Source organism: Seriola aureovittata, chromosome 7 (assembly GCF_021018895.1).
Source record: "Seriola aureovittata isolate HTS-2021-v1 ecotype China chromosome 7, ASM2101889v1, whole genome shotgun sequence".
Taxonomy (NCBI): Eukaryota; Metazoa; Chordata; class Actinopteri; order Carangiformes; family Carangidae; genus Seriola; species Seriola aureovittata.
In genome coordinates, this window is record NC_079370.1 from 4920256 (window position 1) to 4992344 (window position 72089).

Consider the following 72089-nt stretch of genomic DNA (forward strand, 5'->3'; position numbering starts at 1 on the left):
TGGCAGAAAACTTCATGACCTCAGCTTTAAAGTTTGCGGCAGCACTTTCAGTGACTCTGAAGACGTGAAGGTGAACAAGCGTCTCCCCCGCCGAGTGTAATTACTCGTGACGGGGCAGAAAAAGGTCTAATTAATCCTTTCTGTTCCCTCGGCAACACGATTGCTGGTGTAAACAGCGAGGCTCCCTCGGTCAGAGCCGGTAATTACAGGTCTCTGCGCTGACAGTGACAGCTTAAGGCCGAGGGGATGAGGTTTAATTAAGGCTTTAACCAAGCACCTGTCATGAGCCGGGTGGAATCACCCGCGACTGAAAACTTCTCTGTGACACGAGAGCGTTTGGCTTTCCAACCCCCTCATCCACAGTTACCTGTCATGTGACTGTAGTTCATCCTCCTCGGGGTGTGATCCGCTCGTCCTCGTGTAGGAAAAAACACAGAGTGTTTCTTCACTCCGCTCGTTTTGCCGCTCTCAACACAGAGTCCTCTGGAGGCAGCAGGATCAGCACTACACCCACTGTGTCACCTCAGTTATCTAATTTATTGTGTCGTGTGTCCGGCTCCCACACGGACCTGTTCCAGGCTTCACAAATAAGATCCGCCACAAGAAAATAGTTCCTTTCCTGCAACTGGCAATGATCAAAAGTTAAACGATTATTTTCCACTGATACTTCTGAGCGGTTGATGCGTGTCAGGTCTTCACTTCCTGCAGGAAACCTTCTCATCCTAATCTGTTTTTATATGTGGATTTGGTTTTAGTCTATTACAATAGTATCTCTGCTTTGTGGTGGAGTGACACAACTTGATTTAAATACTTTTCAATGTGTCCAGGTCGTATTTTCTTTCTGTTTATAAAAAAGGTTTAAGTTAAGAAATTTTTACACATTTTTGGACACATTGAGAAGTATTTAAATCAAAATGTAAAAACACAAACAGGAACTAAAGTTGTGTAACATCGTATTTACCCCACATCAAATAACCCCAACTTTCCCTCTAAGAAGATAATGATTCAAGCTTTACTTCTGCTCGATATTCACAGATCACATTAGTTACTCGTCTGCAGGATGTGCAACACCCAATACTCAAACTCAGACTGATAAATAAAGTTGAGGACAGATGTAGAGCTGCAGACCTGAGTGTACTGAGGCCGAGCGACACTGACTCCCTGCACCCGTGCGAGTCTTTTGAAACTGTCCCTCAAGAAGAACATGAGACGTGTTTCATCTTCTCATCTCTTCTTCATTTTTAAAAAATTTAAATGGACGAACACATAAATGTGTGAATGTGCCAGCGGGCTCATCTCCAGCTGCATCCTGATCCGAAGCCACAGAGGTGACGGATTGGGAAATACAAACACAGGACGGTGGGACGGCGAGACGAGCAGCCAGATTTAACATGCAAGAGACGGCGGCAGGAAGAAGCAGCGGTGCAAAGACTCCCACCTAAATCACACAGTCTGTCTTCTCTCCTCAGGGAGTCCTCTAAACCCGCCTGCTTCTGTAGGTGATGACATACCTGACAGCGAATCAGGCTTTTAGCACAAACATTATGTTCGTAATTTAGGTTTTTTTCCAGACACCAACAGACCGTCCTCGTTCCTCAAACACAGGGGACGATCAGCACTGAGCATCGTGTAAATCACTGCAAAAATATAAAGTAAACTATTCATAGAAAAGTAAGATTTCACCTCACTACTCCTCTGATGTCCATGAAACATGAGCTGCTGTTCATATCCACAAGTTAAAGGTCACGTTATGTTGTGAGAAATGTGGCCGAAGCATCCACTGCACTGTCATGAAAAGTGGTGTAATTACCATAATGTGCATAATTAACACACTGGCTTTAATGGTAATAATAGCATTTTCAGGGCTAAATGTGCTTTGAGGACTCCTGGGGCCTCATGTATAACACACACACACACACACACACACACACACACACACACACACACACACACACACACACACACAACACACACACACACACACACACACACACACACACACACACACACACACACACACACACACACACACACACACACACACACACACTCCAACCTTCTCTACATCCACCTGCTAATTTACACAAAGAAACAAAGGTTCAGGTTGAGATGAACCAGGTTTTCTCATCAACTAAAACTCACCTGTAACGGTCGGATTATCTTTGTCTCATGGGCATTAACTTAAAGTTAGCCAATCAGAAGAGAGGCTCAGAGCCGGTTTTTATATCGTCTGATGGATCAACACTTCAAATAATACACGGAAGAAGAAGATGAAAATATGGGACCTTTAAAACTGGGGTCACCACCACATGACACGCTCTGATAATTAGCTAATATTGCTGGACGCCACCTTTACTTAATATTCCACTTTTAATGGTGTGAATAACTTAAATCAAATTGCAAAAACCAATGTAGATGGATGAACCTGAATCTTGACAGTGAAAGTCTTGATGTTTGTTTGTTTGTATCTGTTTCCTGCAGCAGAGCTTTAGCAGCCGCCCGCCAACAGAGGAGGCTGAACCCTCCGCTTCCTCCGCTCAGTCTGCAGCAGAGTTAATGCAAGATAATCGGCCTGATGTGGTCCAGGCAGCGGGGATTACTCCCGCACCTCCTGAATACCAATCACCACTTGACCACCGTCGGGTTCTAGTTTCTCTGCAGCAAACATGTCCTCAGGCACCGTCTCTGAATTATGCTTGTCTGGCTTTTAATGGCGCTGAAGTTTCAATGTCATTTTGGAATCTCTTTACCCATGATTACACTCGCTCAGGCAGGAGAGGCTCCAGACGTCGGTTTAAATCTGCAGCATAAGAAGGCACGTATGGGGGGACAACAGTGCAACATCCACGGCTTGATCTCTGCAGGGATCTCTGCTGCACGTCTCTCTCTCTCTCTCTCTCTTTACCCTTGTTATTGTCTCAGGACTGTCGACTGTCAAATGTCTCGTTTGGCAAAACAAAGTTCCACAATGTCCCAGAAGAGCATGCCGACACAGGCAGAACAAGTTAGTATGGTAATAATATTCTCATCATGATCCCTCCACGTTTCCTTTCTGCTCCCTCCGCGCCGCTGAAGGGTGACAAGCTGCATTTTGTACATAATTCATTTTTTTTTTTTGTGTGTGTGTCTTAAAACACACGATTCATGAAATATGCAGCACAGCGCCTCAAAGTCAACAACACTGTGTTCTTTCAGGTTCCTCCGCAAGGACCTGACAAACATCAAAAGTCTGGCCGCAAGTTTGCATCAGTATTCTCACGAGCCGCCATATTAATATGTAATGTATAAGTATTGCCAATGACTTACCGCATTCAGTTTCTATCTTTTATTCATCCAGGGCAACACATTTCACCACCACCACCACCAGCTCTTCTTCCTCCTCCTCCTCCTCCTCCTCCCTGCTTTAGATTCACACAGCTTCACACATGTTCACACGGTGCAGCAGCCGCTCTGCAGTCAGAGGCTCGAGCGCTTCCTGGCATTTTGTCGGCGTCACGGAAGAAACAGATCAAACCAGATTTACTGAGAAGTGGGAAAGTTCAGTCTGAAAAATCTCACTCTGTTCTCGAACACAGACGCTGATGCGGAGGAAAAAAGTTTTCAAAAGTTTTTTTTTTTTTTAATGGAGGTGAAAGATCCAACACAACAATGAAACTAGAACCACGTCCTTGTGGTCGTATCCCTCCGCCACTAAGACTAGTTCCAGGTTACGTCCCTGTTTATCCAGTCATATAAAATATTCACCATTACTGTGAAATTTTGAGTAATGGCTAAACCTGACCTTTGACCTTTGACTCCCCAAAATCTAATCAGTTCTTCCTTGTGTTCAAATGAATGTTTGTGCCAAATTTGAAGAAGTTCCGTGAAGGCGTTACTGAGATATCACGTCCATGGTCAACCCGAAAGCAATATTTATAATTTTTTTTTTTTTTTTACTTGCCTCTCAGCTGTTTATACAGATGAAAAAAAAACCATCAAAAAATGATCCTGGCAAATTAATTAAATTAATCAATCACTTGCCATTCAAGGCTTCCACCCGATATCCATAGGAACTATATTTTAATATTCTTTCCAATGATCTGCTTTTTTGGGGCGTTTCCAGAATAAAAAACAACGATCAACATTTACTGAACCACATTCTCTCCAAGGCAGAACATTTTCATTAAAGTGTGGTTTACCTGTACCTCAGGTGTGACCAGGAAGAAAAGGTCAAATTAAATTATTAGAGTAAAATTCTTGCACTTATTTTGTTAATCCGTGTTTGATATTATTGGAGTTCTTTCTCCCCGTTTTTCTTCATGTAAAATTTGAATTTGAAAAAGTGACTCCAGCTGATTATTTAATGTGGTGGAGTAATCGTTGTGGTGTGTGTGTGTGTGTGTGTGTGTGTGTGTGTGTGTGTGTAGTAGCACTAAAGTACCGGAGGAGTGTGTGTTGCTGTTATTAGACGAAGAGAAGACGTGTCAAAGAGAAGACGTCTGATTCATCGTTTTATTTGATCCTTCAGGTGCTAAACAACAGACGTGTTACAGCTTCCTGTCCGCTCTGGCCTCCGTTTGGTTTGATAACAGCAGCTGAGGACGACACCGCAACACACACACACACACACACACACACACACACACACACACACAGTTTGTACAGTGGGAAACGTCGGACAGGTCTCCACAGGTGTGATCCGTCTCCGGCCTGTTCACAGATAAAGTGCCGCTGCCTCTCCGCACGTCATCCACCTCATTATCTTTCTGACATCCTTTTCTTCCACTCGATCGGTGCTGCCTCCTCTGCGGAGTGAAATTTGATTATGAAATGACATCAGCGCTCTGTAATCTTCTCTTTCTGCCGCTTCAATAACTCTGCATCCGAGAGAGGAAGGAGGTAATCCAACAAACCAACTCCTGACTGGCACAGGTCTCACACTATCAGAGCACGTCTGTTTTCATGAAACATTGGGGGGGTCGGGGGTAATTTGTGGTGAAAGTTTTCTTTTTAATACTAAATAACTGGATAAGTAAATCTCCTCTGTTGCCATAGAAACCCACAGAGAGCTGTAGAGGCAGCTTTTCAACCAGGACTGGTCATGTTGGTGCCAGACTGACTCCACAGCTTCCTCCTCCTCTACAGGTACGACTTGGATCTTACTGTGGTCGTTCAGTCACATGATCTAAACCGGTGGCTGCTCCCTGAAAGTCGACGAGTTGATGCATCAGCAGTGAAATGCAGCGCCAAAAGGAGAGAGATGTTTTCACGGGAAGATAAAGATGAGATGCTTCGGTGGCACAACCCCCCCAAAACCAGCGTCTGGCTCTCAGCGTCCGCCGCGCACCCAGGATTTTATTTTATTTTTATTTTTATAACAAAGCTACGACCAGGGCGCCAACTTTTACCTTTCAACTTCACGTCACAGAGGATGAACAGAGACATTAAAAAAAAACAGAGGGCGGGGCGGGAGGTGAGCCGAGCCGACATCAACTGTGAATAACATCTCTCTCATATTTTACAGGTGAGGGTTGTCGGAGAAGAGACGTCGATAACAACGCCGGGAGCTCGTGAAAATAATATCTACAGATAGGAATCAGGATAAACAAACTGACAAGTGAATATAGAGAGCCGACTCCTGAAATCCTGACTCCATCTGAAGTGCTTTATTGAAAGTGAGAGCGCCTGAAGTGTCGGTTTTAATCCCTCACTTTACACTGAGTGGTGCAGCACTAAAACCAGGAGTCCCTGATCCATTTCTCTCTGTCGAGCAGCAATGTGTGTTTTTATCAAGTCATGTGTTTGAATGCGTTTGGGAGAACCGCAGGTTTGTAACGTAGCGCTCCACGTCTGTTTACAAGACGAGGAAATCCTGCATGAGAAACTGTGGCTCTTACAAACGTGAACTTTGTTTCTGATCTCTGCTCATGTGCAAATCTCAGTATTTAAAGTTGGAAGTGCCAGTTTCTTAATACTGAGAGAAATGACGGCTAAAGCTGTAAAAGAATAAGACCTTAACGGTAATAAATGTGAAGATGAAATACTTGGGACTCTGATCATCACAACACCTCTGCCTCTCTCGTCTTTGACAGTAGATGAACCTGCCTGAGTTTTATGAGGAGTAAAGCTGCAGTGTGGGAGTCAGAGGCTGAGAAGTGACGGTTGGTGTCTGTGGAACTGTTGATGTTTTAATAAAGAGGCAGACTTCAGACTTCAGAGGCGACGCCGTGGTTCAAAACCCCCCCCCCGGGAGAGGTGACGTCTCTGGACTTCAGTCCTCCAGCTCTCAGAGTGTCAGTCAATCTGGAATCACTGGGCTGTGCGTGGGTTGAGGTGGGTGGGCTGGGGTCGGGTGGGGCGGGTTGGGGTGAGGGTCTGATGTCAGTATGTCTTCTTCCAGGAGCGGAGGTACAGCTGGATGGGGATCAGGGGGTTTCTGTTCTTCAGACTGGGGTGGAAAACATCGAAATCTGCCTTCCTCACTCTCTGCAGGTAGTCCTCCAACACCACCTGCAGCAACACAACACCACAGAAGAAGAAGAAGAAGAAGAAGAGTCTGATCAGGTCTGGAGAAGGAATAACCACGACATGTTCGTTTTTGAAATTTGGATCAATAAATCACACACACACACACACACACACACACACACACACACACACACACACACACACACACACACACACACACACACACACACACACACACACACACACACACACACACAAAATCACATATGCACAGAAATAACCTCTGCTGCAGTGCAGAGGTCCAGCGCGGTGTGAAAAACATCATTCTGCTTTGAGGAGGGCAGAGAGGTCGGCGCCGTGTTCAGACTGAAGTACAGTGTTTTCTCTCAGCTCTGTATTTACAGCAGGTCGGCTCAGCAGCATTGTTATGATTACTCATCACGAAAGAAGCTCACTTACTGTATATATAATCTATAATGAGTGTTTTCTTGCAGCGGGAAGGTGTAGGTGTGCATGTGTGTCACCTAAATCTGCTGCTTTTAAAAAATCTGTGTATTTTATCAGTAAAACACGGAAACATTGAGACAAATCTGCTGCTTACTGTGTATTCATGTGTGTATTTATGTTTTTAAATAAATGACAGGAGCAGGAAGTATTGCTCAGGAAATCCTGCATCACAAACTGTATCACTATCGAGACGAGCGTTTCTACATTTTAAGATATTAAACTTTACTGTGATACAAATCTTTTACCGTCACTGTTTCCAGAGGACGTAGGTTGGATGATGTTCTGCTGCATTATTGATGCCAAAATCCTACGTAAGGTTCCGTCTTACTGTCAGAGACATGACGATTTACGGTGGTGATATTGTTTTTATTTTCATCTTTACTGTCTGACGGAGAGGAGGGGGAATAGCTGAAGGTGTTGGGGAAATGACGACAGAGAAAATGACAGGTAACAGGTTTTGGATTTTAATTTAGTAAAGTTTTGTAAAGCAGAAGATCCTCCCTCTCGCTAACGTTTCGGTCTCTCTCGACATTTGGGTCGTCCTAACGATCGATACACTGTGATGCTGAGCAGCAGCAGTGAGCGGGACCTTCTTCTTTACAAGACTTAAGTGATGTTTTCCAACACACCTGCACCTGAGACGTGAGGAAGTTTAACAAGGAAATGTGTTATAACCGTGTTATAACCAATTATACAAGAAACAGAAAGTTTATCTAAGTGACTGAAATATTATACTTTCATACTTTAGATACTTAGATATCAGGACGTACTGAAGTGTAAAGTATTTATCATCAATTATAACGACATGTTTTATATTATTGCAGCTGTGTTTGACTAGATTATCATTAGTTCATCATCAGTTTCTTCACCTGAAGGATTTTCTACATCTGCAGGTGGAAACCATCTGCTGCTGTTACTCCTCTGTTTGTTTAACTGGTGTGACAGAGACTGAATCTGCAGCTGCTAAACACACGAGAGAGTTTGTGTAAATGTCTTTATACGTTCAGAGTCACTTTCCTGAGGCGTTCCATAACTTTTTCCTGATATTCTCTGTGGCTGATTAATGAATTGGTCCCAGGATTAAACCAGGCGTCGATACAAATACTGACGTTCCAATGATAAATGTTTTTTTCCTTTAAGCAGAACGTCATCACTGATTGCCCACAACTTACATCATCACTGCACAGATTAATCCACTTTCCTCTGTGTGTTTCATTATCAGAAGCTTTAAAACAAACCCGATATGAACTAATCTATAGTCAACACACACACGCCTGCAAACACAGTTTGAAACCTCTGTTATTTGTATTAAAGGGAGGAAAAACTATGAGACAGTGTGTTTATCAGAACAGCAGTGAAACACCTGGAGAACTAAAACTGTGAATGTGCAGGTTTCAGTGGACAGATCCCCCTCAGGCTGAAAGTTGGTGATGTGGATGTTGGATTTCAAACTTTTTCAGCCACAGCTACAAATCAAACAGAGGTAGAGCCAGTGTTTTTCACCCTAAAGGGACATTTCAGAGATCAATTCAACTTGTGACTGATGAGAAGTGGTGAGGCTAATGAGTTCGGGGTGCAAGAGAAAGATGAAGAATTGTTTAGCCTTGTTTTCCCTCTGTGAACTTCTCCCAAGGACCTGTATATATTTAAAGCTCCATCCAGTGTAAAGGTCTGTGTCCATGTGTAGTGTGATTATAGATCAGCTCTAGCTTCTATATTAATACTGTTAAAGTATCAAAGCCTCAGTCCACAGAGAAATGCACACAGCCTGTATTCAGAAACTGAGCCTTAAAACCAGCCGTCAGGACTTCTGGAACTTTGTGATGTCACAACAAAGCAGTCACCAAGCCCCGCCCACCTGGACCCACCATCCAAACCTTTACAGGATTTGGTTTCTCTGAGTGTTTTTACCTGAAATCTGCTTTATTTTCATTGGATCACTCAGAAAACAGTCAGCCATCAACCTGTTGTTACTAGAGCTCCAGAGAGAAGCCTGAGAGACGAGATGTAAAACTACACTGAGATGGTTTTTATATCTTCTGATGGATCAACACTTCAAATAAAACACAGAAGAAGATTTTAAAAGCTTTTCCTGAAAGCTTCACTGAAGTTTTAAGATATCTGATTTTTATTTTTAATCCATTTCTCTAAGTTTCTTGGTGACTCTTACGTAGATTACGTTTTCCAGAACAGATATCAGCAGTTATTTGACTCACCGTCTGGAGGAAGGCCGGCGTGGCAGCTGGTGGAACGTTGCTGCTAAAAGATCGAGCCTGAAGGAGAAAGAAGACGAAGACAAATTAATTAAAAAAATGTAGGCGAAGACACATTCACACGTTTTAAAGACGTTGCAGGTGTCAGCTGTCTCACACTCCAAACACACGATCAGCAGCTTCCGTCTGGACTGTTGGGAAAAAGAAAAACAACTCACTTCAAACCGCTCCGCGGGGCTCGTGCAGGGATTTGTTTAAAGTTTAGAGAAAGATTATTTTCAGTAGCTAAAGCAGCTGCTTCCAAAATCAACTTTATTAAGAGGGTTTGCTGCTGGTTGAAGGCAGAAATATGGGCGAATACAGTGATTATGGAGGTTCCATTTAAATGAATTAAATTTGTGACGGTCCAGAGCTGAGTCTCTTTGGGGGACCGAAGAGAACATGAGGTTCTAGGTTCAGAAAACTCTTAATTCTTCAAAGAAATACAGAATCAACACTTTATTTTTTGTACAAACTTAAGGATTCAAAAAGGTAAATTTCCCTCTTCTTCTGTCCGCTCTGGTCGTGGTTTAAAAATGAAAAAGATATAAATCAGAAGAGAAGAGTAGGAGCTAGAAACCTCTCGACTTCCTCTTCCTTTAGTTGTTTTGCCACTAAATCAATACCGTCATATATTTATGTATATATGCGACTTAATGGAAACATTTCCACATTTAAATGAGAGATTAAAGTGAAGAGAAACTGACAACAGGCCACCAATATACCAACATATTTAACTATAAGCTCACGTCCTGCCGTTGTGAGACACGGAGGCCATTAGACTTTTAATGACTAACATAACCTCTGTTGTTCTTTTTCAGTTGTTAATGTGGCTCTTGTCTAATTGACTGAGAGCCAGGGGAGGACAGTAAACAGTAAACACATTAAATACATGCAGTGAAGAAGAAAATCCTCAGTTATATCCTGCTTTGCTACTGTTAGGAACGTTCTTAGTTGCTATAAACAAGGTTCAAATAAAACATAAATGCTGATGAATGTTTGGGCGGCAGCTTAATGAAAAAAGCCTCTAAAAGAAAATCAATGACTCGAGTAATTGGAGGCTAATAAAGCTCCAAACCAGTTGGTCCCCGACTCCTAAGAGCTCAATTACTGTACTGTGTGTTTAAACCGTGTGTGCAGACACTGTGCAAGTTGTAAATCACTGCATGTCAAATCATCCCCCTGCAATTTGAATTTTAAAAATAGCACTCTCTGTTTTCCTCCTGCTGTTTGAGATCTGGTTAAGTGGCTTAAAAAGGTATTTCAAAGGGGTTACAAAGCAGAAGTGTTGCTGATGTGAGGTTTAGGAGGCACAAGACTGAAGCACATGTCCATCAGCTTGTGCAACCTGACTTTCCAGGACAGTTTTGACAATTAATCGAAATCGCAATATGGTGAAATGTTGCGGAGCGACAGAGACGCCCCGGCCTACGAATCTCATTCTCCAGATTTAAAGGAAACATGTTTGTTTGGAACAAGACTCAACGGAAATCACATCATCATCATATTTATATTTAAAGATTAAAGATTCCAACATCTTCCAGGATTTCAGGAAACCTTGAAATATTATATAACACTTAAAGATGGTGATGTTTTATATTTTTCCTTTTTGTCATCAAATAATATCCAAAACCAACAATGAATGGATCTCTCTAACAAGTTTGTGTGTCTCAAGCCTTTAGTTCATTTTGTGCTGCAGGAATTAGTCCTAAAACCTGGAGACAAGTTCGTATTTTAGCACTTCCTGAAGTCTCCTCACAGCTGAATCACAAAATCAAGATATTTTCACGTTTTACTCTACGACATAAAATACGTCAGTAAATACCCAAGTCCTCATTTGGTGTTGACGTCATGTGACCCTGGTGAAGTTGGTTTATAGTCCAACATTAGCTTTATACTGCTGATTGTTTTGAGGCTTCAAACATCAAACAGTGATGTTCATTAGTGAAGATGATCCTGCTGAACTAAACCTCAGGATCAGAAACTGTTGTTATTTTCTCTAATAATCCAAAACACAACGGAGAAATCCTATTGGCTGTTTGTGGAGGGAACCAGGGTGAAGCTAACTTCAGGTGGACCACAAACATACTTCATCCCTGCAGCTCTTAACTCACCGATGAACCAATGGGGTTAATGGGTTAATAATTCATTTCTTATTATTTATTTTGTGTAATTTGTAGTAGTGTAATTTGACTTGTGATGTTTTTTGCCGAAGGACTATGGATGTAAATTAGTTTACATCGTGTGTTTTGTACTGAAGTTCATTAACATATACTGTCCCTATAAATAAATAAATAATGCTGCTGCTGAAAACTTTCCCCCGCAAATCATCTGACTCAAACTACTGCGGCTGGTTATACACACCACACTGTTTTACTTTGTTTGGGATCAGACATCTGAATTCCCTCCGTCCTGCGAGGCAGGAAACGTCTGTGCGCTCCCTCTGTGATGGAAGAAGATACCAGACTTCATTCAGTCAGTGGATCCCCTCTAACTCTTCAAAAAACCACTTACAGCTCCATCTCTCTCCTCAGACACACAAACACTTCAAACACCTGCGGCCCTGGTGGCACTTGTGTCGGGGGCGGAGCCAGGCGCTGAGTGTGGAGGCACTCTGTGGAGGTTTCTGTTTGATCTGCGGCGGCCTGGGTTGTGTCTCGCTTTGCACAGAAGCCAAATGAATAAATGCCAATGTAAATGTAAATCCCTGCAGAGCGTCACAGTGTCACAGCAGCGCGTTAATACCCATGGTGTTTTTTGGACAGCTGTGACGGTACGAGCACATCGGTCTTGTGGTACAGGTGACAGGTGAGAGTACCTACGTGCTGTAAATGTACGTGAGCCTGACTGGCGATGTCGTACACGACGTCCCGGACGTTCTGCTCCCGGCTGCCGCGGATAAAGTCCTCCTGAGACGCTCCGTGCTGCAGAGACACAAGAGACAAACACGCTCATGTTTTGGGGGCACGAGTGATACGATAACTTAACGGCGGAGCTTATCACTGCAGCTCAGCTGTATCCACTTCAGCTCCACGAGCACGAGAGCCCAGGCTTCTCTTTAATCTGTCAAAAAGGAGACACTTAAACTGCTGCAGGTCTGTTTCTGGTGCACCAGCGACACCACTGCACCTGCACAGGGTTTCAGTTTCATCTTTCACACAGTTAATTTAATTAACATCAGTGCAGACCAAAGCCGAATATCTCAACCCACTGATGGTAACTACTGCTGTGGCATCTCCCTGTGTTTAACCTGTTTATTTTCCATCTTCATTCTAAATACTGTGCATGTATGTTTATATTTCTATATGTATAAGACAGAATATACATTTTATTCTGTATAATCAGCAACTTTGCACAAAAAAGATCCTTTCTTATCCTCTCAAAGGAGTTTGCTCTACACAAAGTTCTTTGCAGTTCATCCACACGAACATTTACTCTCATCAGAGATCATTTGGCTTTAAAAATATTATATATCTTTGATATAATTTATTAGTAAGCAAGCAAGTAAGTATATAAAGTTTATTTAAATAGTAACTTTCACAGATAAAATCATAAAAAAGTACAAATGTTTATGATTCAATATTATGTTCAAATCTTGCACGCTGCAGATTAGAGAGGAGAACATCTGTGCAGTTTCCCCTCATCTCTTGATAAATAATGATTTAACGACAGGACGTGATGTCACCTTGAGCTTTGTCATGTGTATTTAAATTACTTTTTTTTTTTTTCAAATTGCCAGTCAGGTTTAGGAAACAGTGATCAGCGTCTTCCAGCAGCAGGAAACAGCACGAGGCGTAAAATCCAGGTGAAAATCAGTCGACGCTGCTCCTGTGAAGATGTGAGACTTAATGATCCGTTATTATTCATGAGCAGGTGGGTCACTGAGAATAAGAAAACCCAACATCATCGAGAGGATGAACTACCAGGATAAACAACAATCATTTCTGCGCAACTCTCAAACCTCCTCGCATTTTCTTCTGAACGTCTCAGACCCGCCGACTGTGACGACTTAATTGAAGCTGTCGGGCGAAACCGATCTGACCCTCTCTCTCGTTACGGGAACAAAATAACAGAATAATTTTCCCCGAGAACCGTTTCTGCGAGAACTGGGGGGAAACTGCCTGAGGGCGGACTGAACTCGCAGCTGGGAAATAATGATGAGAAATAACGAGGCGGGAATAATGGAGGGGAAACGTTGAAGAATAGACGAGAGGGGGAGAGGTGAGGCGTTACACTTGTGACCCAAGCAAGCGACTCTTCACGTCACCAACACGCTCGTTCACGCACCTGATAACGCACCTCTTTAACACACTGCATGTAACTCCTGCAGCCGAGAGTCTCTCAGTCTAGACGACAACAAAAGACGACGTTTGGGGGGCGTTGAGAAGTTGCAAGGGATCATGGGATGTCCCAGTTTGGTTCAGGAGGGTTTTTTTTTTTTTTTACCAGCAGCTGAATTGTCCACAACCAATGACCAGGTGATAATAACCAGTAAAAACTGTTTCACATTAAAAGTCTGTGTTTCCTCTGATAACTTGATCCTTGCTCCAGACGTCCGATGACTAAAATCCTTCACCTGCTTAAAATATACAGTTGCAAACGACAACATTTAAAAAGTGAATCTTAGAATTGATGGAAACATTTGGGACATAAAGCAGACGGGAGACGAGACGAGGAAGAATCAGTAACTTTTAAATCACTTCTTATGTCACATCGTCTTTTTTTTTAAATCGTCTTTTTATGTTGAATCGTCTCCAAATCACCTTTTTATTGCTTTTATTGTGCGTGTTTGTGTGTTTTTCTACAACAGCTGCTCCCTCTAATTGTCCTCATTTATATTGAATTATATTATTTGTCCTCCCTCTGTAACTCCACCTGATTTCTCTCCTGCTTGTGACTCTTATTGCTTTTGTTTTGTTTGTCAAAGCACTTTGTAAACTCTGTTTTTAAAGGTGCTGAATAATTAAAGTTATTATTATATTCATATTATTATAGGTCTAGTAACTTTTTAGACATTTTTATGTGGAAAAGTTACAGATTATAGTTTTAACAATGTTATTTAACTTGCATCCCGTCTGATCTAAACAAACTACCCACAGTATCTGCCCGTGATCAGCGGAGTCATTTCTTTCAAACTCTGTTACCCAGACTAACCGGCTGTTTCATGGTTTGAATGTAGTATTTTGATTTGTTATTTTGCAACTTACAACATAATCTTTATGACCTGTGGTGAACATGTGAGCCTCTCAGACAGATGTTCTCCAGTCACATCTGCCTCTCCCACCGAAGGAGGGATCTGTCACTCTCAGTGAACGAGAGACGTGCAACTTCTCAAACGCCATTTTTTCGTGCGACAGTGATTGCAGGTTGTTTCGGTACAGACCTGTGTCCACAGCGAAAACACCTGAACAACAACAACAACAACAACAACAACAACAACAACAACAAAACTTTTTCCTCTTCACCCGCAGAACTGCATCACAGCCAACATCTGGCGAGGAGGTTATTTTGACAAAATCAACATAAATGCATCTCCATGACGACAGCTGCGCTCTATTATTGGATATATTAACATTTAAAATGAAGAGCTGTCCTCTTCACTGCCCTGCCGACAGACTCAGACTCAGCCCGTTACTCTGATCACCTTCAGTGTTTTAATGCAGCCAATTCACATTACACTTGTCATTTTATATCGTTAATAACACCTGTTTTCCTCATATGATTTATTACATCCATTTTACAAATGTCATGAGTTGTGTCCTTCGTTTTATCGCTGCTACTCCTAATACGCTAAAAAGATATTTATCAGTTGTTGAGAAAGCTGGTGAGACGTGATTGCTGATGTGCGTCTTATGTATTTCTTCCCCCCTGTTGTTCACACATGATCAACCAAGTGTCACAGGAAAATGAGTCCCTCTCTTGTCTCTCTGCTGCATCCTGCACTGTTGCCTCCAGTGTTTCTGAATCAACAAAACATTAAATTTAATCTTGTTTTGCTTCTTTAGTCATGAGCTACATGGTTCACATATAAATATATATATATATATATATCTATGAGAGCATGAGGGGGATTTCAGCACACCAGCAGCCCCCTCTTCAGGCAGCAGCGTGGAGGTGATGTGGGGTGAGTGAGCTCAGGAGGCCTCGGGTCACGAGCATCATCTCTCCACAGCTGAAGATTTCTAAGCGCAGAGCCTGTGTGCTTCACGCAGCAGCCGAAATACATCTGCACAACATATATAACCCCCTCACCCCCCACCCCCACCCTGCCCACCTCTCTCAGATCCTCCAGCAGCAGTGTGTTGTTCTCTGTGTGGGACAGATGGCCCACACAAAGGTTGCAAATTGTTTGCAGCATTTTTCTGTTCATCTGCAGTGTGTGTGTGTGTGTGTGTGTGTGTGTGTGTGTGTGTGTGTGTGTGTGTGTTGTGTGTGTGTGTGTGTGTGTGTGTTTCTGAGGCAGAAGGGTTTAAATCTGAGGCTCCATATGGTTGTTGTGTAACGACCCCTCACTGGTTTGTTGTCGCTTTGTGCTGGATAATGATTTCGTTACTGCTACGACAAGAATATCATCTGACACGATGTCAAAGCGGAAGCATGAGTCAGACAAACATGTGTGGGAGTGTGTGTGTGTGTGTGTGTGTGTGTGTGTGTGTGTGTGTGTGTGCCTCATGTTGTCTCTGGGAGCAAAACTCAGACTTAAAAACCAGTCGACTGGGGACACGCTTTAACTAGTGTCACGCTGCTGTTATGGCAAAGTAAGAGTTACAGTCGAGGTAAGAGCTGAATGAGTCTGTGTTAACCCTTTAAATCAACCATTTTTAATGATTTTCACTTTAACAAAACTCCTCTCTTTCTTGCAATGAGGCTGAGCACAAAATATCTAAAAACAAAAGTTTGGTTTGATTCTGAAGCTTGTTTACTTCTTTTATCAGCTACTTCCTGATTTAACACAGGAGAACTGTCTAACTTCAGACTTTATTATCTAAAATTTTATTAAAGAAAAGTTCTATTTTATTTCGCACTATCCAGGTTTCAACTGGAGTTTTACGCAAAACAGAATCGATCTTATTTTTTAGAAAGATTGACTGCGAATAGTCTGTATTTCCACCGAGTGATGTCATGCGATATCATTCTGATTAAACAGGACGACACATTTCCAGCATCTGCCTCTCTGTTGGAACTGGCTCCCCGGGGGCCTGATGCCACAGGTGCCACAACTTGAAAGCGAGAAATGTTTCCATTTTAATTCTGCAAAATATTACTTTGTGAAATTGTCTGAAAAACCACCTCCTTGATTCCTGTGCGACGTTGTAATTCTCCTCACGTTTTGATGCTTTTATGATTTTGTCTGACTATTTGTTAGTTTTTATTCCCTGATGCTGAAGAAACTATATTTTCATTTAAACTGTATTTATAACAAAATTAATCTTGAACTTTAATATTTTCTAAAACAAAACAAAGTTAAGATTTGATTATAATCTCCTATTTAAGATGTAGAAGAATGTTTCGGCATCGCTACCAAAACTCAGGTATCAGTGTCAGCAGTGTTAAATATTTTCTAACAACAATCAGCCCTGGGACAAACACTGTTAAGTTCAGTTTACAGTAAACGCTGCTCTTCATGCTTTTATCTGATTTCTTCAGCTTAATTTGGGTCAATAAAAGCGATTTTGAAGATGCATCATTCTGCTCAGTTTCATCAAATTACACTGAGATCTTTGGGGGTAATTTCTCCTTCAGGGGTAAACAGTAAACAGGAGAGCTGATATCACCGTGAAGCCTCCACTCACCAGCATGCAGATGTCCATGGGCAGGTAGACTTTCCGTCGGCTGCTGTGATACGGAGTCGCTCGCAGACACGTGACGATCCCCTGAGCTTTGCCGATGTGACTGGCTGCGTGGTCGGCGTGCACGTTTTTCAAACCTGCAGAGAAAAACAGACACAAGGGTTGAAAATGATCACATTCCCAAACGCGGACCTTTATCCAAACCTACCTATGATATCTTTATCTAAACAACGAACCACCAGGACGGGTTTCAGTATCTGAGAATATATTTATGTCTACAGCTTCATGTCCTCACCTAAACACTCCAGCATCAAGTATATCAAGGACGACTGTGTGTTCTCTGAATACGTCTCCAGGTCCTGGAGGTTCCTGTAGGCTCTGTCATCCATATCCTTTTCCTGGTGAAACACACACACTTTCAGCGTTTACTTTACAGAAGTTAATTTGATTAATTTTAATCATTTTTTGGCTTATAAACTCTTAAATTCAATCATTTTGCACTTGTGACCGCTAATCACAGGTTCCATAACATCTGTCACCTGCGTGCAGCTCAATCACTGAGGGATTTTCCTTTTTCAAGCCGTTTTATTTGTTATTTTTTGAAGCTGATCCAGTAAAACTTTCCAATATTTCATGATAAAATGAGCTCAACTTTCCGCAGAAGTTTTTTTGTTTTTTCTTCCTTCCTTTCACATTATTAATTTCTGTTGTGGCCCCTTCAGAGGCTCATGACCCCCAGTGGCAAATACAAATTAAAAGTAATAATATTCTTCTTTTTTACCAACTGATCAAACAGAAAAGAATGAAAATATAAACACAGACACGTGCTATGTAAACTCGCCTTGTGACGACTGTGTGTAAATTTAATAAAGACAACATTCACACGTTACATTTGTGTCTTACTCTCTCAGTGATGATCTTCAGCAGCCACCTCTTTGTCAAGTAGTGTTTCCTCACCGCCTGCAAAACATCGTTCAGACTGTTCATCATCTGATGCTCGCATTAATCAATCAACTTAAAGCTCCTGAGGAAACAATGAAGCTTGACACACAGAGAACAGAATGAAGCAGCAAACATTTGACAGAAGATGCTTTCTCACGTTAAATGTTGACATTGTGGCTATGATTAAAACTAAAGACGTTACTTCGTCCTGAATCAGTCTGGAGCTTTTTGACGTCCTGTTCTCTGTAGGTTGATATTTACCCTCCACAGCTCGTTAGTGACCGGCTGGTTCGGAGGCTCATCTCTGTAGATTTCCTCTATGGCTGTCTTCCAGAACTCCATCCGCATCAGACCAATGGTCTTCTGGGAAACTGAGTCCTTCACCTTGTATCGAAACAAACATAAGAGGGCAAATATTTAACACGCCACTTAAAAAAGGCCTGGGATCTGAGAAGAAGCAGCTCATTACAGTTTTAATCATAATAAACTATCAATAATAGGAATAGCAACAATAGCAGTGGTAACCGTTCTTTAACAGTAAGACTATTAACTGTAAATTGGTAAAAACATCTGTATCAACATCTGTAATCCTCCATCCAGTCTGGCTGTAGGAATACCTGCCTGTGCCAGCTCCACATTAAAGGCTCTCAGAGCCAAAGAGGAACGCCGCACCTCCTCTGGGAGGAGGAGAGAGGACACGAAGCCGTCATAGTCTCTGGACCTGAGGAGGAGGAGAGACAGGGGTGAGGAGAACAGTGAGAGACAGTAACGAGATACACTACGTATTCACATTTATTTATTTAATTTAATCTTCATTTAATCGGACAGTCTCACTGATAAAATATCTTTACCAAGAAATCACAAGTCACAATCAACAACAAACACAACAGAACTTCACAATACAAGAAACTAAGAAGCTATGAATCAGCAAACACATTTACAATAGTCAGAGATTACATAAAATAATATATATTTAAAATCGCCAAAGGAAATATAAGACTCTAGTTTGTTTCATTCCTTTTTAATGATGCACAGTAACTGAAAGCAGCTCTGCCAAAACTTTAACAATAGAGCTTTATAGGAGCTTAATAAACATACTTTACATTCTAGAGGCTGAAACTACATTTAAATACATGCTTATTGATGAGCTGGGTTGAGCCGAAATGAAGAGTAAACACAAAATATTCAGAGAGCATACTAAGCTTTCTAAACATATTTTTTGTTGTTATGAATTTTTACGTTGTTTTCATTTATATGTGATATTTGAATGGAGTCTGTCGTGGTGTTGTTTCCCTGCAAAACGTTATATTCCCCCCTTTTAATGTGTTATTTATCCTTTTATAAGAGCGTTAAAGCTCTTTAAAAAGGCAGGACTGGCTGTTTGTAGCCGTATTTTAAGCTGTTATATCCCCCCCGGTGAGGGTGAATTCACTTAGCTTTAGTTAGCTTGTTGTTGTTAGCATCGAGAGACCCACCTGACCAGCTCCAGACAGAACTTCTCGTTGTGTTGTGAGTCCGGAGTCGCGCTCGTCGCCGCCCTCACACTCCGTATTTCAGCCGCTCTCTGGACACACACGCTGGTGGGTGATATCTTTCTGTGGAGAGTGTGGTACAGCGACGTTTTGCTGCTTAATAACCCATGTTTAGAGCTGACGCCAGCTGCCATGTTCCCCTTCAACTTTCAACCTTAACTTGTGTGTCACGTTGAAAACATTCCCCCGGGAAACAAGACAAGCCGCGGACTTTATATTCCGCTTCGCTTTAATTAAACGAAGATATCTGACATAAAATGTACCTGATAATGATCCTATAAAATAATACAAATTAATACAAATAATACAGATGACATCTGCTGTATGTTGCCTTCTGTTTTGGTGTTTTTTTAATAGAGACTATACACATTAAACAGGTGAACAAGAAACATACTGATGACACAGAGGTTTAGCACCAACTTAGGTCGATACTCAGGGGACATGCTCCCCCGGGGCCATTTGTACATTATTTGGGAAAAAATGAACGTGAAAGTTGCCCAGGAAAATAAATCATCCTAAACCTGCATCATATTTTGAATCTAATTGTTCTCTATCTCCATCAGTCTGAAACCACAACACAACAGATTTTGACAATGACTAATTTTAACTACTGTCACATAAAAAGAGGCAGATTGTCTGATGTGACTAGTTTGACTTTATATGACACAGGTGGGGAATGAATTTGACATATACAGCATCACTAATATTGACACCTGTTGTTGTTGTTGTTACACTATGCTGCTGTAGAGTTTGCAGATTTAATGTTAAGATGACAAATGTACATTTAAATCCAGACCATAATAATATGAGCTGCTCTAACTGAACAGACGTGGATCCACAACAAGGCCAAGTAAATGTCTTCACGACTCTGAATTGAATATGAGGCCAACAGAAGAAAATTTTATTTTATTTAATCTACTCCTGATCACCTGCTCTTTATCTCTGTACACGGACGTCCACAAAAGCATTTCTTCTTTCCCTGTGTCTTTGTTGAACCTCACCACTGATCATTTGTTCAGTTTTGATTCACACTATCTTAACAAATACAAATCTCTTTGCCACAAGCTCTCTCTTCTTCACTCTTCAAATCCAGACTTCCTCTTCTGTCTTCTTCTCACCCTTTCTCCACCCCTCTCCTCCTGGTTCTTCATCACATATTTTTCTCGTCTCTTCTTCTCTTAACTTCAGCTTTTCACTCCTTTCTACTCCTGCTTCCTCTCCTGGTCCACAGGTTGTCCTGTCCCTGTGCTCTCTTACTCATTTTCCCTCAAATAAATAATAATATAAAAGGCTAGTAGGTTAGAGCTCCATTGATTTGTCGGTCCAGTCAGAGAAACTCTGAGGAAATGACACCAAGTTGAAGTTATAAATATGAATAGTGTTATAATAAACTTCATCTAAGGCTTTTGGGGAAACATCCGGAGCTAGAAACAGACTGTAATTCAAAGCTATTAAACGTTTTTTTTTCTTTTCCCGTTTATTCTCATTAATGTCAGTACAGGTACAGGAGAGGTGACGTTGGCTGCGTGCCATGGAGTGACAGCAGGTCAGGGGTTGACAGTCATATGACCGCACAGTGTCAAGGTACAACATTACGTCATAAAACTCACTGGAAAATGCTGGTATGACTTTCAAAACAAAAGTATGACATTGAAAGAATATGTAACGAAATGCATCAAAACGTATTTCTTTTTCAATTATTTTGAATTCTTTTACTTTGTTTTCATTCATAGGGACACTTTTATTGATCATATATTGATTTAAAAATCCATATGTGGAGCTATTACAACATATATTGATTGCATATCTGCCAGATATTACATGACTTTACTAAATTTACTCTTTTTGCATCTTTACAGCTTTGTTTTCTTTCTTGTTTTGCAAATCCTGTAACAATTCTTAAATCCCAGAGAACAACAAATTATAAGTAAATAATTTCTGATGTAGTTAAATGTAAATCAAGTATACAGCAGCAATGACTGTCAACACACAAATAAACAGATTTACATTTCGTTGACAGTTGATAGACCCAAAATGTTATGTAAAAAAAAAAAAGAAGAGAGGTTGCTTTTTAGAAATGAAGTTAACAAATAAATATTCATGTTGAGTCAGAATTGCGTAATTTTTTTATTTTAATTTTTAAAGTCTGTGTTAAGACATTAAGTCAAAATTATGATATATTAAATAAAATGATGAGGTTTGAAGTCAGAATTATGAGACTGTTTCAAAATCTATCTCGAGTCAAATGAGATAAACCAAAAATATAACATTAAGTTTTATTCTCCTCATTATGACTTTTTGTACATTAATCAACATTTTGTTTCCCACACTATAAGTCTAAATCTCATGATTCTGACTTACTGTAATTAATTATTTTCATGATTGCGATTATTATTTTCAGCTTTTACTTTGTAAAATAACCGGAAGTCGTAAGTTTTGCTGTTTTTACTTTATGGTCATGTGCTAACTGGATGATGTGGGAACCAGCAGGAGGAGAGGGGAGTTTGGCGGGGTAGTTGTCTTCTTCATATGGCAGCAGTGTCGGTGAAATGTTCCTGTGTGTGGCTGCTGCTGTGGCTCTGCGTCCGGGTGTCCGAGACCCAAAACACCCGGTAAGACAGCTGGTTCCTGTTCGAGCTAACCGCTAATGTTAGCTAGCTGCTAGCTGCTGCTAGCCGAGCCTGAAGACTGAGAAAAGTGTGTTCGGACTTAGTTAGTTAGTTTAAGTTCAGCTGTAAATGTAAATGTGATTAATCACACTTTGGTTTATCTACAAACTCGTTGAGTAAACTCATGCTAACCTGCCAGCTGTTGGGCAACAGCATCAAACATCTGGCCTTTAACAGGATGAAGTAACTTCCTATCAGTGTTGTTGGGTTCAAAGGTCTCGAACACAAATAAGCCCCATAATCTTTCTCATTACTTAACATATAAACAAGTAACTTTTGAATGACATTTACATAACACAGCTGTGGCTTTATTTTTCTGTCACATTTATAGCATTCAGTACTTTGTATTTCCGGTGAGTTGTAATGGTGATAGCTTGTAGTTAACGTTTGTTCAGACCGAACTTGTGACGCCAGATGAAACTTTCTGTCACATTTTAGTTTCGTTCTTCAAACTGACAGCTCCCTGTGAACATGTCGCTGCAGTTGGACGCTTTGGCCACAAGATGGCGCTGTCGAGACATACATTTACAGCTGCTCTAACATGATTAAAATGATTATACTTTTAATAAATAAGTAGAGCAACAAATTAATGGACAAAAAAGTGAATCTGAAACTATTTTGATTAGTGATTAATCCCTTCAATGGTTTTTTTCAACGTGTTCTGCCTCCAGTTATTTAAATGTGAGAATGTGAGGGATTTATTTTATGAATATATGACAGTAAACTGAACGTCTTTGACTTATGGACAGCGTTTTTCAACAATTTTGGACACTTAATAGACAAAACAATTGAGAAAATAATGAGGATAATTGTTGCAGCCATCAAATGTCATATTTAATTAGTGTGATTATTGTTTACAACATCTACTAATTAAATTGATCAGAAGATGAGATCACCACCTCAGTGTCCGTTGTTTTACAGAACTGTGCAAAGGTTTTAGGCGCTAAAATTAAAGTGACGATGGTTTCAGATATTTCCATTGGTTGCTCCGGCACCTTGGAGAACCGGCCATAGTTCTTCTGTGGATTACGTCTGTCTCAGTGTCTCCGTCTCTTCATATGATCCCAGACTGACTCCATGATGCTGAAATCAGGTCTCTGTGGGGTCTGTTGCAGGTCTCCGGGTCTCTGAAGATAGTTTATATGTCTCTGACTGTGCGTTTGGACTCGTCGTTCTGCCACAGAAGAAATTAAGACGGGATTAGATGCCTCCATGACGGTGTTGCATGAACATCGAAATATCTAAAGTGCCTCAAACTTTTGCACAATACTGTGTTACTATCAGTGCTGGTTGCAGTGTTTGTATGCTTTTTTCTTAATGATAGAGAGATAAATCATGTTTTTAAAACTCTGGACTAAGACACAAACTTCTTAGAAATTGTTTGGGGTTAAAATGCAACACAAACCAACTCATGTAAAAATGACTCAAGTTTACTTCTAGTGCTAAAGGTTGAAAAAAAAAAAAAAACACAATTAAAACAACCTGTCAGTGTAAACAAAACTTTGCCCAGGCCTGAATGAACATTAGCAGTTTGTTAAAGTGAGAAGATGTTATGTACTAACCCCATATCGGACCTTGGCCTGTCAGCCATGTCATGCTACACACGCTGTGCAATCTTAGGACTGTAGTTAGATAACCGAGGACCACGGCCTGACCTTGTTTGTGTTTAGTTTATGGTAGATTTGCTGCATTATATAGAGCTTGTACACCTGAGTGCTTTACACTGTGCCTCTGACATTCACCCAGCTGTGGTCCGACCATCAGACACATGTGACATCCACACATGCAACAGTTCATCATTTCACCTCGACTGACAGAATTATCCATTAATTGTTTCAGTAAATTTTTGCTGGTTCCAGTTTTTCTTCATCACATATGACAGTAAATTGAATATTTTAAGTTTTATACAGATAAACAAGCTAATTGGAGACATCACATTGACCTCAGAGAAACTAAAATAACAAGTCTTATTCAAAAAATAGGATTTTGCATATATTTTCTGTTGATTGTGCAACATCTCTTCAAAACAAGGTAAAATAGCATCTCAGATCCATGTAGCTTGTCCTCTGAATAACTGTATTAACAGTAATTAGCTTGCAGCGTCTCATTAAATGCATCCCGTTTATTTATTTATTATTTTTCATTTTTTTCTGAAACTTTTTTATTTTTGAACTTTTAAAGGTGAGTGAAGCAGGTGTCTGACTGCAGCGTAACAAGGAGAGAAAGTCAGGGAGACAAGTAAACATTAAAATAACGATGAGAGAAACTAGATAGAGCACGGACTGTTTTTACACGTGAGGCCGAAGTGAAGCAGAAGTGAAGCCACAGCTCAAACACATTCCTCCGTCTGAGGAAACTCTAATTCGACCAGCGGAGGCTGTGTGATGAAATGTCACCCATTAGGACGAGTCAACACGAGGAAGACTGACCCAACACACGATTTATTTCTGAACTCAAACACTAAAAACATATTTTTATTTCTTCACCCAGAGGATTGGTGTAAAGTTTTGTTTTTTTTAGCTCTGTCAGAATTGTGGGAATATTTTTCTTCCTCACTGTCGGCAGCAGATAAGACGCTTGATTTACTACAGAATATTTTGATACTAACTCGAGCACATCGGTGTGCTGTTGATAAGCAGAGCTCGTTTTTTTTTTTTTTTGTTTTCCAAAACAAGATTATCTGCGGGCGATATACATAAAATCCTCTAGTGGAGTATTTGTAATCTTAAAACAGTTTCTAGTTTTCAGAAAAATTAATACACGATAAATCAAAACAATTCATCAGAATGTTATAAAAATTAAACTGCTCATTGGTAGAAACGTTTGGCAAAATCTCTCTGTAATCAGATGAATATCCCACTGTGTGTCATCACGTTACCCAGCCCTGATCTGGGAGTTGATCATTGTATATTTTGAATTTAAAAACTGATGCAAACCTACTCAACTGGGGTGTTTGCAGTAGTTTTTTGTTTCTCTCTCATTATTCTAAAAAACAAATTTCCTCTCTCTCTCTCTTCCTTTGTAGAGTCTCTATGGACGATGACGTTCTGCTGCCGTACGCCCACGGCCACGGCCCCTCCCACTCTCACCGCCACGTCAGGGACTGTCAGCCCACCGTTCATGGCAACGCCACCCACGAGAGCTGGCCCTCCAGTAACCACAGCGGGCTGCCTCTGGCCGAGTCCACGGTGTTTGTGACCGACGTGCCGGGAGGCTCCAGATATGTTTACGGTGAGTGACGGGAGAAGATACGGGGACACAAAGTAACTTTATTGATCGACCGAAGCGTTTGCGCTGATGTGATCCACTGTGGTGAATCTGGATGTGATGCCTGTTTGACGAACCTCTGATTTATTGATCAGACTGTGTCCCTGAAGCAGCAGCATCGGTGTCATCCCCAACATGTTGCGTCTCTGTTCCCAGGCCACATGACGGTCGTCCACGACCCGCTGAGGACGGTGTCGGTGCTGGAGCCGGGCGGGCCGGGCGGCTGCGGGATGAATCAGAGGGCCACGGTGGAGGAGACGGCCGAAGCTGCCGGGTGTTTGTACGCCCAGAACGCCGGCTTCTTCGACACACATACAGGAAAGTGTCACGGCAACTTGGTGAGCAACGGCAGGAAGGTGCAGGACAGCGGCGGCGTGCAGAACGCCCAGTTTGGAATCAGGAGGGACGGCACCCTCGTGTTCGGGTAAGAGATCCAGCCGGGCGCCGTGAAGCTGATAAAACAATAATGGAAAATCAGTAATGAAAATAATCATTAGTTGCAATAATCAAGTGCTCACACACTTGATCTGAGCTGCAGACAAATACTGTCGCCATGATCCCAATAAACTGCGAAATCTCAACGCTGAGTTTTCCACAATGTGAGTTTACACATATTGGGCACGAAAACTCCCGGAAAAACCAGCAGGATGAAGCTGCCAGATCACAACACCAACGACTTTTATTTTGATAAGGCACGAGAGCAAGCATGAGAGTTATCAGCAGTGTGTCTTTAAACATTCAGAAACCAGGTTTTGGTTCAACTCGAGCCTCTTTCAGTCCCGTGTGACGGGACTCAGCTTTGGTCTGACGTAAACCACATTTGCAAGAGTTCACTGACTTCCTGTTTGCATTTGCATGTAACATAAAACCTGTGGTTCAGTTCAATAACAATCCACATATCAATCAATCGATCAGACTTTATTTGTATAGAACTTTTTCATGAACAATGTCACACAAAATTCTTTATAGACTAAAAGCAATAAAATAAATAAAAAGCAAGCCCCACACACAAAACACACAGAACAAACAATAAATTACAAGTAACGAATAAAAAGGATGAAAATAAGTAATAATAAAAAATTATTAAAATGAGTAAAACCAGAAATAAAAGGTAGAATATTAAAAATCAAATAAACATAAAGACTGAAAGACAGGAGATTTTTGGAAGTGAGTAAAACCAGCAATAAAAATTTAAATAAAATAAGGGTATTAAAATGAAATCATATAGATATAGACATCATAGAATAACCAGTAAAACAGCTTAAAATAGAAAAGTAAATAAATTTAAATTTAAAGCCAGACTAAAAAGGTAGATCTTGAGTTTGCCTTTAACAAAATCATGATGAGTTCATGTCAATATGAGTCAGTGAAGCATCAACACAAACCTGTGACAACGTCAGAAACAGAAACTACTGTCAGATAAACGTCTAATAAACAACAAAATATGTTTATTTAAAAGGCTGAAAATATTAATAAGTCTCCAGGGAAAGAACTAGGTTTTATAATGCCACCGTAAGATCAATACTTCACACACATACACACACACACACACACACACACGCACGCTCACACACACACACTCCTTATCTATAAACCATGAAAACACCACTTTAACTTGTTTATAATCCCAGGAATTCCTCCACGATTCAACCCTGTGTGCGGCTGTTGTGGGTCAAACATCCAGAGAGAATCAATCTCTGATAAAAAAACTAAAATAAACATGGATACACACACACACACACACACACACACACACGCAGAGCGAACCACAGAGTTGATACAGTTGATTCAGAGTTAAACATGTTGTCCTGAACCCGTCAGTCAGGCCAATAACAAACCGCCATCTCACTTTAAAATAGAAAACATTGCTTCATCCACAGAAACCAAACTTCTGGTTCCCCCTGTGATGCAACAGCAACGGCTGTCTTTGCACGTCCTGGTAGAAGCGACCCATTCACATGTGGCGCAGGGCAGATACGTGAAGCTGTTGTGCAGAGGTTTAAATCTCAGGCGGGACGCTTGTTTTTCAGCCTGTGGTTGTAGCTGAGTTGTGGACATTATATTGAGAGGAACTAAGTGACCTCATAGTGCAGGACAGACAGGACAACATTCAGTGTAGCACACAAACTTAAAACATACTTTAACCTGAACGTCTTAAAATTCATCCAGTTCATCTGCTGCTTTCAGTATTTCACCAGACAAACAGTGCAGTTGTTTTACACTGAAACACTTTCTAATGGTTGATCTGGTTGATAATTTAAAGAAGCTATTCGTAAGTTTTCCTCTGACGCTGAACGTGGCTTCCTGCCGGGAGCAGGTGGTGGTGATTGTCGCTTGACAAGAGCTTCAGCCGTCGTCGTCTTAATATTATAAACGTCCTCTGAGCAGCGACGTCGTCAGGGCAGATTGGAGGAGACGGGCTGCGGCTAGCTGGTTAGCATCAAAAGTCTTCAGAGTTTAGCCTGAATATCTGAAACAAATCTAATGGTAATCCATCCAATATTTGTCAAGACGTTTCACCTAAAACCATGAATGTGAACTTCACAGTTTCTCTGCAGCAAAAGTTAAAAAAAACTTTTACGCTTCACAATTTCATGACAATGTTTGTTGAGGTTTTTGTTTTGGACTTTTCAGACTGAGTTTGTCAGACATGGGTCTATGTTGTTAAGACGTCGCTCAACTTCCATCAGTCTGAAGCTGGATTTACAGTGAGAGGTGGTTCAGGACCTTTCAGTGGAGGTGCGACCAGCATGGGGAACTAGAAAGAGACTCTGTGGGAGATCGATAACACACCTCCACCAGGATGTGGCTGCTAAAGCTGCGACTCAAGCCAGTTATGAGGCAGAGAAGTGGATGGATGTTGGAACCACTAGAGGGAAAAGTTAAAATAAAGCGGGTCACCAGAATCATTAGGATTCTTCCTCTGGGGAAATCCATGTAATCATTTTTGAGATATTTCAGTGTGGACCAGACACGTTACTGAAACTCCACGGTCGTGATTCTCCGTCCGCCCAGGTATCTGTCGCAGGAGGATGTTCTGGACCAGTCCAACCCGTTCGTCCAGCTGGTCAGCGGCGTGGTGTGGCTGCTGAGGAACGGCGAGGTTTACATCAACCAGAGCCTGAAGGCCGAGTGTGACAAGACGCAGGAGACAGGTACACACTGGCTGTACAGACATCTCGCCATTTTGTCATTATTCAGTGTTTTAACATTTAGGTTGTTACAAAGGTAAACATTTTCTTTCTTTATCTATATGAGTCTACAGCTTTTGTAACTCTAGTAATATTAATAATGTTTGATTTAGTCTTATAGTCCTTTTATTAGCACTAAGCCTTGATACAGAACCTGGTCCTTGTCCCTTCACAGGGGAGTTCAGAACTTTTCTGGATGTGGTTTCGGCCCGGACGGCGGTGGGTCACGACGCGGAGGGAAAACTCGTCCTGTTCCAGATTGATGGACAGACCGGAGTGAGAGGGTAAGAGAAGGAGAGAGAGAGAGAGAGAGATGATGATGAAACCGACTCTCTCTAAAACATCCAGCCAGTTATTAAAATGAGTGAAATCGAAGCTGTGTTCATCTATTTTTTATTTTTATTTTACCGCCCAGTGAGTGGATGAAAGAGTCGGTTTCCCTCTGGGGAGGAAGGACAGAGCGATAATTTATTCCATTAACATAAAGTGACTCACGGGCCTTTGAGTCAATACAAAGTGCCCCGAGTGGCAATTAAATATGCAGGGTTTGGTTTAGCATGTGTGAACCAAACACACGAGGAAAACAAACTCTGTGAACTGAACGTTTTTATCTGTCGGTTCATCGTGAGAAAATCCTTCAGTGGAGATATTTGAAGGGCTTTGTATTTGCCAGACAGATACCAGACTTTGTGCATTGATAACGCAGCAATACTGTGCTGATCCCTTAGTTTGCATGTTTATTGACAGTTCCCTTTTTGCATACGTGGAACAATTCGATTTTATTTGAATAGCGCCACATCATAATATTCATTAACTCAAGACTCTTTACAGGGTGAGGTCGAGACCGTGCTTTATTACAGAGAGAAACCCAACAGCTCCCACAGACTCAGTGTTTAAACCTGTCTTACACTGAGCGAACAAGAACTTTATTTGAATAAATTACATGTAAAATACAGAAAGAATCCTGGTTTAGATCAAGAAGTATCTGATCAAAGTAAACGGGAATGAAAATCTACTCAAACCTTAAAGCCAGGTAGACACTGAACACTTTTCACAGCAGGTGACGGTTCGGCACAAAGACGTAAAAGAATAAAATATCAAAAACTAAAAAAGCCAAACAGAAACTGAAGTTTTATCATCTCCAGCCGGTCTGTAGCTCTGCCTGATGGTTTTGACGTTAAAAGGAAACAAACATCTTTATCAGAAACCAGCAGCGATCAGAGTAAAACCGGCTGCGAATGAAACATTTCTTCACGCACAAAACACAAGGTGTGAAGGAAACAGCGCGACATCATGGGAAATGAGTTGAGATAACAGGATCAAGATATGAAAAGTGTCAGTACAGAGAAAAACTGGAGGCGGAGAATAAGAACAGTGTGATGGAGGATTATCGCTGCAGCTGACGGAGGCGTTTTAACCCCCGGAGAGATCCACTCTGTCAGATGAATGAACACTTAACGGGCACGAACCCTCACAGATCCCTCCGCCGATCGATCCTATTGATCCGACTCTCCCCCTCCGCCCGTCAGACCTGCGGTGACCCTGGAGATTAATGTGTTGCTGTTAATGATCCGGCTCGATGATCAGGATCAGTGCAGCTCCGCCCGCTCAATAAGACACGAACAACCCAAACACACCCTCCGTGTTTCAGCCTGTTTACTTTGTCGTTGTTCTGTGCAGGATGAGTCTGTGGGAGACGGCGGAGTTCCTGAAGAAGTACGGAGTGATCAATGCCATTAATCTGGATGGAGGCGGGTCTTCCACCTACGTGATTGATGGCTCACTGGCCAGCTACCCGTCTGATCACTGGTGAGCCAATGTCCACACAGCAGCATGAGACATTACAGTAACACACTTACGTGATTGATCTAATTGATGATTTGAGCTTTAGTGCATCTGTTTTAAACCTCTCCACCTCTCATCCTCTCTTCATCCCAGTGTACCAGACGGCAGGTGGCGCTGTGGCCGCCATGTCTCCACCATCCTGTGCGTGCACCGGCGGCGCTGCCAGCCGCCGGACTGCAGCGGACACGGAGACTGCGTGGACGGACGCTGCCGCTGCCACGAGGGCTGGCAGGGTCCCGCCTGCGACTCTCTGGTGTGTCAGCCGCCGGCCTGCGGCCCCCACGGCGTCTGCACCGCCAGTACGTGTGGACTGATTATTATTATAAGATATAACACCTTCGTCAAAAAGCTGAACGTCAGAACCAACATTAAGGGAGGACCGTTGGTCTGAAATCTGTTTTTTCACCAGACTCCATGTTCCAGTGAGAATCATAATGAGGTGTAACGGAGACGCCAGTCAGCACAGTCTGTACACGCCCACACAGAGGAGGTCTAATCAGCCAAATAAATCACATGAACCCTTTGAGTGCGTGTGCAAAGAAAGAAACTAAATCAGATACAAAACTGGAACAAAAAGAGGAAAAGGGATTAAAATGAGACTAAAATTGAAGCTCGCAGTGAAACTGTGGCACCTGCTCATTTCAGTCCTTCAGAGATTATCCTGGTTTATTACAGCCTGGTTCTTATTTCAGAGGAGCTTCTGAGATCTGGGTTCACGATGACGTGGCTGCAACAAACTAGGTCAAGCAAGCAAGTCTGAAAAGTTCAGGTTCAGTTTCCAAACATCTTTTTTTTCTCCAGGGACACAGGAATGTTTGTTATTTCCATTTTCTTCTGGGTTTCTTACAGTTTGTTATTATTTTATTTTATTTGTTACTTGTGTTGTTGTGCTGATGTTTTGAGTTAAAGATGATTCATCGTGTTTCTCTGTGTCTCTTCTGTGCTGCAGGTGGTTGTGTCTGTGACGCTGGATGGAGAGGGAAAAACTGCAGCCAAGGTAAACAGCACGCACACACACACACACACACACACACACACACACACACACACACACACACACACACACACACACAGTTAGTTTTGTTTGGTTTTAAACCATCAGGTGCCGTCTCTCCGGAGTCTGTCATTTTGTTGGAGAAGTGTTCAGTCATAATCGTATGTCTTGGAGTTCAAAGGTCACTCTCGGGTCAAAAACACAAACATCTTGTAAACACAGCTTCACCTGCCGAGGTTCAGTTGCTTTCTTTCAAACAGAACGTGCAGACTGATTCAACCCAGCAGACTCTGTTGGTTTTGTTGTTTGTTGGTAAGAGACTTTAACATCAGAATTAGAGGGAGTGACCTTCAACAAGCAGAAGACGAGCCGTCGCTCTCAGACAGGATGTTTATGGTCATGTGATGATGTCAGAGACACTGAGGAGGGAGGCAGGGGGCGTGTTTGAGGATTATATGAGAGTGTAGACACACTGAAGTGATGAAATAAACATCTGTGGTGGCTAGGGCTGCAGCTGACGATTATTTTTATCATCAGTTATCAATCAGTTATTCTCTCACTTCATTGCTCAGTCGTCTTGTCGATAAAATTTCAGAAAATTCCAGTTTTCTCAAAAGGCACGGTCGTGTGTTAGATGGTTTTTTGTCAGATAAAAAGTCCAACACAGTGAATTTACTGTCATAAAAAAATACAAGAAAATCAACAATACTCACATTTGAGAAGCTGAAACGAAAGAATTCTGATACATTTTCTTAAAAAATGACTCAAAACAATCAATAAATTCATAATTTTTCTGTGAGTCGACTAAATAAATGAGCAACAAAATAAAATTCCCATCTTGAAAATGTGCTCTAACTATTAGATCTGAGGCTTGTGTCAGTATTTTTCCTCAGCGTTGTGGAAACAGCTGATAATCCACATCTGTATCTGCCTCAGTAATAAACCTGTGATGAAGTGTCTGTGTTTACGCTCCTCCTACGTCTCTTTACACGGATCGCTGACTATTTGTTTCTCCGCTGAGTCAGATAACGATAACACGGTGGTTTTGTGCCTTATTTACAGAGTGCCTCCCCGGTTTCTACGGCGACGGCTGCAATCAGACCTGCACCTGCGTTAACGGCGGTTCCTGCGACCCCGTCCACGGACGCTGCAGCTGTCCGTCCGGTTTCCGGGGCAACACCTGTGAAGAAGGTAGAGCCGCATCCCCTCACACCTAATGTCTCTGTATACAAACCTAAAAGAGTTCACGGTTTTCTAATTGATTAATCAAGATACTTCATTTATTTTGGATATAGAACTGAAGATCTAAAGTGTATTGATGTTGAATAAACTGATTTATTGATTAGAGAATACGTCTGTAAATACACCTTTTAAACTTTACACTGTAAAGGCCTGATCCAGTAAACTCTTGTAGTGCTGTTTAACTGGAGCGTCGCTGGAATGCCTTCCTTCTTGATTGTCATGTATTTTATTGCTGTTGCTGTTTTCAATCAGACTTTCACACACTTTTCACCGGTTTGATTGTGAAACACTATTAAATTGAATTCAGTGCGATACTTAAGAAGTGTCGCAACGTCTTAGATTTGACTTGGTGAACCTGCAGAAAACATCTTATGCTGCTTATCCCGGGTCCAGGTTGCATTAATTTAATTGATTAAATCATTAAGAAAAGGACTGAAACACATGTTTTTATCATAAATAAATCTCGGCTGCATCGTCCCTGCTACTTTTCCTCCTGGTTTGGCCGCTTTTATCAAGAAACTGCTAAATTTAATTCTATGCAGCATTAAAAAGTCTAAAAGAAAAACTTAATTAATTAAATTTAAATTAAATTAATTTGATGAACCCCTGAAGACACCAACTACAACTTCAAGTCCATTTACCATTTACCTCTTTCTAGATTTAGTCACTTTAATGACACTGAATCAGTCCATTACTTTTTTATTTTATTTTTATTTTTATTTAAATGTGTGTTTGTTTGAATTTCACTCTCCGTGTCAGTGTGTCCTCTGGGTTTCTTCGGTCTGTCCTGTGCTCAGGAGTGTCACTGTGACGACCGGTGTCCATGTGACCCGCAGACAGGAAGCTGTAACGCCACGCTGCCACGAGAGACCAACTACACTTTACACAGAGGTACACACACACACACACACACACACACACACACACACACACATACACACACACACGGCTGATGGTGGTGAATAAGTTATTGTCTTCACTCACTCATCCAGCTGATGACAGTTGAGACGATTATCTACCTGCAACTTCCTCTTCCTCATCCACTCTGTGGTGTGTGTGTGTGTGTCTGTGTGTGTGCTCGTGTGTGTGCTCGTGTGTGTGCTTGTGTGTGTGTGTGTGTGTGTGTGTGTGTGTGTGTGTGCTTGTGTGTGTGTGTGTGTGTGTGTGTGTGTGTGTACCTGTTATATTTGCATAGAGCAGAAGTATAAAACTAAAAGAAAACAGTCAAACAGCAGCTCTGGATCAACTGGAAATGTTCCTCATCAGCTCATTATAATCTTACACTGGTCATTTAACGATTATTGTCTCAATTAATCGATCAGGTGTCTGGTCCATGAAATGGCAAAACCCAAGAATAAAACTGAGAAAATCCTGATGTTGGAGGAGCCTGAAAATTGAACTGAAACAATTAATAAATTATCAAATTAGTTTCTGATTAATTTTCTATTGACTAATTGATTAATTGACTGATTGTTTCGGTTATACCGCTCATCATACAGTGTCTAAGATTCCTCCTCCAGGTGCGCTCTCTTAAAGTGACAGTACCTAATTACCAAAGACAATGAATTAATTAACCTTTAGTACACATGAAATATAAAGTCAAATTTAATAAAAACATTGATTATGATTGGTTTGCTTTTATTATTCTAGAAGGAAACTATGAGAAAAATATCAAGCTAATCCTGTATCATCTCCTCCTCCTCCTCCTCCTCCTCCTCCTCCTCCTCCTTCTTCTTCTTCTTCTTCTTCTTCTCCTCTTCTTCTTCTCCTCCGCAGCTGGACACTGTCTGGCCAAACAGATGATGGCGTCGTGGAGACGAGAGGAGGAAGCTCACAGAGAGCAGCCTCACCTATCAGAGTAAGTGTCGCAGGTCGAGTCACATGAGCCCTCCGTGACCTCTGACCTTTTCACCCCAGCTGTCCATCCTTTGTGTCTGTTAAACAAACCACCCCCAGCTCCAGATTCCTCTTCAACACATCGGAGCAGAACTGAGGAAAAAAGAGGGCGCAACAGTTTATTTCTTGTGTTTTTTAGTCTTTTCCAGAACTGACGGTTACAGACACAAACGTTTTTCCCTCTGATGTAGAAACCACATCATGAGCTGAGGTGTGAAATCGACCCATCTGTCGGCCAAATGTCGGGAAATTTTAAACCACAGCTGGTTCCGTTCATCTTCTCTTCCCGCCGCTTAAACACACTTTCTTAGGAAGTGTGTGTGTCACTGTGGTTAAAAGTTAAACTGAACCACTAATTCCTTCAATAAGAATAAAAGTCTGAGATTGATTCGAGCTGAAAGTTTTTACAAGACGATGAGAGATCGCAAACGGCAGCGCCACATTTCACGGTTTGATGTGACACATTTGAATAAGAAAAACACAACAGTTCTGTCCTCTGCTCCGATTAATGGAGACACACACACACACACACACACACACATTTGGCTTCTTGTCTCAGACTCTGCTTCACATGTAAACAAGGCCCACGCTCTGCAGTCGGGACGCATTCATTAGCCTCCTTACCTTTCACATGCAAGTTAGGGATTGTTAGCTGTTGCCATGGTTTCTGTGAAGTGCTTTGTGAAGGGGCTGCTCTTGTCGCACACGGAGGGAGGGACAGTTTCATCGTCCCTCAAAGCCCTTCTTCCACCAAACAACTCGGATTAGAGCACATTTAACTTTACACCAGCCTCTCGGAGCAGAAGAGATGAGATTCTTAAGAATTCAGTCTTCAGTACTCCTACTGCCGACCAATCAGCAGTGGGTATCAGGCCGTGCCGTCATAAACCTGCTGGGCCCCATGACACCGTTCTCTAGCCCCGACCTAATGCACCTTTAAACTGACCTTTAAGCTGCTTTAAAACTCCTGCGTTTACCAGAGCGACGAGCCAGCACTCCGTCTCTGCTGAGGCTCAGCTTCACTGGTTTTCAGCCATTATCCCTGGTTATCCAGCTCCACTAGTTCTACTAGTAGTTACCAGTTGAATCAGAAAATGACCATTCTCTGCCCTGTTGTTAAATCCTCTCCTCCGCTAAGCAAAGAGCAAATAGGCAGATACTTGGCAGCGTGACCTGGTCTTATATCTGTATCTGGTATTTGTTCAGGTTGAACTACAGCTCGTTAGGTAAATATAACAAGCAATTAATTAATTAATTATAAAAAATATTTATAAGAAATTATAAAAGTTTTTTTTTTTTTTGCCAGGATCATAAAAATATAAATAAATAATTTTTTTGTTTTTGTTTTTTATTTGTGAAAACAACTCCAGGCAAGTGAAAACAAATATTTTTTCTAAATTTAGTTTTTTTCTTTCCAGAAAAAAACAAACAAACAAACGTTTTTTTTCACAGATGGAAGAAAGAAAAATAAACTTGAATGATCCTTGCAAAAAAAAGTAAATGAAAAAATTCCAGTTGTCTTTCAGGGCATCTGTGAAATTTGGATGAAAAGTTTCCAGGAATTGGAACTCGCTCTCTCTCTCTCTCTCTCTCACTGTCTCTCTCTCTCTCTCTCTCTCCCTCTTTCTCTCTCTCTCTCTCTCTCCCTCTCTCTCTCTCTCTCCCTCTCTCTCTCCCTACTTACAGACAAAGAAAACCAGTTGAGCTGTTTATACGTCATTAAATAATCATTTTCTCCCAGCTGTCGGTGACTGTAGGAATTCAGAAACTCTCTCATGGGAACTTTGCTGCGAAACCTCCCTGTTTTAAAATTAGAGCCGAGTAACGAGTTGTAAGTGAGACGCTCTGGGGGGGGGGGGGTTCAATGTATCTATGTCGTGATTTATTGACAATCACTGTGTTTACATGCACTTATGTAACCAGGTTACAGACAGGCTGTCTGCAGTAACCGGATTTCTTAAAGGGCTCGAGTAAGAACGCACCAGAACACCCAGCCCGGATTTCTCCAGGAGAACGCAGCTTTTCTTTTTACATGTTTACATGTAAAAAGAAAAGCTTCAGGAAAAGGAAGTAGCACCGTGACGGATGAATGGAGGCATCGTTACACATAGAGAGGAATTCAAATTAACTCCATCCAAAAGAAGTGAAACTGACACTTACAAACCTCGGAGCTTGAATAAGTCGCTTTCTGCAGCTCAACATTTGGTCTTTGGTAAAAAAAAATTAAAATCAGTGGAGCTGAAATATTTAGTTGATCTTCAGAAAATTAATCAGAAAATGTTTGATAATTGGTTTAATTGTTTTCAGTCAGTATTGAAGCAAAAATGTCAAAAACATTTGATGTTTCGAGCTTCTCAAATGTTGAAATATGATGCTTTTCTTTGTCACATGATAAAAAGAAATTAAACAGCTTCAGGCTTTGAACAGTTGTTTAGTTGTAGAAAATTATAATCAATATATTTCACTCTGCTCTGACGTTTTATATGTAAAACAAATACTCAGTTCAAATGTCCGGAAACTCACACAGCGATTTCTGGGGCTACAGATCCCATTGACATGCCTATCGCTTTATTTTGGTAATGACAGGAAATGACAGGAAATGACAAATATCTTTTATCAAGATATTCACAGCAGCAGCAAAAAAAAATACCCGTACATGGTTACAGGCCGACCTGCCTGCAGTAACGTCGCTGCTTGGCGTGTGTCTGACCAGTTGCAGATTAAAATCCCATTTGCTTTTATTTCGCTGTTTTTTTTTTTTTTTGTTTAGTTTTTTCTTAAAAAGACTAATTATTCACGTCTACTATGTCACATATAACATCTGTAATATGGATGCTCACATGTGAATATGCTGGCAATATTTATTTTACTGTTGAAATTATTTTTGTTGTTCTGAAAAGATACATAATAGAAATGTAAATTAAAAAAAACAAATACTCAGTTAATCCAGAAAATAATAATGAAAATAATCTTCAGCTGCAGAATTTAGGACACTGTGAACTGTTTGCTGTCATGACAGTGAGATTTACAATTGTTACTTGCTCACTTTAAATGCATTACATTTATTTGTCAGATGTTTTCAGAACAAGAGTTAGATTTCATCCAAATCTGAGTTTTGGAGTTTTGCTTCCTCTGATGTTTTAGTTTTTCCTGCTGAGCTGTGATCAGTCTAACACCCCCCCCCCCCCCCCCCCCCCCTCCCTCCCTCCCCAGGCGAACATGGCTGATCATCACCGTCACCTTGGCCTCTCTGCTGTCAGCCAGTCTGCTGCTTCACCTCATCCGGGCCTGTCGCGGCTCAGTGGCGGCTCACTTCCCCGAGCGCCGGGACTACTCCTACGTCCCGCTGTCCGACATCAACGGAGCCGCCTCGCGAGCCAAAGCCGACGCCGGGAAGTCCCGTGGAGGGGGTTTAGGATCGGGAATGGACGACTCGGACTCTGACGAGATCTGGTCTCCTTCACGCTCAGGGAGGTCGTAGCCGTGACGACGATGAGTGAGGACTTCCACCGACAATCCTGCTGGACTGAAAGAAGCACAACTGTTTTGTTACGACCTTTACACGCCGCTGATATCAGACGTCCTGCAGGTGCTGTAAGAAGAAGCTGTCGGCAGCTGGCCAGATGTTCGCTCACTGTTCAGAAGTCAAAGCTTTATTCAGTCTTCATCCCAGCTCCAGGTAGGGCCGGGTTTCAGCTCCTCCTCGTGTCAACTCGTGAACTCTGACCTTTAACCAGGCGTCTGTATCGCGAGGCCAGATCACCGGGTCATGCAGATGTCTTTACCGTGATCACCATGGTAACCAGATCACTGGTAAAAACGGAATCATGATGCCTACAGGAGCCTGAGGTGGACAAAAGTAGTGAGTTTACAATAAAGACTAATTGATCCATCTTGAATACATCGGTAGATTTACTTTGATCCATGTGATGAGTGTCAGAAGCGACACATCCCCTCTGACTGTAGCTCGCCACATCAGCAGCTTAGTGGATGGAAATGATAGATGCACAAATATAATGTAAATCTTAATATGGCCAAGTGCAATATTCATATCGCAGCAGCTGCAATCACTTTTGATGAAAGGTAAAATGTGTCGCAGCGATGTGAGGGAACATGTTTGTTACGAGACCCGACAGAATGAAACGTCAAATGTAAAAACCACCGGCTGAAATCGTGACTCAGATCGCAGTCGAAATATCTACCAAATATTTTCGCATAGATAGATATTCTAACTATATATTGTCAGTTTATCACGTAACAAAAAGTCTTAAAAATCATTTACAAGTACTGGACCTGTTACAAATGCCACGTGTACGACTACCTCTGCAGCTCCAGTAGCTTCAGTAAAAGTAGAAATACTTTACTTTAAAAATGCTCCAGTACTAATAAAAGTCCTGAATTCAAAATGTGACTTAAAAGAAAGTGCAGATATTATCAGCAGGTCCACGTAAAGTATTAAAATAAAAGTACTAATTATGCTGCATCAGTTTTTATCACTAACAAACACATGTAAAAGCATTTAAATGTTGTAGTTCATCAATGTGGAGCCAATTATAGATGCTTTATATACCATTGGTGGAGCAGTAATATAGTAACTATAGTAACTATAGTCAGTACAGTTGTCAAATAAATAAAAGTACTTTTCAAGTCCTTCAGAAACATTCTTCAGCATCTAAAGACGGCTGAATATCACTTTGCTGAGCAGTGGTTAACCTTACACTTCTGATGATGTCGCCCGTGATGAAGAGCTCCGCCTCCTTCACGTGAACATCTTCAGGCTGAAGGGTGAAACAGAACCGGCTTCATGATTCCAGTTTACCCAGGATCAGTGAGGCAGGTGACCCGGAGAGAAGCGGCTTCGTGATACAGACCCCAGGAAGGGGTTTCTCAGCTCGTTGCCCTGGTAACAGATGAACCGTCAACTCGAGCCAGGAAGCTGCAGAGCTTCAAAACAGACTGTCAGTTAGATTTTATCAGACGATTTGTCTTGAACACCAGGATTTTTACATGTTTTCTTACAATGCAATGAGCTCCGTGTCTGAATGTAAAATAACTATGAATCATATTCGATGGAAGAATCGAGAAGCACAACGTTTCCAACACGTCCTCCTGCGGACACACCGAACACACACACACACACACACACACACACACACACACACACACACACACACACACACACACACACACTCTGCTGTCACATTTCAAAGAAAGTTTTCCGTCTGGCACCAAATGAACCACAACTGAAATGTTCAGGTTTATAACTTTAAACTTCTGTAGAAACATGAGGACTGTGTTTTTAGTCTGGAACATTCTTTATATCTACTTTGTAAATGTGACCACAAATAAACGTAAATATCTAATTCAGTCTCGACTCAAACGTGAATCTGTCCACTCCGTGACTCTGACTCAGACTTTAGGAGATTGCTCCTGACATCCAGGGAAATCCTCTGGGGAACTGAGAATATAAATATTAAAAGCCACATTAGGGGTAAAAGTGTGAAGTCTGGACTGTTAACATCTGGAAAAGCCAGTGTTTAGCATGCTAGCATACTAACGATACATGCTAACAAAAACACTTGAACCATAACAGGCTAAAAGTGATTTGGACCATGAGAGATAATTCTTTTTCAATCAGGTGAGGAAGACCATGAGATGTGATTAAGAGCCCTAGAAACAGCTGGTAAGTTGACTTTGAGGTAAGATTTCTCTTGTCCAATGTTAGCATGTTAGCATTAGCACTAACCAGGGTTCTAACATGTTCTGGGAAACGCAGAGAGATTGTGCAAAAACATTTTGTTGGCGGAGACACCGCAGTGAAATCGCCATTTTTAATGCTTTATTCATTTTTTTTTTTAAAAAAAGGGTTTCACAAATCTGAAAGTGGGTTTCAAACAGCGCAGAGGTTTTCACTAGAAGCTAACTTCAGCGTTGTGTTTGTCCCTGAATAACACGGTTAACATCGGTCCTGTGAGGATGCTGATGTCAGGGTGCATGCTGGGGGAATAGTGGCTGCGTGCAGAGAGTTTTTCACTCGGCTCTGACGTCCAGGTCAGACTGTGAAGTTTGAAGTTTCACCCGCAGGTCACTGCACCTTTTAGGGGCTTTTCTTTCAGCTGTCAGGTCACCGGAGCGTTCACACGTGAAAACCACACTTCAGCGTTTCCTCTGTCGGCCTGAGAGTTTCTGTCCCACGTTCTGCAGGAGTTTGGATTCATCTGTTAATGTGTCTGTGCTCCGGTTCTTTATCTGAGAGCTGAACTCAAACACATATTTCACCCTGTGTCTGGTCTGTGTCTCTCTGTCTCTCTGTCTCCCTCTCTCTCTCTCTCTCTGTCTCTCTGTCTCTCTGTCTCTCCCTCTCTCCCTCTCTCTCTCTCTGTCTCTCCCTCTGTCTCTCCCTCTCTCTCTCTCTCTGTCTCTCTGTCTCTCCCTCTGTCTCTCTCTCTGTCTCTCTCTCCCTCTGTCTCTGTCTCTCTCTCTCTCTGTCTCTCTCTGTCTCTCTGTCTCTCCCTCTGTCTCTCTGTCTCTCCCTCTGTCTCTCTCTCCCTCTGTCTCTGTCTCTCTCTCTGTCTCTCTGTCTCTCTCTCTCTCTGTCTCTCTCCCTGTCTCTCCCTGTCTCTCCCTCCCTCTCTCTCTCAGGGTAAAAGTTTGTTCTGGACAGTTTCAGCCTCTGGCAGACACAGGGAGTGACTCAGTAACACACAGTGACATCCTGCAGGAAAACGACATTATCTTCATCATCAGGGTCGAGGTGTGTAATATTAGTGACTTCTGAAGCTGAAGCAAATCTGAAGCAAGAAATATAAATTTGTTATTTTGTATGAAAATTTAAAACTTTAAAATCAGCTCCTGCTCACTGTCAACACTTTAATGAATCGCGTTGGATGATGAGCCAAAAGATGAAGTACCTTTTCTTGAAATATTATGAATTAATATTCTCAAAATTACAACTTTTCTTGTAAAATTATGATTTCCAGATTTTTTTTCCCTCAATGTGGCTCTAATACCCCGTCGTAGGTTTCAGTCAAACGTCCTCCATCAGGTATTTCATACAACAAAAGACATTAAACCTGCACAGGTGAAAAGAAGTAAATAGGAAGTAAACCTCTGCAGCAAACAGACATTAAAATGAGCCTTTTTTTTCTCCAATTGTTAATGAACTTAAAACAGTTATTGTGGCGTTTGCAAAAGACTGGACACCTCCCACTCTGTCACTACTTAGTTATCTCCACTTTGTGATTCCTCTAAACATCTGGAGGCAGAAAGTCCTGCAGTCGCTTAGAGGCTGGTTTGGTTTCTACAACTGGACAATGATCCAAAGCAGAGATCAATATCCCCACAGACACCAAGTGATCAGTTAAAAGTTTTTTAACTTCTTTTTACATCAAAAATCAACAAAATATTTTTAATTTATCTTTCATTTCTTATTTTTTTCTGGCATTTTCCAACTTATAAAACTCTAATACACTGGTAGATAGACAATGAATTAACTTTTTTAGCATTAAAACAAAAGATAAACAAGAAACAAAACAGCCTTAGCTTATTACACCTTCCCTTTTTACATGAATTATTTTGTCAGCTCCTTTTAAATTTATACAGAGCAATAAAAGAAAGTAACAGAAACTAAGTATATATTCATTATATTGGCCTGTTGTCTACCCAAAACTCCCAAACATATTTCCTGTACACTCTGGTGTTCATACTTCAGTTTTATATCGTTCAATCATCTTGTGTTTCAATCATTTTTTATTGTGTGTATTACACTCTTTCATTTCAATTTGCCCTGGGAAAGCCAAACTTTAAAACTTTAAATACAGATATATACAACATACACAAATGACACAGTCCTGAGACCAGAGGTTAATAATCTGTTACACAACTGTCCCTTCAGTAACTGACAAAACCAACCAGACTTCAGGCGTTCAAACATCTGTGTGTGTGTGTGTGTGTGTGTGTGTGTGTGTGTGTGTGTGATATGACAGATACTATATGTGTGTTTTTTTCTGCAGACTGACTGACAGGCTGGATGTAAACACACACACACACACTCAGTGACGTCTTCAGCCGACAGCTCTGCCCTGCAGCTCCGAGTCTCTGACACACGAGAGTTGTCATTTACAGGAATGTGAACGTTGCTCCAGCAGCCGAAGGATCGGGGTCAGCTGTTTTTAAAACGCTGCAAACCTGTCAGGATACATTCTCCGCCTCCGGCTGTTGATACACTCCAACACTTACAAATATTGCATCAGCCGCTCAGCTCTCAGCTGATCTGAGCAGAAAACAGGCCGAACAGTACGAGCTGCTGTCAGTGTGTCACCCACAATCTGCTGCGCACACACACACACACACAACACACACACACACACACACACACACACACACACACGACTGTTTCATTGACTGTGAGCTGATTCACTGTGAGTTCACTCTCTGCTGCTGCTAGTGACTCAATTTACAAATAAAATACAACTGCAAACCTCCACTGAGTAAATCTGTGATCACAGGTAAATGTTGGATTTTATATCCTCTGAACATTTTCCATCTGGGTTTTAGAAATCCTGATGTCATGAGTTCAGACGGCTCCTCCGCCCCAAAATTACTGTTAAAGTCTCTATTCATTTGGATTTTTTTTTTCAACAATATTTATTCATTCAACTGTTTCTATTTATTCATTCAAAACCACGTCACTTTTCACGTTTTCATTTTTGTACAGATTCAAATAAAAGTCCAGTCTTTATGCTAAGCTAAGCTAACCACATCCTGACTCCAGCTGTTCATCATGAGTCCATAAAAACATCAGGTTGACATTTTTCTTTCAGGTTTGGAAAATGTATTAAAAATACATCCAGGCTCAATCAGGTGCAAAAACAAGTTTGTTTAAACAGATAATGTGCAAAGAGAATAAGTAATAAAATCTCCAATTTCAGAAGAATGTGCTCAAAGTATGTCGGTGTCAAAGATACCAAAAAGATTAAAAAAATAGAACAATTAAAGGAATAGTCACCTTTGGTCAGAGCACGGCTCTTTCCCTATTGTCTTTATGCTAAGCTAAGTAGCTGCACATTTACCATTAAAACATGAGAGTGGTGCTAATCTTCTCGTGTGTTTCCAGAAACAAACTGTTCCTTAAAGGAGCTATTTGTAGGTTTATGCTATTGCTACATAGCTAACATTAGCATTAGCAGCTGTTTATTTACCAGATTCGGCAAGAGCTTCAGCCATTGTTACGTGTACAATACAAGAGGTTATAAAACACCCTCTGAGCAGATACTTCTTCAGGGCAGACCGGACGCCAGACTCGGTGTTGGAAAGTGACGAGACAGTCCGACTGGGCTGGAGCTAGCTGGTTAGCATGCTAACTTCAGGGGAGAGAGGAGGGTTGGTTCCACCTCTGGAGACAGCTGTTGGTGTGTAAAGGAATGAAGTTTGATGCTGAACTCACGTTTCTTCTAGACTGCTAAGTGAACAGCTGTTAATGCTAATGTTAGCTATGTAGCAATAACAAAACTTACAAATGGCTCCTTGAGAGTTTAGATATTATGGAAAACAAGCATTTCTGTGAACATTTTACTTATAGATTCTGTCAAATATATAAATTAACAACATTTCCTCTTCATGTAATTACATTTCCGACAAAAACTATTAGCTATAGCTAATAGCGCCTTTAAACAGACAATTTCTCCTCCTGTTTCATAGCAATAACCTGTTGTGTAACATTCCCAGAAACCTGAACAGAAGGTATAAGGAATGTAAACTGTCATTTAAATCTGAAAATAATAGTTGTGGTTTTGGTTCCTCCTCCTGAGTCGGGACTTGGACACCAGTCAGGTAAAACTGGATTTGGTAAAAGAATCTTATCTTCAAGGTCCATTTAGTAGCTGATGTTTCTAACAAATCACATGTTGGATTTCGCCCATTTGTCATGGATAATCCGTTTTTTCTACTTTTTTTTTTTTTTATCCATGTTGTATTAACTTTCACTGGGGAGGAGTCAGAGAGTTACCTGAACTCACTGTCTGTAGTTGAGTTTCCATCCACTGTGGTTCAAATTTTAACAGAATTTCAACAGAAAATGTGAATAAATAGATAAACAGCTGATTCACACATCACACATCTGATGTTTCCCTCCTCAGCCATGCATAAAACTTTTTTTTTTGCTTTATTTAGACTTTGTTTTTCTCACATTTTCAGTGTTTATACTCAGTTTTTTTTTAATGCACATTAAAAATTGAAAATGCACATGAAGAACTGCTTCAGCTTTTATACGAAGTCAAGTGTTTGCCAGTCAACTACACAGAGCACGGTGCACATGATGGAGATGGACAAGAACACATCACCAGACAGTTTCTCCGCTCAGACTATTTTCGGTGTGACCACAGTCTGAGCGTTGGAGAGTGTTTGCCGGTCGCTCAGCTGTCAGGAAGTTTCCTCCCTGTTCTTGCTTTTCTTTACGTCCTCCTCCAGTCAGGAAGCCTCTCAGTCGACCTCTGTTGACGTCCCCGTGGAGGAAAGTGTTGCTTTGAGCAGCCACTTCTCCCCGAAGCTTGCCCTCCGTCATCATCCCGTCTTCTGTCGGCCACCTTCTCTTCTCCGCTGATTCACTCTGACAGAGGCTTAGGAAAGCATCTGATGGTTGTTTCCTGTCCAGATTAAACTGTTTTTTTTTCCCTCTCTGATCCAAAACAGAGGAGCGGTTCAGCTGCATGTGAAAAATAAAGTCAGTCCATCACATCTTTAAAAAACATCAGGCGCTGAAATTCAGCACTTGTTTTCTCTCAAGGATCCAGGCTGCAAATGTTCCATCACTTCATCGACCCTGGATCAGACCTTTGAAGCAGATTTACATCCACAAAAATGCTCATTTTTTCACACAGTAATCACAAAGAGTCTTGATTATCTTAAAGGGACAGTTGTTTTTCTTTTCTACTTTCTTATCGAGTCAGCTGACACCTTCAGTCCCTCAAATTTTCAGTCTGAAGCTCCAGGATATATTGGCTCGGAAGTGAACAGGCAAGTGTGTTGGATGTGGGAGAAATGTGCAGCTGTAAAAACCTGAGATAACTGGGTCAGAGCATCTCAAACCACAAACCGGCGTCAGGCTCGTCCATGTGCAAGGGCAACAAAGGTTTCCCACCTGGTCCGACAGCTGCAGACCCATCAGCCCACGCTAACACCTGTCCACTGTTAAAGCACCTGCAGCCAGTGTCTGAGCGCTGGAACTGGACCTCACAGCAAAGAAAGAAAGTCAAAGAGTATTACCAGTATTACCAGTAGGAAATACAGACTAGAAGACCCTGTGGTGGCTTCAGTTTGTCCAATCAAAGAAAGTCAGGTATGGTATGTGGATGGTCAGGTATCTGTGCACCGTTTACCTGGGTAAAGTGACGGCACCAGGACTGCACTGTGGGAAGAAGACAGAGTGTGTTCATATGCATGGATGTGCCACCTTCTGTCCCTAAACATCGCTGCAGAACAGGTGCACCCCTTCGTGGTCACGGCGGTCGCCTCCCTCAGCTCCCTGTTCGGGATCGGTCTGAGGACCACGAGGCGTCGCCCTGACCTCCACGTTCTCCTGATGTCGGTCTGAGGGATGTGCTTTTCATCACGTCTTGGCTCATTAGTGAAGGTTTAAAGGGTTAAATGAAACGGCACCTTCACCTGTACGTTCACATCTGCTTCTGCTGCTCATTATGATCCTCAGCTTCACTCACACTCTGAGGTGCTGATTCACTTTCTTCCTGCATCTTTTTTTTTTTTCCCCTCCAGTTTGTTGGATGGAGAAAGGAAACGCGCCGCGACTTTATGACTTCACCTCTATTATTAACTCACTTCATGAGGCGAGGGCTGGAGAGCAGCCAGCGCAACCGGCTGACTGGACGTCAGGAGCCAATGGCCTGCTGGCTCCTCCCACCCCCCCGGTCCGCTCGGCTCAGCTGATGCAACTCAGGAGGAGGATGTCATTTTTCAGTTTTCCTGCTGACTTCAGTGTGTGAGGAGACATGGAAACAAACAGACAGATGGAGGCAGATGTTTTCACTCTGTCTGTGTGTCTGTGTGTGTGTCTGTGTGTGTGTGTGTGTGTGTGTGTGTGTGTGTGTGTGTGTGTGTGTGTGTGTGTGTGTGTGTGTGTTTCTTATCACCACTTCAAGTGACACTCCACCCAAAGTCTGTCCTCCCACAATCAAACACTCAGAGCTTCAGCTTCCTCCTGAAATGATGAAGCGCAGCGTGACCCTCTCCCACCCTGACCCTCCGGCCCACCCCGCTGATGCTGGGTGATAAGGTCGGGCTCTGGGCGGTGTCGGGTGAGTCCGGAGTTCTTCCACACCAGACTGGAAAAAAACAGTTTAGTGAAACAGGAAAGAGACAAAAACAAACTGTCGACTAAAATATCATCAGCCGGACGAACTGTTTAACTTTTCACATCTGTTAGTTACTGTTGTGTCTCTGCAACGCAAAACTATGAGCTTGTGTACTGCTACTGGACCACAACTCATAATCAGTAAACACAATATTAATCTTGATAATTGATTTCATTAGTTTTTGCTGCTTCCAGCTGCTCAGACGTGACGATTTTCTGTCTTTTCACTGAGAAACTGTTTCGTTTTCTCATTTTTCTGACATTTTATAGATGAAACTTTTCCACTATAATAGAAATGAATCCACAAATTAATAAATAATCAATCAACAATCATCAGTTAACTTGCTCCTACTGTCATTACTGTCTAACTTTGTCATTTTTTAACATTTGATCTTTAATTTGTCCAAAATAACGACAAAAGCCAAGTGTGTGTGTTACCATAGCGACCTCAGTTGTAGTAGTTTTTTCTCATCAATTAGCAGGCTAATGGAACAGTTAATTCATTATTAGAAGTTGTTATTTCATTGTGATACGACAAAGGAAAGCACTCTGATCTTTACGTTGTTGCAGATGAAAAAAGCGACGGTTTGGTCGTAGAAGAAAAATAGAAAATCACTGATGACGGTTCTGCTTCACTTTTTCTGTTTTGTTTTTTTTTTATATTACTCTAGCTTTTTTAATGAATATGTGGTAATTTAACCTCCACTAGTCAAGAAATGCAGACAGCAGATTTCAAAGATTAAAACATTCGCTCCAGTCCCACACAGAAAAACAAATCCAAAACACAAGGACAGAAAACGTCCCACTGACCCAGCGCCTGTTTCTGAACAGTCGAGCAAAACACAGATTATTTTTAGTTATTTTTTTAGTTCTGTTGTTTCAGTTGTGTTGAGTTTATTGTTGAATTTCCATCAAATAAAATTATTTATCTATTTAAACATCAGAGAATATTTATTATTTATATTTACTTTTTTATTTATTATCAGAAACTTTATTCTTCGTTGACGCTGAGTTGTTTTTTTCTGGTTGTGCAGCTACAGCTCACCTGCTCTGCTCTCAATAAAAGGGGCTGTTAGCTTAGCATTTAGCAACAACTGGAAGTGACTCATGACCTTGTGTTTTACCTGTGTGTGTGTTTTACCTGTGTGTGTGTGTTCTATGTCTCCACAGTGGGAGAGTCCGTCTGCGTCGGAGGTGTTTGTGTTTTTATTCTTCAGGCTCAGAAAGAACGAAGGTCAACAGAGACTCCTCATGTGTGCAGGCCTACAAGGTGTGTGTGTGTGTGTGTGTGTGTGTGTGTGTGTGTGTGTGTGTGTGTGTGTTTGTGTGCGCGCGCGCGTGCGTGTGTGCGTGTGTGCGTGTGAACTGTCACATCACAGAGGTCAGTGTGTTAACGTGACCTGGCACACATTCCTCTCTGCATGTTTACGACACGACCGCTCAACTCAGACTGACATGACCTGTCGCCACGGCAACAGTTAACAGCTGGAGGAGATAGTGAAAACAACCTGAGAGCAGCTCTGTGTTTACTGCTGCACAGATACTGAAGGTGACAAATGAGCCCAATGTGTTTAAGATAATTTAAACTCTCATTTTACTCTCCAGTGATTCAGAGCAGAACATAGAGGGAATTATGATATTATATTTAATAGAATCATGTTATTTAAAGTGTTATCTTCAAATAATATCTAACATTTGATGCCCATGTGTAATTCATGCACATGAACTACAAATGTAAAAGCAGCGATATGTTTTTACTTGTTCCGTCGTCCATCACTGAAATATCTCAACAAATATCTGTCGATTCCTCATAAGATTTAATTCAGACGTTCATGTTCCCCTGAGGATGAATCCGTCTGACTCTGGTGATCCTCTGGTTTTTCCCTCTAGCGCCACCAGCAGGTCACTTCTGTCCCTTCACCTGCAGCAAAAATATCTCAACATCTAATCCAAATGTTCACAGTCTCCAGAGGACGTCTCATGATGACTGTCATCCAGGTCTGAGGTACTTGTACTTTACTTTTTACTCTGTTTACTATATTTAAGAGGCAAATACTGTGTTTTCTTATAGTTACTAGTTACTACAAATAATGATTTTAAACACAAACAACAAACTCAGCTGAACATTAACATGCTGCTTCACTGTTAAAGCTTCAGTTTTAATATTCTAATAACATGATATAAAACACCAGTCAGACACAAGGGAAGTCAAAGGGCTTCACACAGACAGGAAGTACAGTAGAAATAAAACATTAAGATGATATTAAAACCAAATTACATACATATTATATATTATACATATAACACAATGACAGACAAGGACTTTTACTTTTGATACTTTAAGTATTTACTTCAGTAAAACTTTGATTGCAGGACTTTTAATTAATTAAATATATTATTTATTTCTACACAGTGGTGATACCCCAATACAGAAATGTAATGTATGTTGCCATATATGTCACCTTTAAGGGGATATATTACTGTCACATCTTTATATATATGAAGATATTTATTTTTTATAACATATATGAAATAGTCATAGTACAATGTGTATATGAACATACATTAAAAATATCTATAAGATGAATTTTTATACAATATAACATGTTAAAACCATATAAAACAATATACAGTATATTTCATTTATATATTGTTTATTCAAACAACATATATAAAAATTCTATGTGCTTAAATATGTTTTTCTAATTACTTTTAAACATTAATGAACAACACAACTTTTGGAACCCACTATAATATTTGTCATGGTTATATGTTTACATAACATATGTCTATAAGCATACATATATAAACACATAGACATATATGTCTATATATATATAATTATTCCAATTTCTGATTATATTGTATTTATATATTATATGTTATATGAACATGTATTCCACTTGTGTAAACCCCTTTTACTGAGGTCAAAGGTCAGAGTAACAGCAGTGAGTCTGTCGGTCTGCATCAGAAACACCTGAACAGTTTTTAGAAACTCTCCGTTGTTCAGAACTAAATCAGAACTTTGAACGTCCGGCGTGGTCGAACACGTTGTTAGCTCGACTTCTTCTCTCTGGGTCAAACTTTAAAAAGCAGGTTTCATGTGAAGAGAAACTATCACCTGATGTTGGGAACAGACAGACGGATTAGCCTCAGCCTACATGGCAGCATATATGTTACTCAATAGGTCTGCGGTGACAACAACACGAGGTCGTTGACCCCTGCAGTGCCCACAGAGAACAGTATTGTGCAACATGGACGGTAAACATCAGCCTGATTATGTAAAGACGCCGCAGGAGGGAAGGCGGCGGCGGCGGCGCATTGTAGTGACGGATGAACATGGTGTGTGACGGTGATCACTTATTGTGTTGGGAAGCCGGACATTGTGTTCATGACACTCCCAACAACACACACACACACACACACACACACACACACAAACACAGCACTGAACACCTTAGTGCTGTGGTATTAATTAATTAATTGATTTATATAAAACTTCAGACTCCCAGGAGCCCCACAAGCTCCATATTTACACTAATTTGTTTTTGTGTTTGTTGTTTTGGTAACTTGACTAATTGCATTTTTAACGCAGCATGTGTCAAACTGTTTTTAATTGAGGAACTCCAGTGATTAAATATTCATTCATTGAGTTAGTGCACATGTGAGAGACTGGTTTAGAAAAGACTGGACAGACTCGTCGCGTGACATTTTACAGGTGTGTCATTTCAGCCGTGGTCTAATTAAACATAATCATGTAAATATTTAACACTTTGAGGATTCATCTGTTTGCTGATAAATCCTGCAGAGACGGATCCAAATCATCCACTTGAAATACACCTGACTCATCTCCTTATCTGTGAACACACGCCTTAATGTAAACGTACAGTTCCTTTTATTTCTGAATCTTATTATGTTATTATGTATAATTAATATGTTTATTATGTTCAATACTTTCCTAAACAAACTGGAGGAAAGAGTGCATTCGTTGGGGACTATTTTCAGTGGTGGATTAATCTCTGTGTGCGTGTGTGTGTGTGTGTGTGTGTGTGTGTGTGTGTTTAACTGAATCAAAGTAAACTACAGTGTGTCGCCTGGTGACACAGTGACTCACTGATGTGTTTTTGAACAACAAAGGAGTTGAACTCTAAAAAACAAACATCAAAAACTACATTTCCAGTCGTCGTCTCTCCTCACAGCGAGCCGCTCCGCGGTCCAGCTGTAGTTTCAGGCGGCAGGTTAGAGTACGGCGGTGGAGGTGATGTAACACAGGAAGGGAGTGGTGGAGGAGGAGGACGTCTTATCAGTGTTGTGATGTGAGAAACGTTCAGGTATGACCTTGTTCTTTGGGAATGGAAAGATCTAGAGTAACATGTTGTTCCCGTGTCCCGCTTCTCGCTCTGTGTTTTTCCACATGGATTCGTGGCATGTTTGTGTTTGAAGGACGACGGCGAAGCTCCAAACACTGAACTCCAACTCCACTTAGCTCTGCTGCGAGAATCTAAAACGATTAAAGATTAGTTTTCACAGTCACGTCTGATTGACAGGATTAACAATCACAATTAACAAGCAGCTAATTCAGTCAATGGAGATCCTGAAGAAATGTGTCTGATGCTGCAGCGGACATATTCATTATTTCTGTTTGGATTGATGGTGCAGCCACAAAGAAGATGAAGACTCATTGTGAACATGATAGAGCTTTAATGAGGAGCTGAACCATCATGAGGCAGAAAGTTAACACAGGACGGTGGAAGAAGAAGAAGAAGAAGACGAGAAGATGTAAAGAGTTTAAACATACAGGAACATGACAGAAACTAGAGACTAGAACCACAGTGGGACTAGTTGGAGCTGACGGAGAGGCTACGGTCACTCAGATAACCACTGTTTACAACGAAGACCACGTCAGGTTCCACTTCCTGTCAGCCAAGAACAGACACCTGAGGCTGCCGTGGACACAGACTCACCAACACGGGTGAGCTGAAGACCTGGTCTGATGGATCTGGATTTGTGCTGAGGCAGCAGATGGTGGCGAGGGTCAGAGTCTGAATCCTGAGACCTGGGATCTCGGCCTGAGTCCGGCCCATATATGTCCACATCTGGGCAGAGTCTGGCTGTTATTTCCAATATTGACTGACAGCTTCTGTGTGTGTGCCAGAATTGGTCAAGATGTGGAAGTAGCATCTTGCAATCATGCTTTGTAGATCAGATCAGATCAGATCAGATCAGATCAGATCAGATCAGATCAGATCAGGGCGTATACTTGACCACAAGAATGCAGCCCAAGTATGATTTGCATTTATTCTGCTATCTGGGTTTCCTGGCACATTGTGGCGCCTTAATACCAACCACTCATGGTCTGAATGTCTCGGCCTATCTGAGTATTGTTGCTGACCAAGTTCACCATCTTTTAATGGTCACTTCCTGCAGGATAATGCTCCGTGTCTCAAACAGGGATGTGGCAGAACAGGCGACTGGCAGCATGAACGTGCAGCCGACAGCCATCATGTGTAATGTCTGGTGTGGGTTTGATAAACAGGCTGAGACAAGACTCTGCAGAATGACGGCGTTGGCAGAGACTCGTCTCCAGACGTAACAACCTCCTCCTGAACCCGTCTGTCTGCTCTCACGTGTTTCATCACAGATATCATCATGAGGTGGATTCACACCTGCCGACCTGCTCAGAGGAAGCAGTTTATGTAGCTGACGCCTTCAGCAAGAGCAACTTTAGTCTGCAGTGGTCTGAGTAAGCAGCCGTTAGGAGGTCAAAGGTCACGGCACGCAGATGGAGGAGGGGATGATTAGTAAATCCAACAACAGCAAGTCCTGAGTCGTCCTGGGGAGGGGGGATTCCTAATGGCCCCCTTTTTGAGCTCGTTGACCCGAGTATCTGGTTTTAGCTCCGTGCAGCTGAAGGTCAGGAAGCAGTTTTCACCTGAGTCTACACACTCAGTAATCTGACTATTGCTGAAACACATGAGCACAAAACAACCAAAAAGACACCATAAAACAACGGAAAGACACAAAACAACCAAAAAAAGACACAAAATAACCAAAAAAAGACACAAAATGACCACAAAGAGACAAAACAACAACAAAAAGACACAAAACAACCAAAAAAAGACACAAAAAGACACAAAATAACAACAGAAAGACACAAAACAACCACAAAGAAACTGTCCACACTTTCTGTTGTTTTAGAAAAGATACTTTGATGGACAGGTGAAGGTCGGGTGGATACCAACATTTAACTGGTTTAATCTGGACACAAACAGACATTTATAAACAACAAGTTGTGCTTTTATTTGGGAATTGATAACTGGAACAAAGTAAAATTGTTGAACTCTCTTCAACACTGCGGCAGGTTACTGTGATGTAACTGTAACTCTAAGTGAAATATAGTTCAGCTTTCGATGATTTTATATCATTTAAATATTTAAGTTTCATGTTTTTCTGGCTGCCTACTTCTGAAAAACTGTTTTATAAAATCATCAATAAGTTTTGCAAAACTTTCACAGGCGTCACTAACATGTGTTTTTTCCATCAGCTGACAGTTGTTACATAACTGTTATTAAACGAGTTAAATGTAAAACTCCTCCATAATAAAACTCACTGAACCTGTGATCAAAGGTTTTTAAAACTTTCACTCATTGTCTTCTGCTGTGATGTGTTTTACGACTCTATTGTGCAAACTTTACAGCTGCTGTAGTTGTTCTGCTGACATTAATAGATAAATGTTGATATTTAGAAAACAGGAAATCCTTCAGCTCGACCCGGAAGTCGGAGTGTTTGTGTAATATTCGTCTGTTTTTAGCGGGTGAACGGCTCCGCTCTGGTCCCGCTGTTGCTCCCAAAACCCGCAGCGCTTTGCCCAGTCATGCCCTTAACGGTACAAAGAGGGGGTGGGGTGGTGGCCGTCACGTGGGTTAGTGACAGCCTGTATCACCGTTTCTGATTGGCCGAGCGGCTCACAGGCCCGTCCCCTCTGATAGGCTGTCCCTGGCGACGTCACTGCGATCAGCTGTTGGAGCTCCACAACAACAACAAAAGAAGGAGCAGTCGGGCACCGAGGAGGAAACGGACTGAAGGAAAAAAAAAAAAGCTGAACCGCACTGTGACTCCCCGATGTACAGTCCCTAAATTAACGGTTTTATATTTTTATTTCTTCCGCGAAGAAACCTCACGTTTTTCTATTTTTCGAAAAGTAACGTATCTACCTCAGTTTTAAGGATTTTAATCCCGGTTTTGAAACTCGGTTTACATCTTCTTCTACCGCAGGTGAGTTCTTTGTTTTCCTCTCGGTGAACGTTAACGGCTCCGGTGCCTCTTATTCCAACGCTAACTACATTTTCCCGCCACATCACAGCGGAGACAGTGTTTGGAGAGAGAAACAGACGTTTATTGAGATGTTATGTTGCGTTATTAAACCTCAACGATGCGTTTTTTATTCGCATTACGCTGCAGCATTGTTAGCTTGTCCTCGTCGGGCTGTTTGCAGCTTTCGCCCCGCAAAACTTGGTCTTCTTCTTCTTCTGAACCAGAAGACTTTCCTGGTTTATTCTAGAAATTATTTCATGATTATTCCAGGGGATAAAAGTTGAACAGGGAGGCTCTGCGGTCCTGCCCTGCCGGTGTAGAATTACAGCCTCCTCCCCTTCCCTTTTGTAACCCTCACACACAGGCTGCGGCTCCACAGTATTACTGGACCACTTTGGCTTTTTTGTCCCGCAGACTGGCTGGTAAAGCACATTAGAGATGGAAAGATTAGCCGATTACTCGACCAGTCCGTCCAGAAGAAACTTAATTAAGAACCATTTGGGTAACTGGCTTTTTATCCAGTTAAAATATAGATTAAACTCTCTTTCCAGCATTTCTTAAATGAGGTTTTGCTTTTATTATATCAGTGTAAATGTAAATATTTTTGGGTTCTCCTCTATGGAACTTGTGAGTGACATTTTTCTCTATTTGCTGATGTTTTTATAAACCAAATATCAATTAATCAGATGATAATTTTATCAGATTGTTATTATATTATAGAGTGAATAATCTTATGCAACCTCAGTAGGAAATTGTGATGGTTATTTTCCATCATTTTCTGACCTTTAACACACCACACACACACACACCCAACATGACCTTAAAGTATCGACAGCAGCAATAATTGATAGATTTTCTGCCCTAAACAACAAGCAAGGTCAATAAAGACAGAAAAGCCTCAAAGACACACCGTTTATAATTTGCATGACGTCACTTAATGTGATGTATGTTGAGTTTTACTTGTGCTTAAATAACCATGTGTATAATTCCCTGTTTGCAAACTAAAACGAGTGTGATGCTCGTTTTATCCCCCTTTACATCCCTGATTATGTGACCTCCACTGCTGTCTCTCTGTAGTCTAATCCTGCAGCCTACTAACTGTTTCTACACCAGATTGAAAGACTTTAAACGCAGCCTTCCTCTCTTACAACATTTTTCACACCCAGATGAATTAATGATGGATGTATGATGTAACAAATGCATTAATTTCGTTCAGCAGAAAGCCACAGCCATGACTCGATGACCCGTTTAACCACATTAATCGGCCGTGACACAGACCCGGATGAGCTTTACTTCGTGTTTGGTGATTGTTATAATGAGAGTAGATTAATATTTAGTATATTTAGTAACGTGGGTGGAGGGTGTTAGCGGAGGAGGAACAGGTGGAGCAGATTATCAGCCTGAGACTGACAGTCAGTCAGATAAAACCTCTCTGTTTTCTGTCTGTCTCTCCGTCACAGCTGCTCGATGTTTACAGAGGCGGAGTTTGGCTTTTGTTCTACAAAACAAGAGCGCTTTTTATTTTTTCTTGCTTTCTTCTTTACGTGTAATGAATACAACGTTAGAGAAATACGAGCCTCAGCGACAGGCGTTAAACGCACCACCGCCGAAGTCGTTGCATTCGATTCGAATCGAGTGCGCGTTCAAGTGCCGGTAGAAAAATTAGGATAGTTGGAATTTCAACTTGAGGCGTTCACACCGGTTTGGATTCAGGAGAAACATTGGTGTCCGCCCCCTAGTGGTGATTACACGAAGTAATTTTAACAGCTATCTTAAATGTTAAAGGCACAGTCCGTGATTCAAACCAAAGGGTCTCTCTGCCAAGATTAAAAACACACTATTGGAATCTACCATGACTCCTAAACCGGCTGACCGGTCTTTTAATAAGAATTTAACACTAGACAACATCTGTCAGTGAACTTGTAATGTTTTCTGATGTTGCTACAGGTTTGTTTACATCAGTCAGACTGTGCACAGAGGTCTGGAACAGGCTGTTTCTAGGTATTATCTATCAATATGTTTGGATTTATATAATGTTAAAAATGCCTAATTAGGTTTTTAACGATAAAACATTACCATACTTATCTTTATTTTTGTTAACACTCTACTGTTCTACTGTTTCCACCTTTTTATGACATTGTCTTTACATCTTTACTAAATGAGTAGACACGAAGGCGTTGTGTTTTTTTTATCCCAGAGTTTTGTCTGCAGAGCTTCATGCCTGCCTGTTTATGGGTCAGACCAATCAGAGGGCTGTGTGCAGCCTCACAGCCAAAACACAGGGTAAAAACAGGCGACAAAACATCCACTGCTCCATTAAAAGAAGAGTGTCAGCCTTTTTATAAACTCCGAGCTTCTTTCCTCCTGGTTTTTGGCAGCTACACAGTGAGAGGACTCTGTTTAGAACTGTACTGGTGGAGGGGGGAGGGGGCATCTTTAATGCAACAACATTGTGCCAAATGATGCCCCCCCCCCTCGCTCCTGTCCTTCTCCTTTATACAGCAGCTGCAGTAGGACAGTGACACTGATCACTTCTCATTCCGTCTATTGATACTTCCCCAGTGTGAAAGACTGTAGTCAGAGCAGCGGGCAGGCTGCCAGCCCCCGTCTCTTTATTTACTGGTGAATAAAACAAACGCACTGGGCAGCATCTCCGTCTCTCGCCTCCGTCAGATCAATAACTGAAGAAACTGCAGCTGCTGCTGCTCGCCTCCATCAGGCCCGACAGGAAATGAATTCTTCCTCAGTTGTGGCGGCGATTCACTTTACAGCCACGTACAGGCTCATGAGCCAGGCCTGGAGATATGTGTTTGTCTCAGAACTTGTGTGTGTGTGTGTGTGTGTGTGTGTGTGTGTGTGTGTGTGTGTGTGTGTGTGTGTGTGTGTGTGTGTGTGTGACACCATTTATCTGAGGCACGTCGGTTTGTGTGTCAAGCTCCTTTTTAATGAGCGACATGATCCTCAGCAGGTGAAACAGCAGCTGTAAACATTTACTGCTACTGTTTTATAAACGAGGTCTGCGACAGATGATTAAATGCATCTATAAATATGTTGTTTTCCATTAATTAATTTATGATTAGCCAGTTAATTGTCCATCAGAAGTTCCCAGAGCTGAATGTGGCACCTTCCCCCTCTTGTTTTTGTCCAACTAACAATGAAAAACTGAGAAAATTAATTTAAAATGCAATAGAAATATTAAAAAAGCTAATTATCAAATAGTTTAGGTTGTGATTAATCAATTAATTGATTAGTAGAGCTTCTGAAATGTGAGGATTTGATGTTTTTCTTTGTCACACATGTTAGTAAACTGAATATCATTGGGTGGACACTTTTTTCCCACTATTTTCTGGCATTTTAAAGATAAAAAAATTATTTGATTACTCAAAAACGTAGAGAAAAAACATTAGCAGTTTAATGAGTTTTCCAATACACACTCACAAGATAAAAATAAGTAGTTACCAGATGATTTCTGGGGTTTAGCAAGAAAGAAACTAAATCCTGCTGCTCACAATGATGTTTATATTTTAGACTTTTCTTAAAGTGAAGTCTTGGTGTCAAAGCAGGAGTTGTCCTGCAGCGCTGAGCGTGCACAGTATTTACAGTATCTGCGGCCTTGATCAGGCTGCGGGTAACTTAATAATTACTTGGCTGGCGGCTCAGATTCTTGGCTTTCAGATTCACTGTCTGACCCATGTTCTATTTTCAAACAAAAAGTCCCCACACACTGCAGATTCAAGTCTGCAGATAACTCTGTGTTAGTTCCAGGTCGCCTTAAATCAGGAGTTCCTCCGGCAGCTAGACTCCATATTTTTATTATATTAAAGGTGAAAGGTGTAGTGACGGACCCGCTGAGGATTATCAGATGAAGCTGCTTCACAGTGAGTTTCAGCTCATTGTTTATCCGTCCCGACACAGCTTTACTGTCCTGGCTCTCTCCTGGTTTTGGCTGCCGCAGCAGATGTTTTCAGAGAAACAGCTGTAAAATAAAACAAAACAAAAAGCCTCTTGTCTTCTTCCTGCTCAGCAGCAAACAGTCAGTCAGAGATCAGCTGCTGAACATAGCAGAGCGTTTAGCAGCTGAGGAGACAGATGTTTCCCTCCGGAGCTGGTGGAGACCAAACACAGAGCTAAAAGAGAGAGGGAGAGATTCATCAGGTGACACAAACACACCTCCACCTGGATCATCATGTTGATCTGTAACTGCTGGAGGTGGAAATAACAACTTTACAAGTGTCTTTAAAGGTGTTTTTAGCTCGTTCTGCTCCCCGGTGGCTGAAACTATTATAGCTACCGACCTTTAACTTAAACCAGGAGTCACTAAACCCTTAAACATCTCAGCTCAAATACAAACTGTTATCTTTGTCTCTTATACATTGAAAGAATTTGATCAAATTATATGAAAGACACTTTTTACAGCCCTGAAAAGAAAAATGTTCAGCGTCCATTTAAAGACCTGGCTTGAGTCTCGACTTGCTTATTAAGACTCAGTCTGGCGACCCGATAGTGGAGCGGTGAGGGCAGACGACTGCCCTCCTCTCTGTCCCACTTCCTGTTACTCTTCTCTGTCCTGTCGAATCATAAAGGCACAAAATGGCCCAGAATGTTTAATGTTTACTTGTAGAAACACCTGTTGGACCTGTCGTGTGATGCTTCTTCAGGTTTGTATTAATCGACTCGTTTCTCTCCGTCTCGTCTCCTCAGGGCTTTTTTTGTACTTTTGTACTTGATCGTGACGTCGAGCGATGTCCAGCCCGTGTCTGCTGACCCTCAGATGATCCATGACCACACCTTATTGATGCACTTTATCACCTTTGCGGAGTCTTCCTCCCGCCGCGAACCCCGCAGCTGATGACCAAAGTGCTTCCCCGCCGTCGCCCCGTGCCACGTGCCTCCTCCCCCAGCCCCTCCCTCAGCCTCACGCCCCCGCAGGACGCCCCGGGATGTTTCAGAGGTTTGCCAGCGCCCTGTTCGGGGACGACGTGGAGGAGCTGAGCCGATGCAGCCGACCTGGAGACGGCAAGCAGGAGGAGGAGGACGACGAAGACTGGATCTTGGTCAACTACCTGGGTAAGTGTCAGGAGAACATGGCGAAGAGTCGCCACATGAACCTGTGTTTATGTGGCGACTCTAAAACCAGTAAAACCTGCTCTTAACGCACCACCACCTTTCTTCCTGTTTCTTCCTTGTTTACTCGTTTGTCTTGAGGACCAGATGTTTCTGTGAGTGGAAACAGTGTCAGTGTTTCAAAGCATTTCCTGGAGTGATCAATTAATCAATTAACATAACAGTTGCTGGTTAATTTACTGTTTATTGATCTAATTGTTTCCGCTGCACACCAGATAATTAATCCCTCCTCGTCTCTGGTCGACGGTGTGTTCACTGGTAAAAAAGAAGCAGGTTTTCCTTTATCTCTATTGAACGTGACGCAGATAAAACGTCACATACTGTAAGTGAACATAGTGGTGACATAACGAGAACGTGGAAAGTAAATACGCACTTTGGCAGTTAAGATCCAGCTGTTTGCATCAGTGCCACAAAAGTGCCTTTGAGCAAGAAACCAACCCACAAAAGAATCTGTCTGATCTTTGAGTGTTTATGGTAAAAAAAATCAAAGAAACGAGATTTCAAAGTAAAATAAAACCAGTAGAAAATGAAGTGCGTGAAACCATGTGAATGTGTTTCTAAAAGCCGTTTTGAAATTTGATCTGTTCAAGGAAGAGAAGAAAAAAATTCACTCACTGATTAAAAAAAAAAGGTGTGACTAGTGGAAAAGCTCGTGAGCAGATCTTCAGTTAAGATAATTTATTTCAAACAGTTGATTTTTATATGCGGACAGAAAATAAAGCGCCGTGGAGCCGTTTGGAAAAGAAACTGTTTAAGTTTAGACTGTTTTAATGGCGGGTCAAAGAGGAGCCAAGTTTCCAGAGCTGTCCGACACCCAACAACCCCCCCACCCCCCCCCCCCACCCCCAGTCAAAACAGACATGACACCCAGAGAGGTTCAGTAACACACACTGCAGTCACCTCCACACAGAGCGGCCCGTCGTTCACCCGCCGCCGGGCTTGACTCGACTCGACCCGTGTCGGATTCCACAGCTGTGTGAATATTTCAGGTGGGGGAGGGGGGGGGGGAACGGAGGCCGACTCACCCACTTCAGGCTGGGATAGAGGGGGGGTGAGGCAGGGTGGCATCAGGCAGTTTATGGAAGTCAACCTGTAAACAGGTCAAACAAAAGCGCCCGAGGAACCAGAGAAGGTAAAAATAGACGCCGGTGGTTCCCGTTCTGGGCCCCGTGGAGATGGACTTGTATGGGCACGGAGCTGCCGCCAACATCCCTGCAGCTAAACACACCTGGATCCCGTGTTGGGTTTCTCCCAGGTGGACTGTAAACTTAGAAACCCGTCGTCAAGTCTTGTTAAGTTCTGACTGGAAAAAGCTCCGGCTGCATTTCCTCTGATGAAAATAAAGATTCTTGTTTCAAATCTGAAGGTTTAAATATAAAAGAGAATTCATCCCTTCAACCGTCTAATCTACCAAAATAAAACACCTTTTCAAAATAAAACCACATATGTGCAGTGGTCTTAGCATTAAAAAAAAGCTACTGCTACAAACTTATAAACATGTACGTCCCAGTTTTACACCACAAAGGTTAACACACTTATAAACAGCAGAACCAGACTTAACCAAAAATAAATATGGCCACCTGCTGTGGTTTGAAAAGAGCATTTACTGAAGTTAATGATAATATGTTATAGTGTAGTCACACACACACATATCACGTTGAGCAAATGCTGCACAAAACATCATGCACATAATATACATGAAGCCACCGCTGTTCATCTGTACAGATCATAACTTATTACTGTGCTCTTTTTTTGGGGCTTTTGTGCCTTTATTGGACAAGACAGTGGAGAGACAGGAAATGGGGAGGCAGAGAGAGGGGGGGAATGACATGCAGCCAAAGGCCGTCCGATACGGGACTCGAACCGGGGCCAACTGCAGCGAGGACTGTAGCCTCTACACGCCAGCTTAGACCACTACGCCCCATTACTGTGCTCTTTCGATTCATATTTTAATTTTAATTAATATTAAGTTTAATGATTAGTTTAATCCTCTTCAGTCCAAAAACCAAAGATATTTCACTTCTTAGGTTCATGTTGAGAAGAAGCCACCGGTCGTGAGCGTTTGCCCTTGATGCTCGAACTTTAATATAGTTTCCGTGTCGACGGCTGCAGCCACTCAGATTCACACTCTTGTTTACTTGTTCTTTGACCAGATCGTTCCTGGATTTCATTCTGTTTTATATTGGACATGTTTTTTGTGTTTGTGTAGAAAGAACTTGACATTTGAGAACTTTGTTGTTGGTGTCTTTGTTAGAAGAAGAAAAAAAACCCACATCTCTAAAGTGAGGTATTGAATAAACGCAGTCTTTTGTGGCACTGAGGAATCATGTCAACAGGAGGATTAAAGCTTTTGAAATCAAACCCCATAGATCAGATGATACTCTCCACGTCTGCACACACATCCATGTGTAGCCACAACACACCAGCTGTACACATGTCGACGTGCCCTCGTATGTGGCCGCCCGGTGTAGTGTAAACAGAGCTGGATGCATGTTCCTGCTCCGGGGCCTCAGAGCCACAAAGTGATGTGCAGTGTTTTTACATTCAGATAGAAAATTGCAGCAATGACTGACGCTTTGCGAGGTTGTTTTTGCTCATGCACGGGCCACAAAACACCAAGAACCCGGAGATATCTTTTTAGGATCTGGAGATGTTTGGATGTGACATGTTACAACGCCGTGATCGAAGCATGTCCCGCCCAGATTTCATCATATATGGAGTCATAGTTTGAAATATCTGTGCAGCTACACCTCCTGATTCTGGGGTATGTTGCGTAGTGAAAGTGTGGCATTTGTTGAGCAGGAAGATATGATCTCATGTTGCAGCTTGTGTGTGGCGGGTTTTTGTGAAACTAGGTGAGCAGCAGAAGGAAGAAATCAGCTGTTTGTGGGACTGAAACTCTGCAGACTCTGTGGTTCGTAGAGGAGACAGAGGTCGGGTGGTTCGTTCATAATCCACACCGGCCTCGTTAACCCGACACACGCCCTGCAAAAGAGAGTCTCCGAAACACTGCCGCTCCTCACTAACAACACCGCTTCACTCCTGTGGTACAGAGATTGTGTTGTTCAGGCTGACACCGTGAACCTGAACCTCCTCTCGCTCTGCAGACTCCCGCAGGAAGAGATCAGCTGCTGACGGCCTCGGACAGCGAGGGCCGTCCTCCAGCTGAGAGGATAAAGTGAGCAGATCAGCTGCTGGGCGCTGAGTCAGCGCTCTGCAGCTTCTCAGGCCTGTTGTGGGTAAACAAGGATTCCTCTGTGAACTCCTGGGAGTCAGAGTCACGTCTCACGTGTGGAAGTGAACTCCAAACCGTCTCAACATACAGAGCTGCATGCGTACAGTAAACAGTGAGGGCACGGGGGTCAGGGGAGATAACTTAATGATGCTAACCTTGTTACTTCACTCCTCCAGCTGTCTGCTTGGATGAAAGAGTGCAGGGTCCGACCAATAAAAGTGAGTTATCATTTACAGGATGGAGAAAATAGCTGCTCCTTAAACAGAACCGAAATCAAACAGAGACGTCTGCTCAGTGGACACGCCGTTTATTTTTAGCCTCCAGTCCGCCAGCCTGAGATCATGTTGCTTTTCCTCCTTTAACTTCCTGCATCTCTGTGAATCATTAGAAGCTGGTGTCGGATCAAAACAAGAGCCCAGACACGCAGCTCTCTGGCTCCGGCCTCCTGGTTTGTTTGTATTTTTTTTGCAAACAGCAGCGTGTTGGATGTGCAGCAGTTGGTGCAGGATGCTGGCACGTTGTCACAGTGATGATTGATGTGTTAGAGAATAACGAGCAGCGGCTGTTTCTGCAACAGAGCAGAGGGAAGGCTCAGGCGGCGGTGAGCAGATTAGGCTGCTCTGGTCGGGCGTGTTTTGCACACACACACACACACAAACATAAAACATGTGTGCAGGCTGCGGTTTCAGTCGGACATGTGATGCTGAGCTGCTGCAGCTCTGTGGCTGCTCTGCATCAAGAACATGATTGTTTACATGTGAGTGCTGCACAGACACGGGCCACAGTTCCCCCTGCTGGCGAGATGCACGCGTCACACTGTGTAACTCAACTAGATGATTTATTTGTCAAACAGGGAAGATGCAATTTAAGATCGTTTCAAAACCAGGCGTGAAATGAACGTGTTGCACAGGCAGTTCAGAGCTGTTGCTAATCCTCTTCTACATGTGTGATGTCATTAAAACAGTCAACAGCAAAAACACACTGTGTTAAAGATACACTGATGAGTTCAGCTCCGGTCTGCTTTTAGCAGCGCTGAACCTTCTGTTCTAAAGGAATCAATGCCTGGAGTTAATTTGATTTCAGTTCAATCAATCAATCAATCAAACTTTATTTGTATCTAAGATTACTCAGAAAAACTTGAGATGACTGACCTCCTCTGTAAGGGTGTGATATTCATGTCGACACCTCTGCAGAGACGCGGCATCCAAAATCTATTTTCTGACTCACTGTCGTAGGCGTTTAAAGCTCTGAAGTCGTTAATTAATTAGTAATTTGATGTAGATTAGATCAGTTTATTGTATTTGCAGTGATCTGACGCTTCATATTAAAGCTGGTGTGTCTCTGCAGCTGAAGCCTGCTCCAGTCAGTGTGGTGACGGCCTCTCTGGAAGCACCGCTGCTCACCAGGAGGAGGAGGAAGAGGAGGAGGAGGAGGAGGAAGAAGACCTGGTGATGATCCCCTCTCCGGTGGCCAGTTCCCCCATCCGCTACGCCTCCTGCACTTCCCTCAACTCCACGGCCGACACAGACCCGGACGGCGGCGCTGAGGAGGACGAGGATGATGATGATGAAGAGGAGGAGGAGGAGAGCGGGTTCCTGCGCCTGGACGCCTGCTCCCTGGAGGAGAGCTGGTTCGTCACCCCCCCTCCCTGCTTCACCGGCCGCGGCAGCCAGCCCGTCCTCCTGGAGACCAGCCCCCTGGAGAACCTGCTGATCGAGCACCCCAGCATGTCCGTGTACGCCCACCACAGCCCCCCCCGACTGACCCTCGACCCCCTGCAACGCTCACTTGACCGGGACTTCTTGTCCGCCAACATGTCCACCCCCCCGACAGCCTCAGGTGGGAAGGAGAAGGCGAGACGCACGCTGGACGGCCCCCGTCACAGGTAACATCCTCAGAGCGGCGATTCAGGTTTAAACACTTGTTGTTCATTTCCTGTCAGTCTGCTAACCTTACTGTTTGCCCCCCCCCCCCCCCCCCTGCAGGCCAGAGGTGGCGGTCGTACAGCGCCGCTCCACCCTCCACTCCGCCTGCTACGCCGCGGCGCTCTCCACCCGCGCCGGCCTCCTGCAGCAGCGCTCGGGAAACACCGCCCAACGCACCCAACCGCTGTCTCGCAACGCCCTGCGACGCCTCAACCTGCTGCTCCCCCCCAAGGCCGGCACCAGACACCTGCACCAGCCCAGCCAGAGGCACCTGAACTTCTGAGGCCACGGCAACCATCGTCATCATCATCATTATCATCATCATCATCATCATCATCATCATCAACCTCGTTCCTTTAAGCAGTGTGGGAATCGAACCCTCGCCACCCTCAGTCACACGCCGCTGTTTTCTTCTCGTATCAAGAAATCAACACCAGCAACAAAACCTCTGTCATCAGCCTCCACCTCCACCTGAGCTGTTCTGATTATCTGTTCTCTGATTGGACGGTGAAATAGGGAAAATAACTGGTGATCGCTGTCATTTTATCAGCTCATGTCTCCTCCTCCACCTCCTCTTCCTCCTCCTCTTCATCCATCCATCCTCCTTCACATTGATGCTGAGAAGAAGGGATGCAAAAGAGATGGTCATCATGTGCCGCTGCCCCCCCCCCATCCTCCTCTTCCTGTTGTCCATGTTTTATCCTCTCTCCCATTGGACCAATTTGTGTCCAATCACGGAGAGGACAAGTCGCCACGGTGACGTCCTCTTCTTCCTCTCTTTCTTTTTTTCTCTCTTCTTCTTACTCTCGTTCTTTACGGACAACGTCGTGTGTAGAATCAATGCTGTAGGTCACTTTACTCGGCGGCAGGTTCGCAGCAAGGCGGCGGGACGGTCAGGTGAGGTCATCGCAGAGCGACGCTTCGTCCGGCGACTTCCTGGGCAACTTGTCGGGGGAAACAGGAAACATTTCAGACCCTGAATCACTTGAACACGAACAGATCAGCTGCCGTTTAATCAGAGCAGGAGCGTCGTGCTGAGGCTTTTGAGAGAAGTTGCCAGTTATTGTCGGGTTTCTGCAACTGGCAACCTGAGCGCTGTTGATTTCAAACAAGCTGTGACATCAGCAGCGTGAACTCAACGAGTCGCTGCAGCTGAAAACAAAAGTTTAAAGGAAAAATCCCCCCAAATAATCTGACGCTGTCGTCGTCTACTTCAGCAGTAACACAAATAAACTTAACAGCTGCAAACGCAGACGCAGTTTGGTCCATTAAAGGGACAGTCCGCAGATTAAACAAGTCCACGTCTGAGAAAATAATAAAATGGCGTCATTTTGTGTCATCAGGGTTATCTCAGCTCGTAGATTATATTATAACAGAAAATCTGTTTGGAAGTGACGGATCAGGATGCTTGTCAGGCAAGGAGGGTCTCATGAAAGACACTTGTTGCATCATGGGAAATGTAGGATCCAGTGTGTCTGGAATTAAATCTGTCTCTCTCAAGTGCAAAACAAAAAAAGTCTTTCTAATCCAGAAAAAGAAATGTCCCTGTAAAATATATATTTTACATTTGTAAAATACAAGAGTTTGAGTCTGTGAAGAAGTGCAATACTAAATAACACTACCCCTTTAAACACACCATGAATCCTTGTTTTGAAGAATTTCTTTCACATTAAACACTGAAATTATTTCATGTTTTGCTCTAAATCCAACATTTTTTTTTTTTGGCGACATTGTGACTCAAGTCAAAACGCGACCCGGGCGAGAACACGCTGCGTTCACAGGTTCTTCTGGGAAACCGGAGGATGTAGTAACTGAAAACTGAGAGACAGAACAGAGAGTTTTATGAGTCAACAAAATCCGAGTCACTTCCTGCAGCTGCTTCGCCTCGTAGTCACTTTTCTGCTGCAGGTACAGACGTTTGATTTTTAGCAGTTGTGCGTTTCTTCCTTTGTGATTATTCACTGCAGTCGTAGAGCGGAGCCTTCCCTCCATCTATAGAGTCTATAGAATTAAATACAACACACCTCAGTTATAAGTGCAAATGCAAAACGCCTCACCTCTTACTGTTTTCTATAGTTTTAGAGCATTTTTGGGGGATTTTTCCTTTAATTTCCTGCCTTGAAATCACCTGTTGTGAGTCGTGCGGCGTCCCCCTGTTGTTTAAACGCGATGTTCCCACGCTGGTCGTCCTGCGGCGCCGCCTGAACCTGCCTCTGACTCTGTAATTCAGTACTTTTCACAATACTTTTTTGAAAAAGGACAAAAAAAATAAATAAAAAAGACGGTAAAAATTACTGGGTTAAATATCACTAAACGCCTTGTTTTAACGGTAGCTTTGAGATAAATAGAAATGTAAAAAAAAAACAAAATGTATTTAAAAAAAAAAAAAACTTCCAAAATATTTTTTGAAAAGAAAAAAACAAATTACATATCAGTATGAAGTTGGTATATATGCGTCTATGGTTTCTTGCTTAGGTATGTTTGGTTATGTTAGTGTGCAATCTGTTGCATGGTCGTAGAGTTGTGTCAGTGTCACGATGGTTGGGAAAAAAAAAAAAGAAAATGGAAAAAGATTATTTTTCTTTTTTTTTTTTTTGTAATTTTAAGTTTTTTGTTTGTTCTTAAACGAATCTGCAGTCCACTTTTCAGGGTCACAACCAATCACCTTTACACTTTAGGAAGATGCAGATTTACTTGACGGCTGATGATTCTTTGTGCGTGCTCTCAGACTTTTCCAGCTCTGTCCTCGCGAGATTTCCCTCGTGAAGATGTTTGTGAGAAATTATTGACTTTTAGAAAATTGATCCTGGTCCCAGGACTGTGAAAACGAACTCAGTCGACTGTTGGAAATCCATCATGATGGAGAGAAACCTGTTGGTCTTCTTCTGCGTTGTTTATATATATATAAAAATAATTTTTTTGCTCTAATGTTCCTAACATGGTTTTAGAAATGTACTTTATGCTTTTTAACTCTTCTATTTCCCATGTTAACTTAGTTACATTTTGTTAAACTGTTCAAATATTTAAACCAAAAAATTAGCAGTGACCTTTAACCTTTCACTAGTTTATAATACTGATGTTCTTTTGTTTTGTTTTTTTTGTTGTTGTTGTTGTTTAACTTGAGTTGTAAACAGCTCGGGGTCTCGGCGCTCTGACACGGCGGACGCGGCTTGATGTGTCCGCTGTAGGGAAAGTGGAGCCCGGGCCGAGTCACCACACTGCAGGAGGAGAGAGGGACTGGATCTGAAGTACGGAAGCCCATTTATGTCAAGAAGAGAAAAAAGATTAAATCTTAGGAATGAAAAAATAGATTTAAAAAGATGCGCATGGGGAGTCAAAAATAATGAGATACAGAGACAAAGTTTAAGTCTGAATTATAACTTTTCATGACTGTGACATAAAGGGTCAAACATTAGACTCTATCTGTATGAATATACATGTATATATATTTATATATACACAGTACATACAAATGAATTTCAAAGTTTCACCTTATAAATTTTGACTTGTTGTCACAAAGAAATATAAGATATTATCCCACTGTATATTAATCTAAAATTTTGTCTCTTAAAGTCAGTATTTGCCTTTATTATCTCTAATTTTATACATGGTATCTCAACATTGTGATTTACTCATTCCTGACTTTTCTTCATCTTTTATTTCTTTTCCTGGTAGAAATGAGCTTCACCACTGAGTCCTACGTTGAAACTGAAAGATGTAGGATGAATTTTATTTTTATTTTTATTTTTTGTGTGTGTTCTTGAATGATCTTGAAACAGGTGATCAAACTCAAACTTCACATTTTGTTCAAGAAGATTCTTGATCAAAGATCCAACCTCTCAGTTTTGTTGACCGAAACACATCCAGAGAAATCAATAAGATTAAATTAAGTCATTTTTAAAGGTGAAGTTTGGGGAACACATCCTGTTGAAGACACAAAACGTATCTGTGTTGTGTGATTTTTAGGGCTCAGTAAAGACTCAGTCTCGTGTGGTGGAGGCCGTTTGCAGTGTGGCGTCTGAATCTCCAGTAAAAACCTGACTTCACTTTGTCTGTGGTCGTGTTGACGGGACGGTAGCATTAATGAGAAAGCACTAACAAAGGTTTGTTAGGCGTCCGTATGGTTCGCTGTAAATAATCGAAACGATAGTGGAGTGGTTCAATCTCTGGTGTATTTAAGCTTCTCTGTGTTTCTCCAGTGTCTCTCTCTCTCTCTCTCTCTCTCTCTCTCTCTCTCTCTCTCTCTCTCTCTCTCTCTCTCTCTCTCTCTCTCTCTCTCTCTCGTCGAGCTTTGCAATTGTGGACGATGTTGTTTTGTGTTACTGCGATGTTTTTAAAAAGAGACAAACTTAAAGACGGAAGGGATCCTGTCTCCTCCTGCTGTCAGGAGCCTTTAATGTTTTATCTTTATTTTCAGTTTCTCTTCTCATCTCTCCATCATCAAACTAACAGGGATTTGTAATGTTTTTTTGGTTTTTTTTTGTTCAATGCCTTGAAATTTGTGGATCACGTGCCTTCCAGGTTGAAATATTGTAATGACAATGCATCAATGAAGAACTTGAACTCTCTTTTTTCTTTTAAATTCTTTTTTTAATGTCCAGTGTGGACAAAATAAATAAATAAAAACACACGAACAGACATCAGAAACCAACTATGCACCACTCGGAGGAAGCTTGTTGGCTCTCGCCGCCGCCGCCACCCGCCCAGCCCGTGTACAGCTTTTATATAATGACTCAACAAAACCAGACAGAATGATGTAGCAAAACCTCTTTTCTCCTGTTGTTTATTTTACAAAAGTGTGAAGAATATTTTGTGGCATTTTTATTTTTCACCAAGTGTTAGACTTTTTTTTTTTTTTTGCTTTTATTTGTGTAGTTTACTGGAATAATACAGCACTTTGCCAAAAAGAAAAAAAAGGTGTAGGAATTATAGGGTTAACTTTTTATTTATCGACATAACTGGTCTCCTTCTTTGTATTTTGGATGAATGAATGATCAACTCTCTCTGTTCTGATGTCAGAAACAAAAAATATTGCTAATTAAAAAGTGGGGTCATCTGTTCTCGAACTGTAATAGTTAATACATGTGATCTCTCATTAGCTTATAATAAATGTTTTCATACACAGCTCTCCTGTCTCTGTCTTTGTCAGGTTAATGATGAGTTCATTTCACTTTCCGAAAGTTTTAGCTCCAGTTTAAGGCTCTTCAGTCAAAGAATAAAAACCTTAATCTAATTCAGTTTAATAAGAAACTAATCAGGAGCATTAGTGCACCTTTATTTCCTTTTGTCTGTAGTTTACACATTCACATTAATGCATTTACGGATGGTTATTATTGACTACTTACTTTGCACTACTTAAGTTAATGCTACTTTATATACTACTGTAAAGAAAAAAATATTGTACTTTTGACTCCACTACATTCATCTGACATTAAAATTACCAGTTAACTTTCAGATTAAGAGTTTAAAAACCAATAATGACCTGGTGTGCATTGTTACATGGTAAATTAAACCACCCAACATTTCCGCAGTTTAACATATTTACTCTGACAGTAAATTTTTAGTAGGACTTTTACTTTTTACTTGTAATTTTACTCTGCAGTATAGTTTGTGTCTTAATGCTTCACCTCTGAAAGTAGTACTGTCAGAGAAACTAGAGCTACATCTCATGACATTCATAATGCCAAGGGCAACACTAGAAAATAAAGGATTTATTTCCGTTAAAACAATGCAGTGGAGTCAGAAAATATTATGTCAGTGTAATTTAAAATTAAACACTGAGGTTGCAGTTTTTTTAATCCGACAATTTTAGGAAAAAAAAAAAGTAGAGTTACAACTTCTTTACTTTATCAGGAGAAAGTAAAGAAAGTAAGTAAGAACACCAATTAAGGCTAATAGCTGTTTTCAGAGTTGTTACATGCTCTACATTGTTGGATTATTATTATTGATGCATTTAGGGTAGTGGTTGGTCTCATCTACAGCAATGTTTTTGATTTTATGAATTGATCAAACAAACTTTGTAGCTGGCTTGTACCTGGCTCAAGACTAAAGGAGACCTCACTTCTGATCTCCCCATCTGAAGACCTGAGACCTACAGAATCAGAAACATCTTTTAAGTCAATACTTAAAACTTATCTTTAAAAAAGGCCTCTCTTTAATTGGTAGCACATATTCTTTTTATTTTGCCATTGTTATTTTTTATTGTGTTATCTTATATTTGGAGTATTTTAAATGTCCAATTTTACAGCCTAATTTCTAGTTGTAATCCTGTTGTAACAATATAAAACAGTTTGTTTTGAAAAGTGCTGTATAAATTAAGTTTATTGTTTTTATTAAATAGTGATAGTGCAAGAGTGCTGGAATAAATATTATAAATAGAAATACTCTTTGGTTTATTACATCTATTTGTAAAAAACAAAACATTACTGCCATACAAAGAGAAAAGATAATTTCCTTCTAAAGTACCTGGGCAGATATAAACAAACATTATTTACTGTATAAATACAACCTGTAAATGTTTTATTGTTGAACAATCGTATTAAATATTCCAAATATCAGTTAAAAACGTGTTAAAAACAGAGGTAAACACTTGCATTCAGCAGCAGTTGACTTTGACAGCGGACCCACGTGCTGCTTCTGTTTACATTCTACGGTGGAAGCACGCGGCTGTCGCTGCTCGCTCTCTCATTGGCTCGATGTCACCCGGACCCCTCCCAAAGGCGGGGCTCGCACGCGGAAGCTGTTCCAGTACCGCGAAAAAAATAGGGAATAACTCCGTCAAGTAGAGAAATTACGCCAAGTTTCCTCACTTTGATGAGTTTAGACCGTCTACCGAGCCGTTAAAGTTTAACCGGAACGTACGGAAACCGGCGTTTACTTCAAAAAACCTCCCCGCGACTCGGTGTCCGTTAGAAATGAACGAAGGCTCCGGTTAAACGCGACAAATAACCACTTTACCAGCTATCTAACGTTGCTATTTAGCCGTTTTATCGAGAACGAGAGTGAACCGACGCCGTCGGAACATTTCTATTTTGCTCGTTAGTGAAAATCTCACTTCAAATTTAAAACATTTAGCGCGTTTCTGTGAACCGGGAACGGGCATGCGCAGTGGCAGCGGCAGGCATACGCGGATATAAGGATTGGCGCCGGCGCCACAGCTGATGCATTCATTCATTCTTCACTCAGGAGGTAAGACCACAGAGCCGGAGAGCACATCTACACTCATCATATCTGTAGTTATATGACATATTTCTACTCTTTAAACCTTCCCGGGCTTTGTATTCGAGCCTGTTAATCTGTTAGTCTTTTAATCTCCATTTTTCTCGACGTAGTTTTGTGTAATATTGATTTAAATCTCGACCAGCAAGAGACTGCAGCCTCATCTTAGTTTTTAACTTGTATTTTGACTTTTCTGAAGGGGTTTTCGCTGCTAATGCAATCTTCACCTCGCGTGAATCTTGCATGCCATCCTGGAGATGTGTTGAGTGAAAATTATTAGTTTTAATGGAGTTTATCTGTTCAAACACTGAGGCTGCTCTTGTAACGTTAAAACC

At 41.8% G+C, this 72089-nt stretch overlaps 3 protein-coding genes across 4 annotated transcripts; 2 read left to right on the forward strand and 1 right to left on the reverse strand.

Moving 5' to 3' along the window:
• Positions 1-4477: 4477 nt before the first annotated feature.
• ndufaf6 (NADH:ubiquinone oxidoreductase complex assembly factor 6) lies at positions 4478-19640 on the reverse strand. 2 transcript variants are annotated; one of them, XM_056381672.1, is made up of 9 exons: positions 19414-19640; positions 18560-18659; positions 18200-18322; positions 17900-17956; positions 17292-17394; positions 17000-17133; positions 12029-12130; positions 9171-9227; positions 4478-6489 (listed from the first exon to the last, which is right to left on the reverse strand). In XM_056381672.1, the coding sequence occupies exons 1-9, from the start codon at positions 19602-19604 to the stop codon at positions 6361-6363; spliced, it is 996 nt and encodes a 331-aa protein (XP_056237647.1). In that variant the 5' UTR covers positions 19605-19640; the 3' UTR covers positions 4478-6360. The 2 variants fall into 2 exon arrangements, with proteins under 2 accessions (XP_056237647.1, XP_056237648.1); XM_056381673.1 differs by having other exon boundaries at positions 18556-18659; positions 19414-19553.
• A 2270-nt stretch (positions 19641-21910) lies between these two features.
• Positions 21911-39941, forward strand: nagpa (N-acetylglucosamine-1-phosphodiester alpha-N-acetylglucosaminidase). Its single transcript, XM_056381479.1, has 12 exons — positions 21911-22082; positions 25165-25370; positions 25563-25830; positions 28422-28561; positions 28773-28881; positions 30278-30406; positions 30536-30741; positions 31392-31439; positions 32499-32627; positions 33438-33569; positions 34455-34536; positions 37788-39941. The coding sequence occupies exons 1-12, from the start codon at positions 22000-22002 to the stop codon at positions 38053-38055; spliced, it is 1800 nt and encodes a 599-aa protein (XP_056237454.1). The 5' UTR covers positions 21911-21999; the 3' UTR covers positions 38056-39941.
• Positions 39942-53990: 14049 nt separating this feature from the next.
• On the forward strand, positions 53991-69660 carry tp53inp1 (tumor protein p53 inducible nuclear protein 1). The gene is made up of 4 exons (XM_056380882.1): positions 53991-54213; positions 58954-59319; positions 63959-64496; positions 64597-69660. The coding sequence occupies exons 2-4, from the start codon at positions 59193-59195 to the stop codon at positions 64817-64819; spliced, it is 888 nt and encodes a 295-aa protein (XP_056236857.1). The 5' UTR covers positions 53991-54213; positions 58954-59192; the 3' UTR covers positions 64820-69660.
• Positions 69661-72089: the final 2429 nt, after the last annotated feature.

Coding starts and splice junctions, on each gene's coding strand:
- ndufaf6 (XM_056381672.1), bottom strand. CDS start 19,604: ATGGCAGCTGGCGTCAGCTCTAAACATGGGTTATTAAGCAGCAAAACG. Junction 17,957..18,199: donor TCACTAACGAGCTGTGGAGG/GTAAATATCAAC, acceptor GATGTTTTGCAG/GCGGTGAGGAAACACTACTT. Junction 9,228..12,028: donor CTCACGTACATTTACAGCAC/GTAGGTACTCTC, acceptor TTTCTCCTTCAG/GCTCGATCTTTTAGCAGCAA.
- nagpa (XM_056381479.1), top strand. CDS start 22,000: ATGGCAGCAGTGTCGGTGAAATGTTCCTGTGTGTGGCTGCTGCTGTGG. Junction 22,083..25,164: donor TCCGAGACCCAAAACACCCG/GTAAGACAGCTG, acceptor CTTCCTTTGTAG/AGTCTCTATGGACGATGACG. Junction 33,570..34,454: donor CAACTACACTTTACACAGAG/GTACACACACAC, acceptor TCTCCTCCGCAG/CTGGACACTGTCTGGCCAAA.
- tp53inp1 (XM_056380882.1), top strand. CDS start 59,193: ATGTTTCAGAGGTTTGCCAGCGCCCTGTTCGGGGACGACGTGGAGGAG. Junction 59,320..63,958: donor GATCTTGGTCAACTACCTGG/GTAAGTGTCAGG, acceptor GTGTCTCTGCAG/CTGAAGCCTGCTCCAGTCAG. Junction 64,497..64,596: donor CTGGACGGCCCCCGTCACAG/GTAACATCCTCA, acceptor CCCCCCCTGCAG/GCCAGAGGTGGCGGTCGTAC.